Below are 72,089 nucleotides of genomic sequence, written 5' to 3'. Positions count from 1 at the left end.
ACGGAGCTCTCCACTTATTTGTTTATTATGTCCCACTTATTTCCCTATTTTTTTCTTCAAGGCAAGCACCTAGTGCAAGTAATAAGGGTTGATTTTTGTAACTTATAATCAAACTCTTGGTACATAAGAAGTGCATCCCTTTAGATAATAATAAAAAATTTGATGAGCAAATGTTAGAACTTTGTACGAAAACTAATACGTAGTCCTCCACTGATTTCTTTATTATGCCCCACTTATTTCCCTATTTTTTTTATCAAGGCCCACCTAGTGCAAGTAATAAGGGTTGATTTTTCTAATTTATAATCAAACTTGTGGTACATAAGAAGTGCATCCTCTGGATAATAATAAAAAAATTGATGAGCAAATGTTAAAACTTTGTATGAAAACTAATTCATAGCTCTCAACTAATATTCCTCACTTATTTGCCGATTTTTTTTCTTCAAGGCAGTCACCTAGTGCATCTAATAAGGGTTGATTTTTTTAACTTTTATCAAACTTTTGATACATAAGAAGTGCATGCCTTCGGATAATAAAAAAAAATTGATCAGTAAATTGAAATTTTTTTTACGAAAACAAATACGTAGCTCTCTACTTCTTTATTTATTATGCCTCACTTATTTGTCTATTTTTTTCTTCAAGGCAGCCACCTAGTGCAAGTAATAAGGGTTAATTTTTGTAACTTTTATCAAACTTGTGATACATAAGAAGTGCATCCCTTTGGATCATAAAATAAAAATTGATCAATAAATTTTAAAACTTTGTACGCAAACTAATGCGTAGCACTCCACTTATTTTTTTATTATGCCCCATTTATTTGCCTATTTTTTTTCTTCAAGGCAGCCACCTAGTGCAAATAATAAGGGTTATTTTTGTAACTTTTATCAAACTTTTGATACATAAGAAGTGCATGCCTTCGGATAATAAAAAATAAATTGATCAGTAAATTGAAATTTTTTTTACGAAAACAAATACGTAGCTCTCTACTTCTTTGTTTATTATGCCTCACTTATTTGTCTATTTTTTTCTTCAAGGCAGCCACCTAGTGCAAGTAATAAGGGTTAATTTTTGTAACTTTTATCAAACTTGTGATACATAAGAAGTGCATCCCTTTGCATCATAAAATAAAAATTGATCAATAAATTTTAAAACTTTGTACACTTATTTTTTTATTATGCCCCATTTATTTGCCTATTTTTTTCTTCAAGGAAGCCACATAGTGAAAGTAATAAGGGTTGATTTTTGTAACTTATAATCAAACTTGTGATAAAAGAAAAAATTGATCAATAAATTTTAAAACTTTTTACGAAAACTAATACGTAACTCTCCACTTATTTTTTTATTATGCCCCACATATTTCCCTATTTTTTTCTTCAAGGCAGCCACCTATTGCAAGTAATAAGGGTTGATTTTTTTAACTTGTAATCAAACTTGCATAAGAAGTCCATCTCTTTGGATAATAAAAGAAAAATTGATCAATATATTTTAAAACTCTATACCCAAACTAATACATAGCTCTCCACTTATTTTTTTATTATGCCCCACATATTTCCCTATTTTTTTCTTCAAGGCAGCCACCTATTGCAAGTAATAAGGGTTTATTTTTTTAACTTTTATCAAACTTGTGATAGATAAGAAGTGCATCCATTTGGATAATAAAAGAACAAATTGATCAGTAAATTTTAAAATTATTTATGAGAATTAATACGTAGCTCTCGACTTATTTGTTTATTATGCCCCACTTACTTGTCTATTTTTTTCTTCAAGGCAGCCACCTAATGCAAATAATAAAGGTTGATTTTTGTAACTTATAATGAAACTTGTGGTACATAAGAAGTGCATCCCTTTGGATAATAATAAAAAAATTCATGAGCAAATAATAAAATTTTATACGAAAACTAATTCGTAGCCCTCGACTTATTTGTTTATTATGCCCGACTTATTTGCCTATTTTTTTTCTTCAAGGCAGCCACCTAGTGCAAGTAATAATGGTTGATTTTTGTAACTTTTACCAAACATGTGATACATAAGAAGTCCATCCCTCTGGATAATAAAAGAATCAAACTAGTAATAAGTAAGAAGTCCATGCATTTGAATAATAAAAGAAAAAATTGATCAATATATTTTAAAACGTTGTACCCAAACTAATAGATAGCTCTCCACTTATTTGTTTATTATCCACATTTATTTGCCTATTTTTTTCTTCAAGGAAGCCACCTAGTGCAAATAATAAGGGTTGATTTTTGTAACTTTTATCAAACTTGTGATACATCAGAAGTCCATCCTTTGGATAATAAAAGAAAAAATTGATCGATAAATTTTAAAACTTTGTACGCAAACTAATACGTAGCTGTCCACTTATTTGTTTTTTATGCCCCACTTATTTGCCAAATTTTTTTCTTCAAGGCAGCCACCTAGTGCAAGTAATAAGGGTTGATTTGTGAAACTTATAATCAAACTTGTGGTACATAAAAAGTGCATCCCTTTGGATAATAATAAAAAATTGATGAGCAAATGTTAAAACTTTGTACGAAAACTAATTCATAGCTCTCGACTAATTTGTTTATTATGCCACACTTATTTGGCTATTTTTTTCTTCAAGGCAATAACCTAGTGCAAGTAATAAGGGTTGGTTTTTGTAACTTATAATCAAACTTGTGATATATAAGAAGTGCATTGTTTGGATAATAAAAGAAAAAAATGATCAATAAATTTTAAAACTTTGTACAAAAACTAATACGTAGCTCTCAACCTATTTGTTTATTATACTCCACTTATTTGCCTATTTTTTTCTTCAAGGCAGCCGTCTAGTGCAAGTAATAAGGATTGATTTTTGTAACTTTTATCATACTTGTGATACATAAGAAGTCCATCACTTTTGATAATAAAAGAAAAAATTGATCAATAAATTTTAAAACTTTGTAAGCAAACTAATACATAGCTCTCCACTTATTTGTTTATTATGCCCAACTTATTTGCCTATTTTTTTTCTTCAAGGCATCAACCTAGTGAGAGTAATAAGGGTTGATACTTATAATCAAACCTTTGATACATAAGAAGTCCATCCCTTTAGATAATAAAAGAAAAAATTGATTGATTAATAAATTTTAAAACTTTCTACCCAAACTAATACGTACCTCTACACTTATGTTTTTATTATGCCCCATTTATTTGCCTATTTTTTTCTTCAAAGCTTGTGCAAGTAATAAGGGTTGATTTTTGTAACTTATAATGAAACTTGTGATACATAAGAAGTGCATCCCTTTGGATAATAAAAGAAAAAAATTGATTAGTAAATTTTAAAACTTTTTACGAAAACTAATACGTAGCTCTCGACTTATTAGTTTATTATGCCCCAGTTATTTGCCTCTTTTTTTCTTCAAGGCAACCATCTAGTGCAAGTAATAAAGGTTCTTTTTTGTAACTTTTATGAAAGTTGTGATACATAAGTCTATCGTTTTGGATAATAAAAGAAAAAATTGATCAATAAATTTTAAAACTTTGTACGAAAACTAATACTCAGCTCTTTACTTATTTGTTTATTATGCCCCAGTTATTTGCCTATTATTTTCTACTCAACTCTTCAATTATTTGTTTATTATGCTCCAGTTATTTACCTATTATTTTCTTCAAGGCAGCCACCTAGTGCAAGTATTAAGAGTTGATTTTTGTAACTTTTATCAAACTTATGATACATAAGAATTTCATCCCTTTGGGTAATAAAAGAAAAATAAAATTGATAAGTAAAGTTTAAAATTTTTTACGAAAAATAATATGTAGCTTTGCACTTATTTGTTTATTATGTCCGTGTATTTGCCTATTTTTTTCTTCAAGCCAACAACCTAGTGCAAGTAATAAGCGTTGATTTTTCTAACTTATAATCAACTTGTGATACATAAGAATTGCATCCATTTGGATAATAAAAGAAAAAAATTGATCACTAAATTTTAAAACTTTTTACGAAAACTAATATGTAGCTCTCACACTTATTAGTTTATTATGCTCCACTTATTTGCCTATGGTTTCCTTCAAGGCAGCCACCTGGTGCAAGTAATAAGGGTAGATTTTTTTACACTTATTTGTTTATTATGCTCCACTTATTTGACTATTTTTTTCTTCAAGGCAGCCACCTAGTGCAAGTAATAAGGGTTGATTTTTTTAACTTATAATCAACTTGTGATACATAAGAATTGCATCCATTTGTATAATAAAATAAAAAATTGATCAATAAATTTTAAAACTTTGTACAAACTCTAATACCTAGCTCTCCACTTATTTGTTTATTATGCCCAACTTATTTGCCTATTTTTTTCTTCAAGGCCGCCACCTGATGCAAGTAATAAGGGTTGATTTTTGTAACTTATAATCAAACTTGTGATACATAAGAACTGCATCCTTTTGGATAATAAAAGAAAAAATTGATAAATAAATTTTAAAACTTTGTATACCCCAACTAATACGTAGCTCTCAACTTATTTGTTTATTATGGCCAACTTATTTGCCTATTTTTTTCTTCAAGGCAGCCACCTAGTGTAAGTAATAAAGGTTAATTTTTTTAACTTATAATCAAACTTGTGATACATAAGAACTCCATCCCTTTGAATAATAAAAGAAAAAATTGATCAATAAATTTTAAAACTTTGCACCCAAACTGATACGTAGCTCTCCACTTATTTGTCTATTATGCCCAACTTATTTGCCTATTTTTTTCTTCAAGGCAGCCACCTAGTGCAACTAATAAGGGTTGATTTTTTTAACTTATCATCAAAGTTGTGATACATAAGAAGTGCATCCTTTGGATAATAAAAGAAAAAATTGATTAGTAAATTTTAAAACTTTTTACGAAAACTAATACGTAGCTCTTGACCTATTTGTTTATTATGCCCCACTTATTAGCCTATTTTTTTCTTCAAGGTCGCCACCTAATGCAAGTAATAAGGGTTCGTTTTTGTAACTGATAATTAAACTTGTGATACATAAGAAGTGCATCCCTTTGGATAATAAAAGGAAAAATTGATTAGTAAATTTTAAAACTTTGTACGAAAACTAATATGTAGCTCTCGACTTATTAGTTTATTATGCCCCAGTTATTTGTCTATTTTTTTCTTCAAGGCAGCCATATAGTGCAAGTAATAAAGCTTCTTTTTTGTAACTTTTATGAAAGTTGTGATACATAAGTCTACCGTTTTGGATAATAAAAGAAAAAATTGATCAATAAATTTTAAAACTTTGTACGAAAACTAATACTCAGCTCTTCACTTATTTTTCACTTATTTGTTTATTATGTTCCAGTTATTTACCTATTATTTTCTTCAAGGCAGCCACCTAGTGCAACTATTAAGAGTTGATTTTTGTAACTTTTATCAAACTTGTGATACATAAGAAGTTCATCCCTTTGGATAACAAAAGAAAAATAAAATTGATAAGTAAAGTTTAAATTTTTTTACGAAAAATAATACGTAGCTTTGCACTTATTTTTTATTATGTCCGTGTATTTTCCTATGTTTTTCTTCAAGCCAACCACCTAGTGCAAGTAATAAGCGTTGATTTTTCTAACTTATCATCAACTTGTGATACATAAGAATTGCATCCATTTGGATAATAAAAGAAAAAAATTGATCACTAAATTTTAAAACTTTTTACGAAAACTAATACGTAGCTCTCACACTTATTAGTTTATTATGCTCCACTTATTTGCCTATGGTTTCCTTCAAGGCAGCCACCTGGTGCAAGTAATAAGGGTAGATTTTTTTAACTTATAATCAAACTTGTTATACATAAGAAGTCCATCCCTTAGGATAAAAAAAGAAAATATTGATCAGTAAATTTTAAAACTTTATACGAAAACTAATACGTAGCTCTCACACTTATTAGTTTATTATGCTCCACTTATTTGCCTATTTTTTTCTTCAAGACAGCCACATGGTGCAAGTAATAAGGGTATATATTTTTTAACTTATAATCAAACTTGTGATACATAAAAAGTCCATCCCTTTGGATAATAAAAGAAAAAATTGATCAATAAATTTTAAAACTTTGTACAAACTCTAATACCTAGCTCTCCACTTTGTATACCTAAACTAATACGTAGCTCTCCACTTATTTGTTTATTATGCCTAACTTATTTGCCTATTTTTTTCTTCAAGGCCGCCACCTAATGCAAGTAATAAGGGTTTATTTTTTTAACTAATAATCAAACTTGTGATACATAAGAACTCCATCCCTTTCAATAATAAAAGAAAGAATTGATCAATAAATTTTAAAACTTTGCACCCAAACTGATACGTAGCTCTCCACTTATTTTTCTATTATGCCCAACTTATTTGCCTATTTTTTTCTTCAAGGCCGCCACCTGATGCAAGTAATAAGGGTTGATTTTTGTAACTTATAATCAAACTTGTGATACATAAGAACTGCATCCTTTTGGATAATAAAAGAAAAAATTGATCAATAAATTTTAAAACTTTGTATACCCCAACTAATACGTAACTCTCCACTTATTTGTTTATTATGGCCAACTTATTTGCCTATTTTTTTCTTCAAGGCAGCCCACCTAATGCAAGTAATAAAGGTTGATTTTCTTAACTAATAATCAAACTTGTGATACATAAGAACTCCATCACTTTCAATAATAAAAGAAAGAATTGATCAATAAATTTTAAAACTTTGCACCCAAACTGATACGTAGCTCTCCACTTATTTTTCTATTATGCCCAACTTATTTGCCTATTTTTTTCTTCAAGGCAGCCACATAAGGGTTGATTTTTTTAACTTATAATCAAACTTGTGATAAATAAGAAGTGCATCCTTTGAATAATAAAAGAAAAAATTGATTAGTAAATTTTAAAACTTTTTACAAAAACTAATACGTAGCTCTTGACTTATTTGTTTATTATGCCCCACTTATTAGCCTATTTTTTACTTCAAGGCCGCCACCTAATGCAAGTAATAAGGGTTGATTTTTTTAAGTGATAATTAAACTTGTGATACATAAGAAGTGCATCTCTTTGGATAATAAAAGAAACAATTGATCAGTAAATTTTAAAATTTTTTACGAAAACTAATACGTAGCTCTCACCTATTTGTTTATTACGCTCCACTTATTTCCCTATTTTTTTCTTCAAGGTCCGTCGCTAGTGCAAGTAATAAGGATTGATTTTTTGTATCTGATAATCAAACTTGTGATACATAAGAGGTCCATCCCTTTGAATAATAAAAGAAAAAATTGATCAATAAATTTTAAAACTTTGTATACCCAAACAAATACGTAGCTCTCCAATTATTTGTTTATTATGCCCAACTTATTTGCCTATTTTTTTCTTAAACGCAGCCGCCTAGTGCAAGTAATAAGGGTTTATTTTTTTAACTTATAATCAAACTTGTGATACATAAGAAGTCCATCCCTTTGGATAAAAAACGAAAATAATGATCAGTAAATTTTAAAACTTTTTACAACGTAGCTCTCACACTTATTTGTTTATTATGCTCCACTTATTTGCCTTTTTTTTTCTTCAAGGCAGCCACCTAGTGCATGTAATAAGGGTTGATTTTTTTAACTTATAATCAACTTGTGATACATAAGAATTGCATCCATTTGTATAATAAAATCAAAAATTGATCAATAAATTTTAAAACTTTGTACAAACTCTAATACCTAGTTCTCCTCTTATTTGTTTATTATGCCCCACTTATTTGCCTATTTATTTCTTCAAGGCAGGCACGTAGTACAAGTAATAAGGGTTGATTTTTTTAACTTCTAATCAAACCTTTGATACATCTGAAGTCCATCCCTTTGGAGAATAAAAAAAAATTGATCAGTATATTTTAAAATTTTTTACGAAAGCTAATACGTAGCTCTCACATTTATTAGTTTATTATGCTCCACTTATTTGCCAATTTTTTTCTTCAAGGCAGCCACCTGGTGCAAGTAATAAAGGTTGATTTTTTTAACTTATAGATACATAAGATCTCCATCCCTTTGAATAATAAAAGAAAAAATTGATCAATAAATTTGAAAACTTTGCACCCAAACTAATACGTAGCTCTCCACTTATTTGTCTATTTTGCCCAACTTATTTGCCTATTTTTTCTTCAAGGCAGACACATAGTGTAAGTAATAAGGGTTGATTTTTTTAACTTATAATCAAACTTGTGATACATAAGAAGTGCATCCTTTGGATAATAAAAGAAAATATTAATTTGTAAATTATAAATCTTTTTACAAAAACTAATACCTAGCTCTTGACTTACTTGTTTATTATGACCCACTTATTTGCCTATTTTTTTCCTTCAAGGCAGCCACCTAGTGCAAGTAATAAAGGTTGATTTTTTTAACTTATAATCAAACTTGTGATACATAAGAAGTCCATCCCTTTGAATAATAAAAGAAAAAATTGATAAATAAATTTTAAAACTTTGCACCCAAACTAATACGTAGCTCTCCACTTATTTGTCTATTATGCCCAACTTATTTGCCTATTTTTTTCTTCAAGGCAGCCACCAAGTGCAAGTAATAAGGGTTGATTTTTTTAACTTATAATCAAACTTGTGATACATCAGAAGTGCATCCTTTGGATAATAAAAGAAAATATTGATTAGTAAATTATAAAACTTTTTACAAAAACTAATACGTAGCTCTTGACTTACTTGTTTATTATGACCCACTTATTAGCCTATTTTTTTCTTCAAGGCCGCCACCTAATGCAAGTAATAAGGGTTGATTTTTGTAACTTATAATTAAACTTGTGATACATAAGAAGTGCATGCCTTTGGATAATAAAAGAAAGAATTGATCAGTAAATTTTAAAATTTTTTACAAAAACTAATACGTAGCTCTCACACTTATTTGTTTTTTACGCTCCACTTATTTCCCTACTTTTTTCTTCAAAGCAGGTCGCTAGTGCAAGTAATAAGGATTGATTATTTTAACTTATAATCAAACTTGTGATACATAAGAAGTCCATCCCTTTGAATAATAAAAGAAAAAATTGATAAATAAATTTTAAAACTTTGTATACCCAAACTAATACGTAGCTCTCCACTTATTTGTTAATTATGCCCAACTTATTTGCCTATTTTTTTCTTCAAGGCAGCCACCTAGTGCAAGCAATAAGAGTTTATTTTTTTAACTTATAATCAAACTTGTGATACAAAAGAAGTCCATCCTTTTGAATAAAAAACGAAAATAATGATAAGTAAATTTTAAAAATTTTTAAGAAAACTAATACGTAGCTCTCACATTTATTAGTTTATTATGACCCACTTATTTGCCTACTTTTTTCTTCAAGGCAGCCACCTAGTGCAAGTAATAAAGGTTGATTTTTTTACCTTATAATCAAACTTGTGATACAAAAAAACTCCATCCCCTTTGAATAATAAAAGAAAAAATTGATCAATCAATTTTAAAACTTTGCACCCAAACTAATACGTAGCTCTCCACTTATTTGTCTATTATGCCCAACTTATTTGCATATTTTTTTGTTCAAGGCAGCCACCTAGTGGAAGTAATAAAGGTTGATTTTTTTAACTTATAATCAAACTTGTGATACATAAGAAGTGCATCCTTTGGATAATAAAAGAAAATATTGATTAATAAATTTTAAAACTTTTCACGAAAACTAGTACGTACATCTTGACTTATTTGTTTATTATTCCCCACTTATTAGCCGCCTATTTTTTTCTTCAAAGCCGCCACTTAATGCAAGTAATAAGGGTTGATTTTTGTAAATTATAATTAAACTTGTGATACATAAGAAGTGCATGCCTTTGGATAATAAAAGAAACAATTTATCAGTAAATTTTAAAACTTTTTACGACAACTAATACGTAGCTCTCACATTTATTAGTTTATTATGCTCCACTTATTTGCCTATTTTTTTCTTCAAGGCAGTTTATCTAGTGCAAGTAATAAAGGTTGATTTTTTTAACTTATAATCAAACTTGTGATACATAAGATCTCCATCCCTTTGAATAATAAAAGAAAAAATTGATCAATAAATTTTAAAACTTTGCACCCCAACAAATACGTAGCTCTCCACTTATTTGTGTATTATGCCCAACTTATTTGCCTATTTTTTTCTTCAAGGCAATCTAGTGCAAGTAATAAGGGTTGACTTTTTTAACTTATAATCAAACTTGTGATACATAAGAAGTGCATCCTTTGGATAATAAAAGAAAATATTGATTAATAAATTTTAAAACTTTTTACGAAAACTAGTACATAGCTCTTGACTTATTTGTTTATTATTCCCCACTTATTAGTCCCCTATTTTTTTCTTCAAAGTCGCCACCTAATGCAAGTAATAAGGGTTGATTTTTGTAACTTATAATTAAACTTGTGATACATAAGAAGTGCATGCCTTTGGATAATAAAAGAAAGAATTGATCAGTAAATTTTAAAATTTTTTACGAAAACTAATACGTAGCTCTCACACTTATTTGTTTATTACGCTCCACTTATTTCCCTACTTTTTTCTTCAAGGCAGGCCGCTAGTGCAAGTAATAAGGATTGATTTTTTTAACTTATAATCAAACTTGTGATACATAAGAAGTCCATCCCTTTGAATAATAAAAGAAAAAATTGATAAATAAATTTTAAAACTTTGTATACCCAAACTAATACGTAGCTCTCCACTTATTTGTTAATTATGCCCAACTTATTTGCCTATTTTTTTCTTCAAGGCAGTCACCTAGTGCAAGCAATAAGGGTTTATTTTTTTAACTTATAATCAAACTTGTGATACATAAGAAGTGCATCCTTTAGATAATAAAAGAAAATATTGATTAGTAAATTATAAAACTTTTTACGAAAACTTTTTACGAAAACTAATACGTAGCTCTCACACTTATTTGTTTATTACGCTCCACTTATTTCCCTACTTTTTTCTTCAAGGCAGGCCGCTAGTGCAAGTAATAAGGATTGATTTTTTTAACTTATAATCAAACTTGTGATACATAAGAAGTCCATCCCTTTGAATAATAAAAGAAAAAATTGATAAATAAATTTTAAAACTTTATATACCCAAACTAATACATAGCTCTCAACTTATTTGTTAATTATGCCCAACTTATTTGCCTATTTTCTTCTTCAAGGCAGTCACCTAGTGCAAGTAATAAGGGTTTATTTTTTTAACTTATAATCAAACTTGTGATACATAAGAAGTCCATCCTTTTGAATAAAAAACGAAAATATTGATCAGTAAATTTTAAAACTTTTTACGAAAACTAATACGTAGCTCTCACATTTACTACTTTATTATGCTCCACTTATTTGCCTATTTTTTTCTTCAAGGCAGTTATCTAGTGCAAGTAATAAAGGTTGATTTTTTTAACTTATAATCAAACTTGTGATACATAAGATCTCCATCCCTTTGAATAATAAAAGAAAAAATTGATCAATAAATTTTAAAACTTTGCACCCCAACAAATACGTAGCTCTCCACTTATTTGTGTATTATGCCCAACTTATTTGCCTATTTTTTTCTTCAAGGCAATCTAGTGCAAGTAATAAGGGTTGATTTTTTTAACTTATAATCAAACTTGTGATACATAAGAAGTGCATCCTTTGGATAATAAAAGAAAATATTGATTAATAAATTTTAAAACTTTTTTCGGAAACTAGTACGTAGCTCTTGACTTATTTGTTTATTTTTCCCCACTTATTAGTCGCCTATTTTTTTCTTCAAAGTCGCCACCTAATGCAAGTAATAAGGGTTGATTTTTGTAACTTATAATTAAACTTGTGATACATAAGAAGTGCATGCCTTTGGATAATAAAAGAAAGAATTGATCAGTAAATTTTAAAATTTTTTACGAAAACTAATACGTAGCTCTCACACTTATTTGTTTATTACGCTCCACTTATTTCCCTACTTTTTTCTTCAAGGCAGGCCGCTAGTGCAAGTAATAAGGATTGATTTTTTTAACTTATAATCAAACTTGTGATACATAAGAAGTCCATCCCTTTGAATAATAAAAGAAAAAATTGATAAATAAATTTTAAAACTTTGTATACCCAAACTAATACGTAGCTCTCCACTTATTTGTTAATTATGCCCAACTTATTTGTCTATTTTTTTCTTCAAGGCAGCCACCTAGTGCAAGCAATAAGGGTTTATTTTTTTAACTTATAATCAAACTTGTGATACATAAGAAGTGCATCCTTTAGATAATAAAAGAAAATATTGATTAGTAAATTATAAAACTTTTTACGAAAACTTTTTACGAAAACTAATACGTAGCTCTCACACTTATTTGTTTATTATGCTCCACTTATTTCCCTACTTTTTTCTTCAAGGCAGGCTGCTAGTGCAAGTAATAAGGATTGATTTTTTTAACTTATAATCAAACTTGTGATACATAAGAAGTCCATCCCTTTGAATAATAAAAGAAAAAATTGATAAATAAATTTTAAAACTTTGTATACCCAAACTAATACATAGCTCTCAACTTATTTGTTAATTATGCCCAACTTATTTGCCTATTTTCTTCTTCAAGGCAGTCACCTAGTGCAAGTAATAAGGGTTTATTTTTTTAACTTATAATCAAACTTGTGATACATAAGAAGTCCATCCTTTTGAATAAAAAACGAAAATATTGATCAGTAAATTTTAAAACTTTTTACGAAAACTAATACGTAGCTCTCACATTTACTACTTTATTATGCTCCACTTATTTGCCTATTTTTTTCTTCAAGGCAGCTATCTAGTGCAAGTAATAAAGGTTGATTTTTTTTAACTTATAATCAAACTTGTGATACATAAGATCTCCATCCCTTTGAATAATAAAAGAAAAAATTGATCAATAAATTTTAAAACTTTGCACCCCAACAAATACGTAGCTCTCCACTTATTTGTGTATTATGCCCAACTTATTTGCCTATTTTTTTCTTCAAGGCAATCTAGTGCAAGTAATAAGGGTTGATTTTTTTAACTTATAATCAAACTTGTGATACATAAGAAGTGCATCCTTTGGATAATAAAAGAAAATATTGATTAATAAATTTTAAAACTTTTTTCGGAAACTAGTACGTAGCTCTTGACTTATTTGTTTATTATTCCCCACTTATTAGTCGCCTATTTTTTTCTTCAAAGTCGCCACCTAATGCAAGTAATAAGGGTTGATTTTTGTAACTTATAATTAAACTTGTGATACATAAGAAGTGCATGCCTTTGGATAATAAAAGAAAGAATTGATCAGTAAATTTTAAAACTTTTTACGAAAACTAATACGTAGCTCTCACACTTATTTGTTTATTATGCTCCACTTATTTCCCTACTTTTTTCTTCAAGGCAGGCCGCTAGTGCAAGTAATAAGGATTGATTTTTTTAACTTATAATCAAACTTGTGATACATAAGAACTCCATCCCTTTGAATAATAAAAGAAAAAATTGATAAATAAATTTTAAAACTTTGTATACCCAAACTAATACATAGCTCTCAACTTATTTGTTAATTATGCCCAACTTATTTGCCTATTTTCTTCTTCAAGGCAGTCACCTAGTGCAAGTAATAAGGGTTTATTTTTTTAACTTATAATCAAACTTGTGATACATAAGAAGTCCATCCTTTTGAATAAAAAACGAAAATATTGATCAGTAAATTTTAAAACTTTTTACGAAAACTAATACGTAGCTCTCACATTTACTACTTTATTATGCTCCACTTATTTGCCTATTTTTTTCTTCAAGGCAGCTATCTAGTGCAAGTAATAAAGGTTGATTTTTTTAACTTATAATCAAACTTGTGATACATAAGATCTCCATCCCTTTGAATAATAAAAGAAAAAATTGATCAATAAATTTTAAAACTTTGCACCCCAACAATTACGTAGCTCTCCACTTATTTGTGTATTATGCCCAACTTATTTGCCTATTTTTTTCTTCAAGGCAATCTAGTGCAAGTAATAAGGGTTGATTTTTTTAACTTATAATCAAACTTGTGATACATAAGAAGTGCATCCTTTGGATAATAAAAGAAAATATTGATTAATAAATTTTAAAACTTTTTTCGGAAACTAGTACGTAGCTCTTGACTTATTTGTTTATTATTCCTCACTTATTAGTCGCCTATTTTTTTCTTCAAAGTCGCCACCTAATGCAAGTAATAAGGGTTGATTTTTGTAACTTATAATTAAACTTGTGATACATAAGAAGTGCATGCCTTTGGATAATAAAAGAAAGAATTGATCAGTAAATTTTAAAATTTTTTACGAAAACTAATACGTAGCTCTCACACTTATTTGTTTATTACGCTCCACTTATTTCCCTACTTTTTTCTTCAAGGCAGGCCGCTAGTGCAAGTAATAAGGATTGATTTTTTTAACTTATAATCAAACTTGTGATACATAAGAAGTCCATCCCTTTGAATAATAAAAGAAAAAATTGATAAATAAATTTTAAAACTTTGTATACCCAAACTAATACGTAGCTCTCCACTTATTTGTTAATTATGCCCAACTTATTTGTCTATTTTTTTCTTCAAGGCAGCCACCTAGTGCAAGCAATAAGGGTTTATTTTTTTAACTTATAATCAAACTTGTGATACATAAGAAGTGCATCCTTTAGATAATAAAAGAAAATATTGATTAGTAAATTATAAAACTTTTTACGAAAACTTTTTACGAAAACTAATACGTAGCTCTCACACTTATTTGTTTATTACGCTCCACTTATTTCCCTACTTTTTTCTTCAAGGCAGGCCGCTAGTGCAAGTAATAAGGATTGATTTTTTTAACTTATAATCAAACTTGTGATACATAAGAACTCCATCCCTTTGAATAATAAAAAGAAAAAATTGATCAATAAATTTTAAAACTTTGCACCCAAACTAATAGTAGCTCTCCACTTATTTGTCTATTATGCTGAACTTATTTGCCTATTTTTTTTTCAAGGCAGCCACCTAGTGCAAGTAATAAGGGTTGATTTTTTTAACTTATAATCAAACTTCTGATACATAACAAGTGCATCCTTTGGATATTAAAAGAAAATATTGATTAGTGTTATAAAATAAAGGTAATAAGAGAGACAAAGGAGAGGAAGAATAGAGAATGAGAGAGTAGGGAGCAACTTCTGTTTGTATGTGTGTCTTATTACTGATAGGACGAGTCCTTTATAGATACAATATGGTAACCCAAAAAGGATATAAAATCAAATAGTAAATACAAAATATTACATAAAGAGTAATGAATAATATGATTATCAATCATATGAGTAATTGTATAAATCAATGGACGACCATTAATTCATAACACTCCCCCTTGGGTGTCCATTGATAAAAGAATGTGCCTCGTTAAAACCTTACTAGGAAAAACCCTTTGGGATAAAAACCTAGTGAAGGAAAAAGAGTACATCATTCTATATAATATTGTTCTTTGCATCTTCTATTTCTCCCCCTCATGTAAACTTACATCATTAAGATGGCGGAGTCCAATCCTGTGAACCAATTGCTCAAAAGTTCTCCTTGGCAAAGACTTTGTAAATAAATCTGCTAGATTTTCACATTAGCGAATCTTTTAGATCTCTACATCACCATTTCTTTGAAGATCATGAGTGAAAAAGAATTTTGGAAGAATATGTTTTGTTCTATCTCCTTTAATATATCCTTCTTTCAATTGAGCAATGCATACACTATTGTCTTCATATATCGTTGTTGGTTTCATTTTTCCCAAGGATAAACCACAAGTTTGTCGCACATGTTGAATTATAGACCTTAACCAAACGCATTCACGACTTGCCTCATGTAATGCTAAAATTTCTGCATGATTTGACGATGTTGTTGTTATTGTTTGTTTCACAGATCGCCATGAAATCGCTGTGCCACCACATGTGAACAAATATCCTGTTTGTGATCGACCATTATGAGGATCTGATAAATAACCTGCATCTGCATAACCCATTAGATCTAATTTTGAATCATTTGGGTAAAACAAGCCCATATTCATAGTGCCTTTAAGGTAACGGAGTATTTGTTTTACTCCATTCCAATGTCTTCTTGTAGGTGAAGAACTATATATTGCTAACAAATTTACAGCAAATGCTATATCGGGTCGAGTATAATTAGCAAGATACATTAGTGCTTCTATAGCACTAAGATATGGTACTTCAGGACCAAGTAGTTCTTCATCTTTTTCTTGAGGTCTAAAAGGGTCTTCATCAACATCTAATGACCTCACCACCATTGGAGTGCATAGTGAATGTGATTTGTCCATATAGAACTTTTTAAGCACTTTCGTTATATAAGCTTCTTGATGTACAAGAACACCTTTGTTTAAATACTCAATTTGTAATCCCAAACAAAACTTTGTCCTTCCAAGATCCTTCATCTCAAATTCTTTCTTTAAACAATCAATTGCCTTTGTGAGCTCATTAGGAGTTCCAACTATGTTTATGTCATCTACATAAACAGCAATTATGGCAAATTCATTCTCGGATCTTTTCATATAAATACAAGGACAAATAGGGTCATTTTTATACCCTTCTTTTAATAAGTACTCACTTAGACGGTTATACCACATACGTCCTGATTGTTTCAATCCATAAAGGGACTTATTCAATTTTATTGAATAATCCTTTTTAGAATTTGCTTTGTTGGGCACATTAAATCCTTCAGGGAGTTTCATATAAATATCATTTTCCAAAGAGCCATACAAATAGGCTGTAACAACATCCATGAGGTGCAAATTCAAACCTTCTTGTGCAACAAGGCTAATTAAATATCTAAATGTTGTTGCATCCAATACTGGAGAATATGTCTCTTCAAAATCAATACCAGGTCTTTGTGAAAAACCTTGAGCAACTAACCGTGCTTTGTATCTAACAATTTCACCATTCTCATTTCGTTTTTGTACAAAAACCCATCTGTTCCCAATAGGTTTTACACCCTCAGGTGTGCGAACTACAGGTCCAAAAACCTTTCGTTTAGCAAGCGAATCTAATTCTGCTTGGATTGCATCTTTCCATTTTGGCCAATCATTTCTTTGCCGACAATCTTCAATTGTCATTGGTTCTTGATCATCATTGTCACTTATAACATCCTTTGCTACATTATATGCAAAAACCTCGTCAATATTGACTTTATTTCAATTCCATATTTTATGATTCATGACATAATTTATTGAGATCTCATCATTTTCAACAATTTCAGGTACCTGAGGTTCTTCTGGAACCGAATCATTGATTATGTCAAAAGAATCTTTTGGGACTTTTACCCCCTCGATTAGGCCATCTTGCCTTTTTTCCCTTTTTCTCACACGAGGATTTTTATCTTTGGAACCCAAAGGCCTACCACGCTTTAGGCGTGTTTGAGATTCATTTGCTATATTAGATTGTCCAACAGGAATATCAATTCTGATTGGAGTATTAGCAGCGGGTATATGCAACTTAGTTACCCTTTTTGTGTCAGTAAAAGCATCTGGTAATTGGTTGGCCAATTTTTGTAAATGAATTATCCGTTGAACTTCTAGTTCACACTCTTTTGTACAAGGATCAAGATGAGATAATGATAATTCATTCCAACCAATATCCTTTTCCAGTTTCTTTCTTTCTCCCCCTAATGTTGGAAAAATTGATTCATCAGAATGACTATCAGCAAATCGAGCTGTAAATAAGTCACCTGTTGATGGTTCAAGATATTTTATTATCGATGGAGAATCATATCCAACATATATTCCCAAACGTCTTTTAGGACCCATCATAGTCCTTTTTGGTGGGGAAATTGGGACATATACAACACACCCAAAAATTCTTAAATGAGAAATATTTGGTTGTTGACCAAAAACCAACTGTAAAGGAGAGTATTTGTGATAACTTGTTGGTCTGATGCGAATCAATACTGCAGCATGCAGAATTGCATATCCCCAAGTAGTCATTGGAAGATTAGCTTTCATAAGTAAAGGTCGTGCAATCAATTTTAGACGTTTTATCAATGATTCTACAAGTCCATTTTGAGTATGAACATGTGCTACTGGATGTTCAACTTCAATTCCAATTGACATACAATACTCATTAAAAGCATGAGATGTAAATTCACCAGCATTATCAAGACGAATTTTCTTAATTGGATAATCTGGGAAGTGGGCTCTTAACTTGATCAATTGTGCTAATAACTTAGCAAATGCTTGATTTCGAGTTGATAGTAAACAAATATGTGACCATCTAGTGGACGCATCAATTAATACCATGAAATATCTAAATGATCCACATGGTGGGTGTATTGGACCACAAATATCACCTTGTATTCGTTCTAAAAATGAGATTGACTCATTTCTAATTTTTTCTGGTGATGGTCTTATTATCAATTTTCCCTGCGAACATGCAGTACATGAGAAATCATTGGACTGAAGAAGTTTTTGACTTTTAAGTGGATGTCCACATGAGTTTTCAGCTATTTTTCGCATCATGATATATCCAGGATGACCCAACCGATCATGCCAAACAAGAAATTCATTCTTATTTGTAAGCTTCTGGCTTACAATAACATGCGTCTCAATCGCATTAATATATGTGTAGTACAAGCCATAAGAGAAGGCTGATAATTTCTCCAATACACATTTTTTATTTGACTCAATTTGAGTGATATAAAGATATTCAACATCTCCTTCATTATTTGTCTCAATATGATATCCATTTAGACGAATATCCTTGAAACTTAATAAGTTTCTATTGGACTTAGGAGAATAAAATGCATTTTTTTAATATGCAATCTTGTACCTCTTGGCAGAAGTATTGTAGCTCTTCCAGAGCCTTCAATTATATTTGTAGTACCAGAAATAGTACTAACATTGACTTCTCGCATTACCAAAGTAGAGAAAAATTTATTACTCTTGAGAATTGTATGAGTTGTTGCACTATCAGCAAGGCACAGATCCTCATCATTGGTGTTAATGCCAATATTCATTCTTCATATAAACATAAATATCAATATTAGAGATTACTTTGTAAGAGGAGAGAAAAAATAAATAAAATAGAGGATTTTATTCATAAAAACATAAAAACTTGTACATATAAAAGCAACATGAATTAAATATAAAACATTGTCTTAAAATTTAATCATAAAATAAAACTATTTTCTAACACTCCCATCACCAATAAGGTGATCAATGCTTCCATCGGGTTTAGAAAAGAAATCACCAATATCAAGATAAGTAGTATCCATATGACCATAATCAGAATCACCATTTTCATAAGCAAAGTGTGTTTCTACACTCTTCTTTTTAAGTGATTCTTGGTAGAGTTCAACAAGATGCTTTGGTGTATAACAGGCACGGGTCCAATGACCTTTACTACCACAACGGTAACATATATTTTCAGCCTTTTTGCCATTATTTTCACCCCTTTCTTTTTCCTTTTTCGCATTCGTGTTCCACTTCTGTTGATGAAGTTTCTCTTTGAAATTTCCTTTATAACCATGTCCACGACCATGATTAATAGCACGACCACGACCACGACCATGGCTACGACCACGGCCAAAATTACGACCACGATTATTATTATGGTCTTGACCTCGTCCATGATTATATGGATCAGATGTTGCTGCATTCACTTCTGGGAATGGAGCAGAACCAGTTGGTCGGGCCTCATGATTTTTCATCAAGAGCTCATTATTTTGTTCAGCCATAAGAAGGCATGAAATCAATTCAGAATATTTGTGAAAACCTTTTCCATGATACTGTTGTTGCAAAAGCAAATTAGTTGCATGAAAAGTTGAGAATGTTTTTTCCAACATATCATCATCAGTAATTCTTTCTCCACATAGAGTCAATTGAGAAGTAATTCTAAACATTGCAGAATTATATTCACTTACAGTTTTAAAATCTTGCAACCGTAAATGCATCCAATCATAACGAGCTTTTGGCAAAATCACGGTCTTTTGGTGGTCATATCTTTCTTTTAAATTTTTCCATAATACAGAAGGGTCTTTTATAGTAAGGTATTCAATTTTCAACCCTTCATGAAGATGGCGACGAAGGAAAATCATAGCTTTAGCTTTATCTTGTTCAGATGCTTTATTTCCTTCTTTAATAGCATCACCCAGACCCATTGCATCTAGATGAATCTCAGCATCTAAAATCCATGATAAATAATTCTCCCCCAAAATATCAAGGGCCGCAAATTCAAGCTTTGCAAGATTTGACATGTTTTAGAACTAGCACATAAAATATTAATATAATCAAATTTCATGTATGAAATTATTAAAATCAAATAATAATAATAATAATATGACAGAGAAAAATAAATCAAACAATTATCATTAAACAAAAAAACTTTTTACAAAATCAAATCATATAAAATATGGTAAATAGTAACCCAGAAAGGATATAAAATCAAATAGTAAATACAAAATATTACATAAAGAGTAATGAATAATATGATTATCAATCATATGAGTAATTGTATAAATCAATGGACGACCACTAATTCATAACAATTAGTAAATTATAAAACTTTTTACAAAAACTAATACGTAGCTCTTGACTTACTTGTTTATTATGACCCACTTATTAGCCTATTTTTTTCTTCAAGGCCGCCACCTAATGCAAGTAATAAGGATTGATTTTTTTAACTTATAATCAAACTTGTGATACATAAGAAGTCCATCCCTTTGAATAATAAAAGAAAAAATTGATAAATAAATTTTAAAACTTTGCACCCAAACTAATACGTAGCTCTCCACTTATTTGTCTATTATGCCCAACTTATTTGCCTATTTTTTTCTTCAAGGCAGCCACCAAGTGCAAGTAATAAGGGTTGATTTTTTTAACTTATAATCAAACTTGTGATACATCAGAAGTGCATCCTTTGGATAATAAAAGAAAATATTGATTAGTAAATTATAAAACTTTTTACAAAAACTAATACGTAGCTCATGACTTACTTGTTTATTATGACCCAATTATTAGCCTATTTTTTTCTTCAAGGCCGCCACCTAATGCAAGTAATAAGGGTTGATTTTTGTAACTTATAATTAAACTTGTGATACATAAGAAGTGCATCCCTTTGGATAATAAAAGAAAGAATTGATCAGTAAATTTTAAAATTTTTTACGAAAACTAATATGTAGCTCTCACACTTATTTGTTTATTACGCTCCACTTATTTCCCTATTTTTTTCTTCTAGGTCGGCCGCTAGTGCAAGTAATAAGGATTGATTTTTTTAACTTATAATCAAACTTGTGATACATAAGAAGTCCATCCCTTTGAATAATAAAAGAAAAAATTGATCAATCAATTTTAAAACTTTGCACTCAAACTAATACGTAGCTCTCCACTTATTTGTCTATTATGCCCAACTTATTTGTCTATTATTTTCTTCAAGGTAGTCACCTAGTGCAAGTAATAATGGTTGATTTTTTAAAACTTTTTACGAAAACTAATACGTAGCTCTCCTCTTATTTGTTTATTATGCCCCACTTATTTTGTCTATTTATTTTTCACGGCAGCCAGGTAGTGCAAGTAATAAGGGTTGATTTTTTAAAACTTTTTACGAAAACTAATACGTAGCTCTCCTCTTATTTGTTTATTATGCCCCACTTATTTTGTCTATTTTTTTTTCACGGCAGCCAGGTAGTGCAAGTAATAAGGGTTGATTTTTTTAACTTTTAATTAAACCTTTGATACATCTGAAGTCCATCCCTTTGTCTAATAAAATAAAAGTTGATCAATAAATTTTAAAACTTTGTACCCAAAGTAATATGTAGCTCTGCACTTATTTGTTTATTATGCCCCATTTATTTGCCTATTTTTTCTTCAAGGCAGCCACCTGGTGCAAGTAATAAGGGTTGATTTTAGTAACTTATAATCAGACTTGTGATATATAAGAAGTGCATACCTTTGGATAATAAAAGAAAAAATTGATCAGTAAATTTTAAAACTTTTTACGAAAACTAATACGTAGCTCTCACACTTATTTGTTTATTATGCTCCACTTATTTGCCTATTTTTTTCTTCAAGGCAGCCACCTCGTGCAAGTAGTAAGGGTTGATTTTTTTGGACTTATAATCAAACATGTGATACATAAGAAGTCCATCCCTTTGAATAATAAAAGAAAAAATTGATCAATAAATTTTTAAATTTTTTACGAATATTAATACGTACCTCTCCACTTATTTGTTTATTATGCCCCACTTATTTGCCTATTTTTTTCTTCAAGGCAGCCACATAGTGCAAGTAATAAGGGTTGATTTTTTTAACTTATAATCAAACTTGTGATACATAAGACGTCCATCCCTTTGGATAATAAAAGAAAAAATTGATCAATAAATTTTAAAACTTTGTACGCAAACTAATACGTAGCTCTTAACTTATTTGTTTATTATGCCCCACTTATTTGCCTATTTTTTTCTTCAAGGCAGCCACCTAATGCAGGTAATAAAGGTTGATTTTTGTAACTTATAATAATAGTTGTCATACAGAAGAAGTCCATCCCTTTGGATAATAAAAGAAGAAATTGATCAGTAAATTTTAAATTTTTTTACGAAAATTAATATGTAACTCTCCACTTATTTGTTTATTATTCCCTAATTATTTGCCTATTTTTTTCTTCAACGCAGCCGCTTAGTGCAAGTAATAAGGGTTCATTTTTGTAAGTTATAATCAACTTGTTGTGATAGATAAGAAGTGCATCCATTTGGATAATAAATAAAAGGATTGATCAGTAAATTTTAAAACTTTGTACGAAAACTAATACGTAGCTCTCCTCTTATTTGTTTATTATGCCCCACTTATTTGTCTATTTTCTTTTTCAAGGTTGCCAGCTAGTGCAAGTAATAATGATTGATTTTTTTAAGTTATAATCAAACCTTTGATACATGTCAAGTCCATCCCTTTGGATAATAAAAGAAAAATTGACCAATAAATTTTAAAACTTTGTACCCAAACTAATATGTAGCTCTCCCCATATTTGTTTATTATGCCCCATTGATATGCCTATTTTTTTCTTCAAGGCACCCACCTAGTGCAAGTAATAAGGGTTGATTTTTGTAACTTATAATTAAAACTTGTGATACATAAGAAGTGCATCCCTTTGGATAATAAAAGAAAAAATTGATCAGTAAATTTTAAAATTTTTTACAAAAACTAATACGTAGCTCTCACACTTATTTGTTTATTACGCTCCACTTATTTCCCTATTTTTTTCTTCAAGAACGGCACCTTGTGCAAGTAATAAGGGTTGATTTTTTGAACATATAATGAAACTTGTGATACATAAGAAGTCCATCCCTTTGAATAATAAAAGTAAAATTGATCATTAAATTTTAAAACTTTATACCCAAACTAATATGTAGCTCTCCACGTTTATTATGCCCCATTTATTTGCCTATTTTTTTCTTCAAGCAGCCACCTAGTGCAAGTAATAAGGATTGATTTTTGTAACTTATAATCAAACTTGTGATACATAAAAATTGCATCGCTTTGGATAATAAAAGAAAAAATTGATCAGTAAATTTTAAAATTTTTTAAGAAAACTAATACGTTGCTCTCCACTTATTTGTTTATTATACCAAACTTATTTGCCTATTTTTTTCTTCAAGGCAGCCACCTAGTGCAAGTAATAAGGGTTTATTTTTTTAACTTATAGCAAACTTGTGATACATAAGAAATTCATCCCTTTGTATAATAAAATAAAAAATTGATCAATAAATTTTAAAACTTTGTACAAACTCTAATACCTAGCTCTCCACTTATTTGTTTATTATGCCCCACTTATTTACCTATTTTTTTCTTCAAGGCAGCCACCTAGTGCAAGTAATAAGGGTTGATTTTTTTAACTTATAATCAAACATTTGATACATCTGAAGTCCATCCCTTTGGATAATAAAAGAAAAATTGATCAATAAATTTCAAAACTTTGTACCCAAACTAATATGTAGCTCTCCACATATTTGTTTATTATGCCCCATATATTTGCCTATTTTTTTCTTCAAGACAGCCAAGTAGTGCAAGTAAAAAGGGTTGATTTTTGTAACTTATAATCAAACTTGTATTTATACCCAAACTTATACGTAGCTCTCGACTTCTTTGTTCATTATGCTCCACTTACTTGCCTATTTTTTTCTTCAAAACAGCCACTTAGTGCAAGTAATAAGGGTTGATTTTTGTAACTTATATCAAACTTGTGATACATAAGAAGTGCATCGCTTTGGATAATAAAAGAAAAAATTGATCAGTATATTTTAAAATTTTTTGTGAAAAATAATAGGTAGCTCTCGACTTATTTGTTTATTATGCCCCACTTATTTGCCTAGTTTTTTATTAAAGGCAGCCACCTAATGCAAATAATAAGGGTTGATTTTTGTAACTTATAATCAAACTTGTGGTACATAAGAAGTGCATATAATAATAAAAAAATTGATGAGCAAATGTTAAAACTTTGTACGAAAACTAATTCGTACATCTCGACTTATTTATTTATTATGCCCACTTATTTGCCTATTTTTCTATTCAAGGCAGCCAAATGGTGCAAGTAATAAGGGTTGATTTTTGTAACTTTTATCAAACTTGTGATACATAAGAACTTCATCCCTATGGATAATAAAAGAAAAAACTGATAAATAATTTTTAAAATTTTGTACGCAAACTAATATGTAGCTCTCCACTTATTTTTTTATTATACCCAACTTATTTGCCTATTTGTTTCTTCAAGTCAGCCACCTAGTAAAAGTAACAAGGGTTGATTTTTGTAACTTATAATCAAACTTGTGATACATGAGAAGTGCATCCCTTTGGATATTAGAAGAAAATATTGATCACTAAATTTTAAATTTTTTTTACACAAATTAATACGTATGATCCATTTATTTGCCTATTTTTTTCTTCGAGACAGCCACCTAGTGCAAGTAATAAGGGTTGATTTTTTTTACTTATAATGAACTTGTGATACATATAAATTGTATCCATTTGCATAATAAAAGAAAAAATTGATCAATAAATTTTAAAACTTTGTACGAAAACTAATACGTAGCTTTCGACTTATTTGTTTATTATGTCCCACTTATTTGCCTATTTTTTTTCTTCAAGGCAGCCGCCTAGTGCAAGTAATAAGGGTTATTTTTTTAACTTATAATCAAACCTGTGATACATAAGAAGTCCATCCCTTTAGATAATAAAAGAAAAAATTGATTACTAAATTTTAAAACTTTATACCCAAACTGATACGTAGCTCTCCACTTATTTGTTATTATGCTCCATTTATTTGCCTATTTTTTTCTTTAAGGCAGCCTTCTAGTGCAAGTAATAAAGGTTGATTTTTGTAACTTATAATCAAACTTGTGATATATAAGAAGTGCATCCCTTTGGATAATAAAAGAAAAAAATGATTAGTAAATTTTAAAACTTTTTACGAGAACTAATACGTAGCTCTCGACTTATTTGTTTCTTATGCCCCACTTATTTGCCTATTTTTTTTCTTCAAGGCAGTCGCGTAGTGCAAGTAATAAGGGTTGATTTTTTTAACTTATAGTCAAACCTTTGATACATAAGAAGTTCATCCCTTTGGATAATAAAAGAAAAAATTGTATAATAAATTTTAAAATTTTATACCAAAACTAATACGTAGCTCTCCATTTATTTGTTTATTATGCCCCATTTATTTGCCTATTTTTTTCTTCAAGGCAGCCACCTAGTGCAATTAATAAAAGTTTATTTTTGTAACTTATAAGCAAAGTTGTGATACATAAGAAGTGCATCCATTTGGATAATAAAAGAAGACTTGATGAATAAATTTTAAAATTTTGTACGAAAACTAATACGTAGCTCTCCACTTATTTGTTTATTATGCCCCCATTTATTTGACTATTTTTTTCTTCAAGGCAGCCACCTAGTGCAACTAATAAGGGTTGATTTTTTTAACTTATAATCAAACTTGTGATACATACCGAGTCCATCCCTTGGGATAATAAAAAAAATTAATCAATAAATTTTAAAACTTTATACTCAAACTTATACGTAGTTCTCGACTTCTTTTTTTTATTAAGCCCCACTTACTTGCCTATTTTTTTCTTCAAAACAGCCACCTAGTGCAAGTAATAAGGGTTGATTTTTGTAACTTTTATCAAACTTGTGATACATAAGAAGTGCATCGCTTTGGATAATAAAAGAAAAAATTGATCAGTACATTTGAAAAAATTTTACGAAAATTAATAGGTAGCTCTCGAGTTATTTGTTTATTGTGCCGCACTTATTTGCCTATCTTTTTGTTAAGGGCAGCCACCTAGTGCAAGTAATAAGGGTTGATTTTTGTAACTTATAATCAAACTTGTGGTACATAAGAAGTGCATTTGATAGAGGTCGTACCCCACCAAATTAAAACATATTAAATATAGTATATGAAAGTGAACCAAGTCGTCTCCCAACGACCAATATTTTCATTTAAAGCGAAATTTCCAGATTAACACAACAATAAAACACAAGGGGGAGGGTTTGGCAGATTCACACAAGTTTGCTAAATTCTAATCAAAACACCAAAACTGAATTAAACACACAATTCAAAACGTACTGGTCCCTTGATTCCACTGAAAATCCACCAATCACAGGTTACTAAATCAAGTCTCTTATCCAATTTACTCTCATGAAATCCGAATTAATCAACTATGCGAAAATTAACACAGCTTCATTATGCCATTAAGCATAGCACACATCCTACTTTCAATTTCACACACACACACAGATTAAGCAATTGTGGCCAAAACCCGAACTCACTAAGCATGACAAGGATTCTGAAATTGTGCAAAATATGAACCCACGATTAAGCATCACAAATTCCATTTCATTCAAAGCTACGAAATTAAATAGGATGAAGAGAAATTAGGAATTGGAGTGCACTGCAAAACATCACCCTCATGGTTTCAAATCAGTTTCTTCAAGGAACCAATACAAAAAACTTAGCTAGACATGGAAAATGAACAATCAAACACTTCAAAACTGCAATAACAAAATAGAACCAAGAACCCTAACTTATGAAATCTGAAAAAACGCAATTTAAGAGCAAAAATAGAGATTTCAAAGCTTAAATGGAATGCAAAACGGTATTGTCATATATAAATGTGAAAATCCCATGAATGGGTATTGTTCCAAGTCAATAAAACCCACAAAACGAACTGCCCAAGCAAGAAAACGAATTCAAAACGTAAAACCCTCAATGGGTGCTGTCAAATATGCATAAAATCGGTAAATATGAGCCAAAAACATGAAAAACCGCAAGGGGCCGTCCATGGAAGCTTGGAGAACGAAAATGGAGGTTTTTAAGAGAGGTTGAAGATGATGGAGCGGCTGGCCTCCTTTCATGCAGACCTAATTCGTGGTCATATCACCCCTGCCACTCATATTTACAAAACTGCCACTCTGTCACTCAAATTTACAAAAATGCCACTCTGGGCCTCAAATGTTGACCCATTAACTTTGCTGACGTGGAAATGACATGGAAATGATGTGGCAATGATGTGGAAAGTCTCTTCAGCTAAATATTAATGTCCAAGCTCCAAAATTTGCTTCACCCAAATACCTAAAAATAATTAAAAACAAAAATTAGGCCAAATAATGTGAAATTAGTCCAAATTCGGAACAGTGGCCCAATAAAGCCCAACAGATGAAAAACACTCTAATGATGAACAATTAAGCACTAATCAACTGTCTAATGGGTGCACAAAGGCTAGTGGAATAGAAGAAAATAATGACTCATCAGTATCCCTTTGGAAAATAATAAAAAAATTGTTAAGCAAATGTTAAAACTTTGTACGAAAACTAATTCGTACATCTTGACTTATTTGTTTATTATGGCCCATTATTTGCCTATTTTTTTCTTCAAGGCCACCTGGTGCAAGTAATAAGGGTTGATTTTTGTAACTTTTATCAAACTTGTGATACATATGAAGTCCATCCCTTTGGATAATAAAAGAAAAAATTGATTAATAAATTTTAAAACTTTGTACCCAAACTAATATGTAGCTCTACACTTATTTGTTTATTTGCCTATTTTGTTCTTAAAGGCAGCCACCTAGTGCAAGTAACAAGGGTTAATTTTTGTAACTTATAATCAAACTTATGATACATGAGAAATGCATCTCTTTAGATAATAAAAGAAAAAATTGATTAGTAAATTTTAAATTTTTTTACGAAAATTAAAACGTAACTCTCCACTTATTTGTTTATTATGCCCCACCTATTTGCCTATTTTTTTCTTAAAGGCAGCCACCTAGTGCAAGTAATAAGCGTTGATATTTGTAACTTATAATCAAACTTGTGGTACATAAGAACTGCATCCCATTGGATAATAATTAAAAAATTGATGAGCATGTTAAAACTTTTTATGAAAACTAATTCGTAGCTCTTGACTTATTTGTTTATTACGCCCCATTTATTTTCCTATTTTTTCTTCAAGGCATCCATCTAGTGTAAGTAATAAGGGTTGATTTTTGTAACTTATAATCAAACTTGTGATACATATTTGGATAATAATAAAAAATTGATGAGCAATTGTTAAAACTTTTTACGAAAACTAATTTGTAGCTCTCGACTTATTTGTTTATTATGCCTACTTATTTGCCTATTTTTTTTCTTCAAGGCAGCCACCTAGTGCAAGTATTAATGGTTGATTTTTGAAACTTTTATCAAACTTAGGATACATAAGAAGTTCATCCCTTTGGATAATAAAAGGAAAAAATTGAATAATAAATTTTGAAACTTTGTACGCAAACTAATACGTAACTCTCAACTTATTTCTATATTATTCCCCACTTATTTGCCTATTAGTTTCTTCGATCCAGCCACCTAGTACAAATAATAAAGGTTGATTTTTTTAACTTATAATCAAACTTGTGATACATAAGGAGTGCATCCATTGTGATAATAAAAGAAAAAATTGATCAATAAATTTTAAAACCTTGTACGCAAACTAATACGTAGCTCTCCACTTATTTGTTTATTATGCCCAACTTATTTGCCTACTTTTTTCGTCAAGGCAGCCACTTAGTGCAAGTAATAAGGGTTGATTTCTCTAAGTGATACATAAGAATTGCATCCATTTGGATAATAAAAGAAAAAATTGATCAATAAATTTTAAAACTTTGTACCAAAACTAATAAGTAGCTCTCGACTTATTTGTTTATTATGCCCCACTTATTTGTCTATTTTTTCTTCAAGGCAGCCCCTAGTGCAAGTAATAAGGGTTTGATTTTTTTAACTTATAATCAAACCTTTGATACATAAGAAGTCCATCCTTTGGATAATAAAAGAAAAAATTGATTAATAAATTTTAAAACTTTGTACCCAAACTAAAACGTAAATCTACACTTATTTGTTTATTATCCCCATTTATTTGCCTATTTTTTTCTGAAAGGCAGCCACCTAGTGCAAGTAATAAGGGTTGATTTTTGTAACTTATAGTCAAACTTATGGTACATTAGAAGTGCATCCCTTTTCATAATAATAAAAAAAAATTGATGAGCAAATGTTAAAACTTTGTACGAAAACTAATACGTAGCTCTCCGCTTATTTGTTTATTATGCCCCACTTATTTGGCTATTTTTTTTCTTCAAGGCAGTCACCTAGTACAAGTAATAAGTGTTGATCTTTGTAACTTATAATCAAACTTCTAATACATAAGAAGTGAAGAAGTGAAGAAGTGGATCCTTTGGGTAATAAAATAAAAAATTGATCAGTAAATTTTAAATTTTTTAACGAATATTAATACGTAGCTTTCCACTAATTTTTATTATGCCTCACTTATTTGCCTATTTTTTTCTTAAAGGCAGCCACCTAGTACAAGTAATAAGGGTTGATTTTTGAAACTTATAATCAAACTTGTGATACATAAGAAGTGTTTTCCTTTGGATAATAAAAGAAAAAATTGATCAGTAAATTTTTAAATTTTTTACGAATATTAATACGTACCTCTCCACTTATTTGTTTATTATGTCCCACTTATTTGCCTATTTTTTTCTTAAAGGCAGTCACCTAGTGCAAGTAATAAAGGTTGATTTTTGTAACTTATATTCAAACTTGTGGTACATAAGAAGTGCATCCCTTTGGATAATAATAAAAAAATTGATGAGCAAATGTTAAAACTTTGCTCGAAAACTAATTCGTAGCTATCGACTTATTTGTTTATTATGCCCCACTTATTTGCCTATTTTTTTCGTAGCCACCTAAGTGTAAGTAATAAGGATTGATTTTTGTAACTTTTATCAAACTTGTGATACATAAGAAGTCCATCCTTTGGATAATAAAAGAAAAAATTGATTAGTAAATTTTAAACTATTTTACGAAAACAAATACGTGGCTCTCCACTTATTTGTTTATTATGCCCCACTTAATTGCCTATTTTTTCGTCAAGGTAGCCGTCTAGTGCAAGTAATAAGGGTTTGCTTTTTTTAACTTATAATCAAACCTTTGATACATAAAAAGTCCATCCTTTTGGATAATAAAAGAAAAAATTGATCAATATATTTTAAAACTTTGTACCCTAACTAATACTTAGCTCTCCACTTATTTGTTTAATATGCTCCACTTATTTGCCTATTTTTTCCTTCAAGGCAGCCATGTAGTGCAAGTTATAAGAGTTGATTTTTGAAACTTATAATCAAACTTGTGATACATAAGAAGTGCATTCCTTTGGATAATAAAAGAAAAAATTGCTCGGTAAATTTTAAAATTTTTTACGAATATTAATACGTAGCTCTCCACTTATTTGTTTATTGTGTCCCACTTATTTTCCTATTTTTTTCTTAAAGGCAGTCACCTAGTGCAAGTAATAAAGGTTGATTTTTGTAACTTATAATCAAATTTGTGATACATAAGAAGTGCATCACTTTGGGTAATAAAAGAAAAAATTGATCAGCAAATTTTAAAACTTTGTAGGAAAATTAATAAGTAGCTCTCCACTTTTTTGTTTATTATGTCCCATTTATTTGACTATTTTTTTCTTAAAGGCAACCACCTAGTGCAATTGATAAGGGTTGATTTTTGTAACTTATAATCAAACTTATGGTACATTAGAAGTGCATCCTTTGGATAATAATAAAAAAATTGATGAGCAAATGTTAAAATTTTGTACGAAAACTAATACGTAGCTCTCCACTTATTTTTTTATTATGCCCCACTTATTTGGCTATTTTTTTTTCTTCAAGGCAGCCACCTAATACAAGTAATAAGTATTGATTTTTGTAACTTATAATCAAACTTCTAATACATAAGAAGTGAAGAAGTGCATCCCTTTGGGTAATAAAATAAAAAATTGATCAGTAAATTTTAAATTTTTTTCGAATATTAATACGTAGCTTTCCACTAATTTGTTTATTCTGCCTCACTTATTTGCCTATTTTTTTCTTAAAGGCAGCCACCTAGAACAAGTAATAAGGGTTGATTTTTGAAACTTATAATCAAACTTGTGATACATAAGAAGTGCATTCCTTTGGATAAAAAAAGAAAACATTGATCAGTAAATTTTAAAATTTTTTACGAATATTAATACGTAGTTCTCCACTTATTTGTTTATTATGTCCCATATATTTGCCTATTTTTTTCTTTAACGGCAGCCACCTAGTCCAAGTAATAAGGTTGATTTTTGTAACTTATAATCATCAAACTTGTGGTACATAAGAAGTGCATCCCTTTGGATAATAATAAAAAAATTGATGAGCAAATGTTAAAATTTTGTACAAATACTAATTCGTTCCTATCGACTTATTTGTTTATTATGCCCCCACTTATTTGTCTATTTTTTTTTTCTTCAGGCAGCCACCTAGTGTAAGTAATAAGGGTTGATTTTTGTAACTTTTATCAAACTTGTGATACATAAGAAGTCCATCCCTTTGGATAATAAAAGAAAAAATTGATCAATAAATTTTAAAACTTTGTACGCAAACTAATACGTAGCTCTCCACTTATTTGTTTATTATGCGCCACTTATTTGCCTACTTTTTTGGTCAAGGCAGTCACCTAGTGCAAGTAATAAGGGTTGATTTTTCTAAGTGATACATAAGAATTGCATCCATTTGGATAATAAAAGAAAAAATTGATCAATAAATTTTAAAACTTTGTACGGAAATTAATACGTAGCTCTCGACTTATTTGTTTATTATGCCCCACTTATTTGTCTATTTTTTCTTCAAGGCAGCCCCTAGTGCAAGTAACAAGGGTTTGATTTTTTTAACTTATAATCAAACCTTGGATACATAAGAAGTCCATCCCATTGGGTAATAAAAGAAAAAATTGATTAAAAAATTTTAAAACTTTGTACCCAAACTAATACGTAAATCTACACTTATTTGTTTATTATGCCCCATTTATTTGCCTATTTTTTTCTGAAAGGCAGGCACCTAGTGCAAGTAATAAGGGTTGAATTTTGTAACTTATAGTCAAACTTATGGTACATTAGAAGTGAATCCCTTTGCATAATAATAAAAAAATTGATGACCAAATGTTAAAACTTTGTACGAAAACTAATACGTAGCTCTCCACTTATTTTTTAATTATGCCCCACTTATTTGGTTGTTTTTTTTCTTCAAGGCAGCCACCTAGTGCAAGTAATAAGTGTTGATTTTTGTAACTTATAATCAAACTTCAAATACATAAGAAGTGAAGAAGTGCATCCTTTGGGTAATAAAATAAAAAATTGATCAGTAAATTTATTTTTTTTTTACGAATACTAATATGTAGCTTTCCACTAATTTGTTTATTATGTCCCACTTATTTGCCTATTTTTTTCTGAAAAGCAGCCACCTAGTAAAAGATATAAGAGTTGATTTTTGAAACTTATAATCAAACTTGTGATACATAAGAAGTGTTTTCCTTTGGATAATAAAAGAAAAAATTGATCAGTAAATTTTAAAATTTTTTACCAAGATTAATACGTACCTCTCCACTTATTTGTTTATTATGTCCCACTTATTTCCCTATTTTTTCTTAAAGGCACCTAGTGCAAGTAATAAGGGTTGATTTTTGTAACTTATATTCAAACTTGTGGTACATAAGAAGTGCATCCCTTTGGATAATAATAAAAAAATTGATGAGCAAATGTTAAAACTTTGTTCGAAAACTAATTCGTAGCTATCGACTTATTTGTTTATTATGCCCCACTTATTTGTCTATTTTTTTTCTTCAAGGCAGCCACCTAAGTGTAAGTAATAAGGGTTGATTTTTGTAACTTTTATCAAACTTGTGATACATAAGAAGTTCATCCCTTTGGATAATAAAAGAAAAAATTGATCAATAAATTTTAAAACTTTGTACGCAAACAAATACGTAGCTCTTCACTTATTTGTTTATTATGCCCCACTTATTTGCCTATTTTTTTCGTGAAGGCAGCCACCTCGTGCAAGTAATAAGGGTTGATTTTTTTAAGTGATACATAAGAATTGCATCCATTTGGATAATATAAGAAAATATTTATCAATAAATTTTCAAACATTGTACGAAAACTAATACGTAGCTCTCGACTTATTTGTTTATTGTGCCCCACTTATTTGCCTATTTTTTCTTCAAAGCAGTCGTCTAGTGCAAGTAATAAGGGTTTGATTTTTTTAACTTATAATCAAACCTTTGATACATAAGAAATCCATCCCTTTGGATAATAAAAGAAAAAATTGATTAATAAATTTTAAAACTTCGTATCCAAACTTATTCGTAGTTCTACACTTATTTGTTTATTATGCCCCATTTATTTGCCTATTTTTTCTTCAAGGCAGCAACCTTGTGCAAGATATACGGGTTGAATTTTTGTAACTTATGATCAAAGTTCTGATACATAAGAAGTGCATCCCTTTGGATAATAAAAGAAAAAATTTATCAGTAAATTTTAAATTTTTTTACAAAAATTAATACGTAGCTCTCCACTTATTTGTTTATTATGTCCCATATATTTGGCTGTTTTTTTCTTCAAGGCAGCCGCCTAGTGTAAGTAATAAGGATTCATTTTTGTAACTTTGAATCAAAATTCTGATACATAAGAAGTGCATCCATTTGTTTAATAAAATAAAAAATTGATCAGCAAATTTTCAAACTTTTTACGAAAACTAAAACGTAGCTCTCCTCTTATTTGTTTGTTAAGCCTCACTTATTTGCCTATTTTTTTCTTCAAGGCAGCCACCTAGTGCAAGTAATAAGGGTCGATTTTTTTAACTTATAATCAAACTTGTGATACATAAGAAGTGCATCCCTTTGGATAATAAAAGAAAAAATTGAGCAAAAAATTTTAAAAACTTTTTTCGAAAACTAATATGTAGCTCTCCACTTATTTGTTTATTATGCCCCACTTATTTGCCTTTTTTTTTTCAAAGCAGCCACCTAGTGCAAATAATAAGGGTTTATTTAAGTAACTTTTATCAAACTTGTGATACATAAGAAGTGCATCCCTTTGCATAATAAAAGAAAAAATTCATTAGTAAATTTTAAAACTTTTTACGAAAACTAATACGTAGCTCTTCACTTTCTTGTTTCTTATACTCCACTTATTTGCCTATTTTTTTTCTTGAAGTCAGTCGCCTAGTGCAAGTAATAATGATTGATTTTTTAACTTATAATCAAACTTGTTATACATAAGAAGTCCATCCTTGGATAATAAAAGAAAAAATTGATCAATAAATTTTAAAACTTTATACCCAAACTTATACGTAGCTCTCGACTTATTTGGTTATCATGCCCCACTTATTTGCCTTTTTTTTTTCTTGAAGGCAGCCACCTAGTGCAAGTAATAAGAGTTAATTTTTTTAACTTATAATCAAACTTGTGATACATAAGAAGTGCATCCCTCTGGATAATAAAAGAAAAAATTTATAACTAAATTTTAAAACTTTTTACGATAACTAATATGTAGCTCTCCACTTATTTGTTTATTATGCTCCACTTATTTGCCTTGTTTTTCCTCAAGGCAACGACCTAGTGCAAGTAATAAGGGTTGAATTTTGTAACTTATAATCAAACTTGTGATACATAAGAAGTGAATACCTTAGGATAATAAAAGCAAAAATTGATCACTAAATTTTAACTTTTTTTACGAAAATTAATACGTAGCTCTCCACTTATTTGTTTATTATGCCCCATTTATTTGCCTATTTTTTTCTTCAAGGCAGTCACCTAGTGCAAGTAATAATGCTTGATTTTTTAAACTTATAATAAAACTTGTGATACATAAGAAGTGCATCCTTTAGATCCCAAAAGAAAAAATTGATTAGTAAATTCTAAATTTTTTTACGAAAATTAATACGTAGCTCTCCACTTATTTGTTTATTATGTCCCTTTTATTTGTCTATTTTTTTCTTCAAGACAGCCACTTAGTGCAAGTAATAAGGGTTGATTTTTGTAACTTCTAATCAAACTTGTGATACATAAGAAGTGCATCACTTTGGAAAATAAAAGAAAAAATTAATCAGTAAATTTTAAAATTTTTTACAAAAATTAATACGTAGCTCTCCACTTATTTGTTTATTGTGCCTCATTTATTTGTTTATTTTTTTCTTCAAGGCAGTCACCCGGGGCAAGTAATAAGGGTTGATTTTAGTAAGTAATAATCAAACTTGAAATATGTAAGAAGTGCATCCATTTGATTAATGAAAGAAAAAATTGATTAATAAATTTTAAAACTTTGTACGAAAACTAATACGTACCTCTCCATTTATTTTTTTATTGTGCCCCACTTTTTGGCCTATTTTTTTCTTCAAAGCAGCCACCTAGTTCAAGTAATAAGGGTTTATTTTTTTAACTTATAATCAACCTTGTGATACATAAGAAGTTCATCCCTTTGGAGAATAAAAGAAAAAATTGATCAATCAATTTTAAAACTTTTACCCAAACTAATACGTAGCTCTGCACTTACTTGTTTATTATGCTCCATTTATTTGCCAATTTTTTTCTTCAAGGCAGCCACCTAGTGCAAGTAATAAGGGTTGATTTTTTTAACTTATAATCAAACTTGTGATACATAAGAAGTGCATCCTTTATGATGATAAAATAAAAAATTGATCACTAAATTTTAAATTTTGTTAACAATATTAATACGTAGATTTCCACTAATTTGTTTATTATGCCCTACTTATTTGCCTATTTTTTGCTTAAAGCAGTCACCTAGTACAAGTAATAAGGGTTAATTTTTGAAACTTATAATCAAACTTGTGATACATAAGAAGTTCTTTCCTTTGGATAATAAAACAAAAAATTGATAAGTAAATTTTAAAAATTTTTACGAATATTAATACGTAACTCTCCACTTATTTGTTTATTATGTCCCACTTATTTGCCTGTTTTTTTTCTTAAAGGCAGCCAGTGCAAGTAATAAGGGTTGATTTTTGTAACTTATATTCAAACTTGTGGTACATAAGAAATGCATCCCTTTGGATAATAATAAAAAAATTGATGAGCAAATGTTAAAACTTTGTACGAAAACTAATTCGTAGCTATCGACTTATTTGTTTATTATGCCCCACTTATTTGTCTATTTTTTCTTCAAGGCAGCCACCTAAGTGTAAGTAATAAGGATTGATTTTTGTAATTTTTATCAAACTTGTGATACATAAGAAGTTCATCCCTTTGGATAATAAAAGAAAAAATTGATCAATAAATTTTAAAACTTTGTACGCAAACTAATATGTAGCTTTTCACTTATTTTTTTATTATGCCCCACTTATTTGCCTATTTTTTTCGTGAAGACAGCCATCTAGTGCAAGTACTAAGGGTTGATTTTTTTAAGTGATACATAAGAATTGCATCCATTTGGATAATATAAGAAAAAATTGATCAATAAATTTTAAAACTTTGTACGAAAACTAATACGTAGCTCTCTACTTATTTGTTTATTATGGCCCACTTATGTGCCTATTTTTTCTTGAAGGCAGCCGTCTAGTGCAATTAATAAGGGTTGATTTTTTTAACTTATAATCAATACATAAGAAGTCCATCCTTTGGATAATAAAAGAAAAAATTAATCAGTAAATTTTAAAATTTTTTACCAAAATTAATACGTAGCACTCCACTTATTTGTTTATTATGTCCCATTTATTTGTCTATTTTTTTCTTTAAGGCAGTCACCCGGGGCAAGTAATAAGGGTTGATTTTAGTAACTTATAATCAAACTTGAAATACATAAGAACTGCATCCATTTGGATAATAAAAGAAAAAATTGATCAATAAATTTTAAAACTTTGTACGAAAACTAATACGTACCTCTCCACTTATTTGTTTATTGTGCCCCACTTTTTGGCCTATTTTTTTTTTCAAGGCAGCCACCTAGTGCAAGTAATAAGGGCTGATTTTTTTAACTTATAATCAAACTTGTGATACATAAGAAGTTCATCCCTTTGGATAATAAAAGAAAATTTTGATCAATAAATTTTAAAACTTTATACCCAAACTTATACGTAGCTCTCAACTTTTTTTATTATGCCCCACATATTATTTTTTTTCTTCAAGGCAGCCACTTAGTGCAAGGAATAAGGGTTGACTTTTGTAACTTTTATCAAACTTGTGATATATAAGGAGTGCATCCCTTTGGATAATAAAAAAAAATTATCTGTAAATTTTAAAATTTTTTACGAAAATTAATAGGTAGCTCTCCACTTATTTTTTTATTAAGCCCCATTTATTTTCCTATTTTGTTCTTCAAGACAATCACCTAGTGCAAGTAATAAGGGTTGATTTTTGTAACTTATAATCAAAGAAATGCATCCCTTTGGATAATAAAAGAAAAAATTTATCAGTAAATTCCACTTATTTGTTTATTATGCATTACTTATTTGCCTATATTTTTCTTCAAGGCAGCCACCTAATGCAAGTAATAAGAGTTTATTTAAGTAACTTTTATCAAACTTGATACATAAGAAGTGCATCCCTTTGCATAATAAAAGAAAAAATTGGTTAGTAAATTTTAAAACTTTTTACGAAAACTAATACGTAATTCTCCATTTTTTTGTTTCTTATGCTCCACTTATTTGCCTATTTTTTTCTTCAAGGCAGCCCCTAGTACAAGTAATAAGAGTTAATTTTTGAAACTTATAATCAAACCTGTGATACATAAGAAGTGCTTTCCTTTGGATAATAAAAGAAAAAAATTGATCAGTAATATACGAATATTAATACGTACCTCTCCACTTATTTCTTTATTATGTCTCATTTATTTGTTTGTTTTTCTTCACGGCAGCCACCTAGGGTAAGTAATAAGAGTTGATCTTAGTAACTTATAATCAAACTTGTCATACATAAGAAGTGCATCCATTTGGATAATAAAAGAAAAAATTGATCAATAAATTTTAAAACTTTGTCGAAAACTAATACGTACCTCTCCACTTATTTGTTTATTATGCCCCACTTACTTGTCTATTCTTTTCTTCAAGGCAGCCACCTAGTGCTAGTAATAAGTGTTAATTTTTGTAGTTTATAATCAAACTAATGGTACATGGTACATAAGAAGTCAATCCCTTTGCATAATAATAAAAAAATTTATGAGCAAATGTTAAAATTTTGTAGGAAAGCTAATTCGTAGCTCTCGACTTATTTGTTTATTATGCCCCATCTATTTGCCTATTTTTTTCTTCAAGGTAGTCTCCTAGTGCAAGTAATAAGGGTTAATTTTTGTATCTTATAATCAAACTTGTGGTACATAAAAAGTACATCCTTCGTGATAATAAAAAAAATTGATCAGTAAACTTATAATCAAACTTGTGATACATAAGAAGTGCATCCCTTTGGATAATAAAAGAAAAAATTTATCCGTAAATTTTAAAACTTTTTACCAAAATTAATACATAGCTCTCCACTTATTTGTTTATTATGCCCCATTTATTTTTCTATTTTTTTTCTTCAAGACAACCACCTAGTGCAAGTAATAAGGGTTGATTTCTGTAACTTATAATCAAACTTGTGATACATAAGATATGCATCCCTTTGGATAATAAAAGAAAAAATTTATAGTAAATGTTAAAACTTTATACAAAAACTAATACGTAACTATCCACTTATTTGTTTGTTTATTATGTCATATTTATTTGTCTATCTTATTTGTCTATTTTTTTTTCTCTTCAAGTCAATATTACAATCATAATAAATACTAACAAAATAGTTTTTTGGAAACTTATAAAGATGTTAAAAAAAAAATTTAGCTGCAGCAATTTAGCATTTTAATACTTTAAAATTTTCAAATAGATAATGGAGAGTTAAAAATCCGCTCACCGCGCCACCTCAGTATCAATCAATTTGAATTGTATTATGGTCCCCTTTTATCTATCATATATGATCATGTAGATCAATTGTTCCATCAAGCACTTCACTAAAGTTGAAGACATAATTAGATCATGTTTTTTATTTATTTATTTTTGGCACACAGTTTTTTTCTTTTTTTCTTTTTTGACAATCGCACACAATTAGAAAGAGGAACACCTAAACATTAAGAGCACCTTCATTGGCAATCAATAAAAAATGGAGAACCTCTAACATAGAACTGGCTCCCAATACAAGGATAACCTATAACCTAATATAATATAAGAAACATTAGTTCAGAGACCACCCCTTTTCCCAACCAAAAAAAAACAATGTTAAAGCCCAGGAATAGATTCAAGATTGTACTTTTCGGAAGATTCAGTATCCCTCTTCTCTTGTAATGTTGGTGGCGTCATGCCATCAATAGCTTGCAGGTATGCGTAGGAAGCAGTTCTATTAAATGGTGGGCTTGGATTGCTGATTCTGCTCGCAAGGAAGCGACGGATCAGGCCCCTCAGAAATGGAGCCATGGTTTCTGGCTCGTGTTCCAAGTAATACATTATTCCTCCCATACACAGAGAAAACAAGAAAACCTGTACAAGTTGAAAGCATGAAATGAAACAATTTCTGTAGTTGTCGCAATTCCTAAACCATGAAGAACCTTAAACCCTTAAGAAAAATGAAAACAAGAATGATGAACATGATTAACTATGAAATGAAGAAGACAATAAATGAGCGGCAATGGTGGGAGGCATTGTTTTCAAACTGATCACATTCACTAACTGCATGGATATATTGAAGGTCAAAAAACATCTATCAGTAAAAACTAATTTTTTTCTCAAACAACGTACGGCTGTTACAAGAATACAAGAAAGTATTTTCGAAAAATGCTAGAAAAACAGACCAGAAAAGAGTTAACTCATTGCAATTTGAGAAATTAACAGAAAACTGGACAAGGAGATGTGATTGGTGAGTCATGTCATGTACTTCAAGAAACCTTCTTTCTCCTTGCTTGCAATCCATGGCACTTCCTTTTCTTGTTACTTCTCATAAACGTCTTCCAGTAATTGTAAAAGACTTGATTCAAAATCTGTTGATCCTCAAATCAAGACTTGCCAAGAAAAGTTTGGAAGAGTAAATTAGAAACTGTGGTCAGAGGTTCATTTGTTGAGGTTGCTCGAGTTGACCCAATTTTGTCTCCTCGAGAAGCAAAGATCAAGTAGATGAAGAAAATCATACCACTTAAGATTTTCAGCTTGTTTTCTAAGGCCATTAAGAAGGAACAAGGTACATGAAGGATATTTCATATGTCCCACAAATAGTCTTATCTCTGTAGACAACTATTTGAACTATTAACTTTCTCTCGTTACTTTGTATCTCAATACCCTAGCACAAGGAAGACAATTTTAATTGCTAAGGAGCATACTAGAATCTATAGGTTAGTGTCCAAAACAAAGGAGGTCATAAGTCATCATGCAACATCAGAATCATGGGTACTTTCCAAATATGGCTTCATCATAGAAGACTTGGGCATCCCTCATTCAACCTTATCAAATCTGTGTTCACTCCTTTGTTTACCAAAAAGTCTCTTGAGTATTTTAATTGTTATATAGCAATTGTCAAAGCATCACCGTGCATCTTATTTTATTAGTAATATAAAGAGTAATTTCTCATTTGATTTTAACTACTCTAATGTTTGAGGACCTATTTTAGAATCTATTTCTGGAATAAAACGGTATGATACTTTTATTCATGATTATACATGCCTCACATATGAAAAGTAAATGTGTTATTTCAAATCTCTGTTAATTTTCTTCATCTTGTCTAAATTCAATTTGGAAAAAAAAAAGAACTAGATTTGATAATAGCGCTGAATATGTGAATCATGAATTCTCCAAATTTTTGTCTCATAAAAGTATTATTCATGAACTAACACGTGTTAACATTCCACAACAATATGGGGTTGCAAAAAGGAAGAATTGTCATCTTCTAGAAGTAGTTAGAGCCTTCTTTTTCTACATGTACGTTCCCAAAAGCTATGAGGGAGAAGTTGGGTTAATGGTCACATACCTCATCAATAGGTTACACATTTGTGTCTTTAATGACATTATTCCTATTGAGTTTATATTCTCTTTTGTTCCCTCTTCTCGTTTCGTGTCAAGTCTATCTTGGATATTTAGATGGGCTGTTTTTGTCACTCTTATAATTCTAGTCACAGTAAATTAGATCCTAGAACACTTAAATATGTCTTTATTGGTTATCCCTCTTAACAAAAAGGGGTACAACTGTTCTATGGATATCACCTTTCACAAAACATTTTTTTTTTGCCAGCCCTCCCGTTTCAACGGGAGAAAACACTTGAAGTGAATTAGCTCTTATTCATGTAATTACTATATCTTTGCAGGATGTCCAATATCTAAGTGATGCACAATACAGTTGGCATAGAACCGGCCTACAATGAGGAAGAAGACTAATTCTTTAACAAAAAATATTAAAGGCAACAATTCACTTTGGCTTCAGTGCAAGAAAAGTTGTCTAACTCCGAGGTAAGAATCCTGAAGATAATAGTGAGGAGGAGACACGTGTTATTGAGATTTTACCCATTGCACTGAGAAAGAAAAAAATATAGTGTGCTAAATATTGCATTTCTCAATATGTTTGCAGTGATAATCTCTCAAATAAACATCAAAGATTTAATGTTGTCATTGATACCTCAAAAATTCCTACCTCAAGTCAAGAAACCATGAAAAGTGAAAACTGGACTGGACTCAACCCATGAAAGAAGATGAATGCATTACTAACCAAGCGACAAAAAGGTCGTAAAGTGCAAATGGATATTTACAGTGAAATTGGACAATAGACAAATATAAAGTCAAATTGGCTGCGAAGATTACACCAATTTGATGTGAATAATGACTTTCTTCAAGGAACTCTAGAAGAAGTATATATGGGAGATTCCTCCATGGTGATTTGAAACTCATAAGTGGAATGAATAAGGTATGTCTCTTAAATAGGTGTGGTGTGGTGATAGGCAGGGCGAGTACATTTATGTCCCCGAAGTAAAAATTTATACCCATCTTAAATGTGTATGCCATAGATGATAATCTTCTTAAATGTGGTTGGTATATGGTATGAAATTTGATATGGAGATTATACTATAATAGGCATGCCATGGATGATAATCTTCTTAAATGTGATTGGTATATGGTCATTGTGGGAAACACATTGAAAATGTTGCACACTAGTCCATTCGTTCTTAAGTTCTAGTTAATTCATGTGTGCATGATCATATTAATCATAAAAGGCTTGATTGGGTGTTGCTATGTACTGATGCTTCGTATTAATCATCAAGCTGCCATCTTTTTTTGTCACTGATGGCATTAGGTGTAGCCAAAAATCTACTTGTTTTGAATGATGTATGACTCATTATTCCAAAAATCTACATGTCTTCTCTATCTTAATATTTGGTAATTTGTGCTCTTATTATGGAAAATCTATGCTGAAAGATTTCAGCATTCTAAAAGCATTTGGCATCTCTATTAAAGTGGATCTAGTTCCTTCTGTCATACCAGTACTTTTGGCTATCTCCACCCTGTTTTTGGATGAAGTACAATATTGGTGGAGCTGCTCATGGTGCTCTTGGTCTTGCAGCCTGTGGGGACCTATTTCATGGTAGAGCTGCTGTCATTGTTGGTTGTTTCACTAACTATCTTGGTCTACAATTAGTTAATTATGCAAACTTCCTGGTGCTATCCGAGGTATTGGAATTGCAATTGAGAAAGGATGGTATAGTCTATGAATTGAAAGAGACTCTACGTTGGTAGTTCAAGCTTTCTGCCACTATCACATTGTTCTCTGGCATCTTCATAATCGGTGGCAGAATATGTTGTGTAGCTTGGGAGTATGAGATTTCATGCATCTCATATAAATAGAGAGAAACCATTGTGCAAACGAACTCTCTGCTCTGGGGATTAGACACAGACGTACATGTCATGGGATCTTATTCCAGATTTTACTGTTTGATTTCTTTCTATAGGATTAGATGAAGTCTACCAAGTCAGAGGTTTGTTTCTTGAGTGAGGTTTGTACAGTCCCTTCATTTTCTTTTATATTTTTTGTTATTTTTTATGATATTTAGGTATGCAGCAAATAATTAATATAGCTTGGTATGTCAACCTAGTCGGAATTGAAATTTATATGGTGATGGTTTTGCATTCCTTCTTTACTTAAAAAGAAATAAATAAATAAGTCAAGAGGGCATACCTCAGCATTCCTGATATTTGGAAGGAGGTGCCTGTTCACCAAGATATACCATAGAGAATCTCCTGCTCTGGGAAGAACATATAAAGCTAGCTCACCACGCTTAGCTTTTTTCTCCAGTAGCACAGATAGGGCAGATATTCCACCTGCTATCCAATATACCAGCTTGTGATCTCTTGAAAAAACTTTTCTATGTAAACATATGACTGCCTGCATAACCAGAAAGACACACAGAACATTAAAATTACATTTACCAATAAAAAATATTATAGTAACAATGAGAGCAACAACAAAATACACCTGAAAGATTCCAACGAAAGCAGACAAAAATGTCGTCGAGCGAACACCTCCGTTGATGGCAAGCCAGAAAGTACGGAAAGGAGCATCAGTGAACTGAAAAACAAACTTTCACATCAGTAAAAGAAAAATATAAAAAATTACAGAAATGTCAGCAGTAAAAGTTAAGAGTAGTAACGCTGATTGATGTAGACAGAAGTTGGTTATCTTATTCAAAGCACAAAAACAACTCTGTTAAAATTAGCAAGATTTCAGTAAAACATTTGTTTCAATCTTAAAATTAAAAAATAACACTGAAAATACAAAAAAATCAAAATGGTTAGATTGAAGAAAAGGGTGAAGAATGAAACCACAAATACAAGTAATCATCATAAGTGTTCAATTACCTATACCCTAATGAACTATTTCAAACTGCGGGAACTGAGACACCTCGACAAGTGCACTATATTAGGATAAAGATAAGGAGCCTATGCTTAAGAAATCCTCAATAGGAAACTGGAAATCAGTACTGAACTTTGAAAAATTCTTCATTTAACTATTCTCATGTACTAAATTGCATGAAAAGGAAAAAATAACAATTTCAAACTTGAATGTCCACTACGTGTTACTTTAAATTAAAACAAGAATGGCAGTAAGTAGCTAAGTTGTAGCATAAAGTTAAGAGTAAATAGTGTTATGCACTGACCAATCACAAAATGTCATATAGGTTATATGGTCAAGTTCGTTGACTCTTACAATAACAATAGCTTAAAAGTCATACATAACTGTGTGCTTTACACTGACAATGCATAAAAATTTAAAATTTAAAGTTTTGTAAGCCAGCAAAATAAAAAAGGGAACCTAACCACCGGCAATTTACTAGCTGTGTTTTCCTTTCAGTGCCTTAGAAAGGACACTTGCCACAAACACTTCCAAATTATGCATAACAGTTCTCTTTACAAAGAAAAAAAAAAAGAAAAAAAAAAACCTATTTTCTTGATAAATTATGCAAGTATATGATTTGCCGATATACTAACAGAAATAATTTAGTAAGAAAATACCTTCTGTAGGTGCAGAACAACAAAAGGCACAAAGGTCAAAGAGAAGTAAAGCGGGAATGTTTTCTTAAACGTTGTTGAAGTTGCCTTTACTTGATGGGCTAAACAAGAATTTGTTTCAGGATGAATGATGGAACATGGAATAATGGAGGGAAATCCTTCCAACTTTACATAGTCAGACCTTCCTACATGAGATAAGTAGGTATGTAGTGAAGTAACATCAACTGGATGACCTCTACAACTATCCCTCACAGCCTTGTACACAGGCTCTGCAACTGGCCCAGTATTCTGAATAAAGTCTTGATAGGATTTTGGCAAGCTCTCTGGACGCATAACAAAGGCATACATAACCTGAAATATTTTTTTAATTGTAAAATTAATAAAAGTAATTTCATGAAACATGACAAAAGATGAGATGCTATAGACAACAATTTTAAGGTTTACATTACATGAAAGCAATAATGACAAATATTTTACAGATAATTGAGGAACTCATCAAGCATCTCCCAAGAAACAATCAAGTATAAGATATTAACTACTCGTTATACAAGGTAATTTACTTAACATTTTGAGCATAAGAGGAATCAGCTACATGGGCTATATTAAGACAAATACAGAATAAACATTCCCACAAGGCGTCTCCCAGCTAATTATAAGAAAGTGCTAAATGATAGAAACGTGTTATTGTGAAATGACTTGTGAGAAAAGTAAAAAGTGTTGTATTTTGTCCAACAACTATTCATTTTTTTCTCTCCCCAGGATTGGCTATGTATGAAGCTTTGTAACAATAAAAGCTTTTTCATCAAATAACATTCTTGCTCATATCTATAAAAATGCTTCACGCTAGTTTTATTGTAATTTTACCAATATCAATTATCAGACACACATAAAGATTACAAAGTGATAGTTAACAGTAAACCCTAGCCCAAAAATTCAGAGTGAGGATTAAATACCTGTGCACAAGCAATAGCAAACAGCAATGAATCTCCATGCCTCCAATGACTCCCCCAAAGGTGAAACTTGTTCTTAGACTTTGCAGAGTTATAAGCACACTAGTATATAAGAATATGCATTAGCCTGGCATATGCAAATCGTTTACAAAAGGCTAAAAATGCATTAAATACATCCACGTAAGTCAGATTGCTCAGAAATCATTTCGGGGATACACTTTAGAATACCTGGGCCAGCCTAGCCAACAGGTACAAAGCCAGTGTACGTCTCCTATTTGAATCATTCAACGCCAAAATTGAGAAACCAGCTACTGAACCTGCTAAAATGCTGCACCATCATCGCCCTAAACAAAGTCATAAATAAGCAACAGGTGCAAACACAAACAGCATAAAACAATATCCAAGTATTTTAAATATAGATGAACAAAAATTTTAAAAATAAAATAAATCATTCAAGTAGAAAAGCCAGAAAAATAAATCAAGGAAGTGGTTCGACTTGCAACTTACGCATTAAGTGGTGTCTCTTTCTTTCTCAATTTACGCAACAAACATCTAAGAGCATGATAAGATCCAGTGAAACCACCAAAAAGTAAACCAATTCGGCATGCTTCTTCCCTTACTATTAGATCTTTCTCTGAAACAAGTTGCTGGAAACAACAAAAAACAACATCCATAACCTCACATATTCTTCACTAGTACAAACACCGAAATACTAACATCTACAACAATACTGTCAATACTTCCACGCAATATACATATTACCTAACAACAACTTAAAGCTACACAGTTCCACTCAAGAATATTAGCTACAAAAGAATTGAACCGAACTGAATAACATATGCTGGATCAATTTCAATAAAATATATTAAAATAAAGTATATGAAATCGCAATTGCTTTAAATTCCACTTTAAGCTACTCCAAAACGCTGATTCTGTTACTTTCTGCTCATTCCGATCAAAACACGACTAAAGTTTAAGAGAAAATGTTTCAGATAAACAAACAAACCTCAAATCTGACACGAGGAGGAGATTTTATTCGAGTAAAAAATCAATGTTGTTATAGAAGGCAAATTCGGAACCCTAATTTGATTTGAACTAACCTTGAGATCGAGGAGAGAGGAGTAGGACTGCCTCCGAACGAGCTTGAAGGCGCGGAGAAGTATACCAATGCCGACTCTGACGCCATAGGAGAGAAGGAAGGTCTGACAGAGGTTGCCAATGGCGTGAGCGACGCATGATTCGTCGGGGCCATGATCGCAGGGAGGCGATTCCACGCGGAGGTGGTGCTGAGCATGAGCGGCGGCCCGGCGCTGCCGCCGCTGGAGCTCCTCGATGGCGTCACGGAGGCGCTCCTCCGCTTCGCGTAGTCGGCGCTCGGCGTCGGAATTATCGGACGGCGGAGGCGATGATGGTGCCATGGGATTGGAATAGAGTTACAGCCCCACCATTCTTTGGTTTGAAAACCGATCACTCATTCATTCCTTTATTAATTGCTCTGTTCTCAGTTTACTTTCTAATTCCAAGTTAAACATACTTTTTAATAATAATAATAATAATAATAATAAGTTTATTATAGGTTAAATTGTCTGAATTATTTGGAAAAAAAATAATTAATTATTAATATTAAATTATTGTAATTAGATTACTGATTTTCTACGGATTTTATAATTGAATCTTTTAATGACAATTAAAATTGTTAGAAATATTGAATTTGGGATTCTAGAAAAAACATAATTACAAATTAATGTAAAAACTAATTAAAATTTTCAATTAAGGAACCTATTAAAGACTTTAACAGTAACTATTTAATAACGAAATTAAAATAGAAGCTCTCCAAAATCAAGAGGAGACGTTAAACTCGTGTATTTCCGTTTTTCAACACTTTCTTCGTGAGAGTCTGACGTGGAACATTTTGTCTTGGTGCATGATCGTTGTATGTGTGAGAAAAAACAAAAAGAAAAGTTCATGATATGGGTATGTAAAACAGACAAGTGAGATATTACTAAATCATTTCAAAGTATTATTTTTAATAGTTTCCAATGGACGCTATTTAATTATTTTCTAAAATTTATATGGATATTTTTATGTATAAATAATGTATTTCTATTATATTATAAGTGTCTATTAATTGTCGTTTTCTCAGTTTATTACTTTAAAAAAATCATATTTTTCATATTTTTTTAAGTGCATTATAGTGTGTGATTTCTTAAAAACGTGGCAACCATGTTATTATTGTTGCATAATTAAAAACAATCATATCAGAGAGTAGTTCTTGTTTGAAACTATATGTGTTTGAATGATGTAACATACTAACATGGGTGATGGAAGCAGTTCTGATTTTCTCATTGGTAATATCAATATGAGTAAGTTATTGACAAAGCAGTTTATTCTTCAAAAAAAAAAAATAGATAGGTAAAAAGAAATTTTTTCAATTATGAAAGTAACGGGAGTGTATTTAGTGTAAAAGAACACATTTGTGTAATTCGCGTTTAGAAGTTTGGTTGTACATTTGTAAAGATTGAGTTTTTAGAAATAAAAGTTTTAGCTAACATTTTTTAGTTCAGGTGAAGCTTGAAATTGAAATGTTTATGAATAGTGAAGGTGGGATGAAGGTGTATCGGTGATGATTTCTTCTACAAAATATGATCATCTTAGGTATGTTTAGTTAGATTACACATAGGAATATAGAGCACTTGTTTTGAATATTATTTTGTACGTTCTTATTTCAAATTTTGGTAGAGTGGAATTGATGTTTGGTATATAGACAATGGTATTTTGATATCAGAATACTCTTTTACATCTATTTGACAGTATTTTTTATTATTATTAATTTTTTAGAAATACAAAAGTTAATTTTGTTAAAATTATTTTATTTTTATAAAAGTTGTTAGATAACATTTTTCAGAATTTAATAGAGTGAAATGGACATAGACAATATAAAACAAAAGGCATGAAGTAGTGAATATGATAAAGATAGTCATCAAAGATAATCAACCAACAATAAACATGTTTGTGTTGAACTTGATTAATGTATCTATGAAAAGAATGTAATGATTACTTACCTAATGCATTTTAGAGTAGGAGTTATTTCAGGCTTGTTAAATTCCAATAAAAGAAATAAAGAACATAGATCGAATAAAAGTCCAATCAAGAAGGTAAAATAGACATATTTTGTTGTCACAGATATTGTCTGCAAAAGACATTAAGAATAAGATATTTAATAGTGATTATTTAGATGAAGTTGTTCTTGATAAGACATCTAAAAATAAGGATAATGAGGTATAATTTGGGATTAGAGTTTTATTCTATCAAATAATTAAAAGATTATATATTGAGGTAAAATTTTTGGACCTTAAAAAGGTTAGACTTTGAGATTCATTAATTTGGAGATTAGATCGTTGGGACAAAGAAGGAATTTGAAATTAGTCAATAATGTCATAATTTTATAATTACCATAAATAGAAATTCTTGCAAAAAATAACTTTTAGGTTTACTTGGCCTTATAGGTAAATATTGTAATATAGGATCGTCTTAGATTTTGAGTGAATTTAGGTTTTGAATAAAAGTGAATATGAACCCTATAACGAATGGAAGAAGAATGAAAGACGTTGATTTGGGAGTTTGCGAAACGGGAGGAAAACACACTAATTAAAAAAGATTCCAAGATAAGTGAGGAAGATCCAGCATTTTGGATATGAGATTCAAATATAAGGACTAGTGGTTTCAAGCCTCGAGACTTATAGAAAACTCAATTTTTCATATAACTCAAATATAAAGTGTTTCACAAGGACTTATATATTGTGGACCAAAACACCAAAAAGTTCAACATGACTAACGGTCTGATAAGACTCAAACATAAACATTACAAAACTTACAAAAAGGAATTAATATTTTATGATCCAAATCTAATCTGAGATGTCTTTGAATTTTATCAACTCTTCCCGAACTCTAACTTTCTATGGTGGTCCTAACCAAGACTCCATCATATTGATTACTCTCTAATTTAAAAAATTGAATTTTATGAATTATGTTGACAAATGTTATCCAAAAGATGTAGTTATAGACATAGAGTAACAACAATGAACGGATAAAATATTTAGTTAATCACATATTTTAATGAGATTTAGCTATCAAAAAATAGAAGTGAACTTGGAGGCCTAAAGAAAATCAAGAGAAGAGTGTAGTTAAAGATTATAATAAGACAAAATGTAGAAGAGACATTGAAAAATATAGGTGCAAAAATATGAAAATGAGGGACATAATAATACGACATGTAAACACATACTACCACTAAAATGAGAATTTTGTTACACAAATATAATATTTTCAATTGATATCATAGTAAATAAATAATGCATATATTATCTTTTAGGACGTCGATTTAATCTTTAAATATTTGAGGTATTACCAATTTAGTTTTAAGAAAATAATAATAATTTACTTTCTAAGTAGGTGAAGTAAATAAATTAAACCATAATATAATAATTTAATAATAAAATATTGTTTTATTTATGGTTAACTTGATTTTTAAAATATATTTGAATGTAAAAATAGTTTTATAAAATTTAATATTAAGATACTATTGTAGAACTTCAATATTAGAATACATAGTTTATTCTCTTATGAACTAAGAGGATTTAAATGTATTTTCTATAAAATTAACTTGTAAAGTAAATATTTCTTCTTCTTCCATGGACTAAAGGATTTAAATGCATTTGTTATAGAATTAATTTTTCAATGTCTTTTATGAACGAGACGATTAACTTATTTAGTGATATATAGTTCTTATTATTCTAATGGTTGACCACATGTATCATAGTCTAATGATGTTTCACTTCTAACTACACATCAATCTTTTGTATGGTTATGTGCATAGAGGAGAGAAATGTGTTAAAAAAACGTACTAAATCATTTTGTTTTCAACGAAATGGTGAAAGCGCGATTTATAAAAATAAAGAGCAACTTTCTATACAAAATTCAAGAAATTTGTGATGAAAAGTAAACAAATGAATTATTTTATTAATATGTAAATTACATAATAATCAAGATAAAACAAATAATTAATTATATCATAAATGTTTTATTAATAATATGTATTTATGTGATATATTACCTTGTTAGGAAGATATAATCATTTACCTAAAAAACATATAATTCATTTTGGGAATTTAAAAATATAATTTATTATATAGTAAGCATTTATAGAACTTTCGTGTTTTATCTATTAAGATAATAAATAAATTTATTTCATTTTCTACTTGGTTTTATCTTCTTTTTTATAATTTAAGCAATCTTAATTTCACTTTTTTCTTTTATTTTACTTTCTCACTTTTAATAATTTCATCTGAATAAATAAGGTTGGTTTTGCATTTCCTTTTATATTTATATCCAAGTGATTAATGAATGATTGATAGGTTTTATGTCACAATGTTTGAAAAAATAAAATAATATCAACTAGTCCTCCAATCATGTATCCTTATCCCAAGTCTCTTAAGTCATTGAATAATTTATTACCTTGTTTGAGTATTTATATTATTACTTCTGGAATCGTGCAAAAGTAACTATTATGTAAACATAAAACTCATTTTTCCATTGACTAATTCTTCCTAAATCTTTTCGACTCAATTTCAAACCAATTTATATTACCAGAACTTAAAATAACTCAAAATAAATTATAATACCCGCTTCTTATCTCACTTTTTAATTTAGGGTTAAATATTTTTGATTCTTTAATTTTTAATAAAAATTAGAATTGGTCTTTTTTTAAAATTTTAAATCTAATTTAGTCTCTTATCTCTAAAATTACATGAATTTAGTCTTTTAAATAAAATTTTTATAAGTTTATTTGACGTTTCAAATGTATTTCTCAACTAATATTGAAGCGAATATGTATCAAATGGTATAAACAAAAATATTATAATGAAATGGTCCAAAATTTTCAAAAGAAATTAATTTCAATTTTAACCTTTAATTTAATATGGTATGTTGCCTACAATCCGTGTATGGTTTGAACATTTTCAAACGGTTATCTAACGAATGATATGAAGGGATGTTGATAGTTCTTTCTTTGTTATTTCGTCATCCTCTCAAAGGATATATCTATTTTATTATACATGTAAATAGCATTGTTATAATATATTAGAGGTAGTGATAGCGAGGGTAATGTATAACTAAAACAATGTCTTGTTCAAAAGTTTCAAACAAAAGATCTTATAAACTTGAGGTATTTTTCTTAGTATTAAAGTGACACAGTCTAATAATGGTTTGTTATATTGAAAGAAACAATGCTCTTGACAAGAAAAAGAAAAAAATAAATGTTAAGCTTCTCGACTCGACACACCAATGGATTCAAGTGTCAAACTTATACATGACTAAGGAGAACCTTTCTCTCTGATCCTGAGAGATACCAAAGGTTAGTGGATAAATTAAATTATCTCATTGTGACTTACTTTTGCAGTGAATATAATAAGACAATTTTTAAACTCTCATTATCAATGTCATTAGGATGGAGTCGAATAGATCCTAAAATTTATTAAAATGGTTGCTAGAAAATGCCTCATTTATGAAGATCATAAGAATATTCAAATTATTAGTTATATTTATTGTAACTAAGTAAGGTCACCAAATAATAAACATTCCAAATCAAGATATTGTATTTTTGTTAGAGTTAATTTAAAATGTTGAAAAAATAACAAATAAAATGTTATGGTAAGATCAAATGAAAAAACACAATACTCAACAATAGCATAGTGTTGGTTCATATGTGACTAGGAAACTCCTCAAAGAGTTTAAATTTTAAAAAAAAAAATTACAAAAAAACAAATATACCTTGTATATGACAACCAAACAGCATTACATATTACTTCTAATCATATCTATTATAATTTCATAAAAGAGAAAGTAAAGTATGATGACTTTATCATTAGATTTGTCATCTTTTACATAAATACACACATTTAGATACGGAAGTTCCATTTCAATGTTTTTCTCTTACATTAGTTTAACGAACATTATATTTATGAATAGATCTATCATCGTCTCGCTAGCATAAATTTTTTAGCTCGTGTTAAGCTGCTTCTCATGAACAGTGCCTATATTTAGGATCAGCTCACAGTTATATAGAAAGGGTAGGCTAGTTGTTCGCCGCTTTCTCCTCAGCTTCAACTCTCCTTTTAATTCCCAGTGGATGTGTTGGTGTTCCGAAGTTTGGTCGTGAAAAATGGAAAATACTCTGTTGGCTACCGAACCCACTGAATAAACCTAAATATAAATCCATGTACAAAAATATGGCCAAGAATGAAGAGGCCAAAAAAATAAGTTATTCATTTACATGTACACGGGGCAAAGGTCATGGTTTAGATCTATCATCTCCGATGCTTTACAAACATTCCATTTTTCCGTCGTTTCAAAGACTGGCCATTTTTTTTAAACTGAAAACACTTCCGGAATGTTTTCTTCTTAGTCTTCCCTAATTCTAGTTTTTTCTGATACCTACGATCTCTATATATTTCGCGCCTATTCAACCACTTGGAATAATTTTTCCCAGTCCTGCACTCAAGGAAATCTGCAAGTTCATCATAATCGGATAACTTTTTGGGGTTTCCTAATATGCAATTAAGAAACATTTCCCCATCGCAGGTTTTCTCTGTTCCATTCTCGTCGTTACAGGAGGTGAAGGAATCCGTACTGAAAAATACAGGATGGTTCAGAAAAAGCACAAAAAAGGACAACTTAATCACGCAAAACATGTCCACTTCATCACAAAATTTGAGGAAATATAAGATATTTGCCACTTTATTTCAGTGGAGCTTATGAATCCATTGCATAATCATCATTGTTTGGGGGTCTGAGAAAAAGTTCATGGGAAGATAAGAAGGGAAGGTTGCCATGTTCTTGAGCAAAGAATGAAGGATAACACAAAGCAAAGAATGAAGGATAACACAAAGCAAAGAATGTTTGTTACAATATTTGGGTGGGAAAAAAATGCATGAATAAAATAACACAATAATAGTTCATGCAATCTAAATATCAGAAGTGGAACCAATATTAAATTAAACTACATGGAATCCCTCGAACTCTGTACCATTAATGCACTAAACTAAATGAAGTCCCTCAAGATCTAAATATTCCCCAAAATTCCAAGATAAAAGAATATGTAGTATAATCTAGTCAAATAAAGGGTAATACTTCAAGCTTTCAAAGAGTCCATAACTAGGACAGAAGACAACTGCTCCTTAACAATAACAGAAAAATTAGTGGGCCTCTAACTATGACGCTACAGAGTGTTTTTTTCTTGGGCATTACAATGAATTGAAGTTATGATGGCTACTCAAGCACCCATTAAGCAAGCCTCAAATTACATGCTTGAATAGAGAAATTGAGAATCTGTAAAGACAACACCATGTAAAGCCTAGAAAGACATAGATACGATACGTACCTCAAAGTACATGATTGAATTCTACGAAACTCTGCTACAACTTTATAGACAGATTGCTTATCTCTTGCACCCTGCAAAATTTACCAACAATTTAGAGTGAAATATAAACTAAATTCAAGTTCATGAGAACCAAAGACACACAATTCACCTTTCCACTCTTATCACATGAAATTTCGGACAAGCAAGGTGGTAATGACAAACCCTTCAATGATCCCAAAGCATGTAAATCCCCCTCTTCAAAAACAAACAGATACATCAATGCCATAAGTACGGATATACACCCCTTTGCCAGCAATTCAAGTCCATTGTTAAAACTTAAAGATAGCAAGCCTATGAAGTGCACGAGCAATGCCTCAGAGACTTTGCGATTTGATTTCTGAATTTTCATCTCATCATACAAGAAACTTTGAATTGGTAAACAGATCTTAAACTGTTGAAAATGGTCAATGATGCTGATCAAGAAATCATACTTCTCACGCACAGTGGCACTTTTCATGGTTTTCAAACAATCTGAATCACCACTATTACGTAGATACTTAATTGCTTGAAGCAATGAAACACTCATCAGCTTCATTATGGATCCAAGAAGAGATATATCTTGCGCACTAATGTTTTCCTTTATATTGTATACTGCATCTCCAGCGGCCTCTTGAGAGAAGGCTTGATGGATTAGGCAACTTAAGATTGAGGTAATCCCTTCCCTTAATGAATCATCAAATAGGTACTGTCTCTCCTTCATAAATGCAATATACTCGGCCAAAAGATCCCTTTTTGTTTTCGAAAACAATTTGCATTGATAAGAATCGCATGAATCATCTGATTTTGATAAGACTTTATTTAATCTGCTTCTGGTGCCATGCTGAATATAAGATTCAAATTTTAGCTGACCTTTGTCAAGAAGGTGTGAGTCGGAGCATTTCAATTCAACACGAAAGCCATCTATTTGCAAACTAGACACGTGTGTAGAGTACAAGATAACAGATTTTTGCAGTGCTATTAGGTTGAAATTGGCTAAAAGCTCTGAAGATAAGCCAGAACAAATGGCTTCAGAAACCATTGAAACTATGTGTGCCTGGAACATCTTTGGTGCAGCGAGCACAACAGGGTCATGCAACAACACAATGGAGGGCGCAATGCTAAGTTCAGAACATCTGAAATCCTTATCACAACGTAAAAATAATCTAACTGTGAAATCCTCAACTGCTTTCTCATCAGAAACTGACAGGATGAAATGAGAAGATAACACCTCCAGGACAATGGCAATATCACCTTGGTTGAAATGACAAACGAAAAGCTTTTCATGGATAGAAGATACTGAATCAGCCATCATAAGATACCTTCTCAATGGCTGGTGTCTTAAAAGTTCATCTGCAAATACCTGAGATAACATGTTCAAGTTTAGATTAATAGAACTCCAGTAAGAATCCTATACAAATTTCTATGTGGCAGATGTTTAAAATGCACAAAACTAGAGGGACAAGCTTTGGCACAGCGGTAGACTGTTGCCTGGTGACCTGAAATTTACAAGTTCAAATCCTGGAACAATCTCCCTGACCACAATAGGTGTAACAATCATTAATAATTAATAATTTAATATCACTATCACATAGACTTTTGGTCCCATACAAACTGGAACTAAAAACTTAAATTAGCTGATGAAACAAAAGCTACTTTTTTCCATTTACTGGTTTCCTCCACTTTATTTTATTTCCAGAAACCAGATGGTTTTACCATAAAACTAAAAGCAGAACCCATTGCCCGCCCATTGCCACATTATAGCTGTCCATCGAGGTTACACGTGGGCAGCAGATTGAAAATTTGGGGACAAAAATAAATGGTGTATGTGGAATCCAAAGTGGAAAACACATACATACAAGAAATGAGGAGGATAGAAACAATTGCATTATATAGAGAAAATGAAACAGTTTTCTTGGGCTCCAAACTGACTTGGTCATGTCAGAGGCAATATAATAATGGTTATTTGTCAAACTCGAACCAACTAGAAGTTATTCAGATTAAAAAGGAAAACTTTACTTCAAGCAGCTTAAGAAAAAAATGTTTAGCACAGTCTAACACCATTGTTAGATCCACACAAAAAATATTTACTTTACGCAGCTTCTGAAAAAAATGTTTATCACACGACCCAACAGCATTGTCTTCATAAAATAAAAATGAATCTACCATCTACTCTAAGTTAGACAGCTTTCTCAGCAAAAATATCCAAAAGCTTAAGTAAAACGATAAATTCTAATTACGAAATAAGTACAACCCATTCTACCTTCTTATTTTGTACTACAGTAAGCACTTAAGAAGAAGTATTTTCAAACAGGTTCTAAATATACAAGAAAATGATAACAGAATTATAGATTTAAAAACTAAACAGACAAAAACCTTTTAAAACAAAAGCTACATCCAATTAGGAACCAAATCCAAAATCATATAAGATAACATTAACCCGTTAATTGGAGCATACAGCTGCAGAACACACGTATATTACAATATGAACTATATCAACACGAAACCCACCTCAAGCAGCGCGCGCAGAAACGGACGACAAGAATCATCGAGGTCCAAGTCCTCGTCGGTGAGGAAGTTGCGAAAGCGCACGCCGCGATGTTCGGAGACATGGAAAGAGAGGAAGGAATTGAGAATGCGAAGAAGAGAGCGGCCCTTGAGAAGGAAGAACTTCTGGTCGGAGTGCGGGAGCGTCAGGAGAAGAAGACAGCAGCGCAGAATGAGAGAAAGTTCTTCAACAATTGGCCACAGCCCCGAATGCGGAGGCGGAAGGGACCGAGAGAGAAGGTCATGGCGGTGGCACAAAGGAAGAGCGGAGAAGAATCGGCGGAAGATGGAGTGGAGTTGGTCGAAGAGGGTTTCGCAGACACCGCAATGGTCTTTGCCTTCGAAAATTGGATCTGGAACGGTGGCGTTGGAGAGTGTTTGGTACAGTTTAACGTATTTTGCGTCGTCCATTAGGGTTCCATAGCATCGGATCTGTCTGTGACTGAAGGCGGGAAAGAGAAGATGCAACACAAGCTTTCAAATTTCACAGTAATTTTTTCTTCTTCTTTTTTATGGACTGAATATTCTTTAGTACATGGACATTCAAATTCATATTACAATCCAAACTGCTTTATTTCTAATTTTTCTATAACCTTTTTAAAATTCATTTTATCATTAGTTTGATATTTATTATAAATATTTACTCTTAGGTCGAAAAAATAATTAAATTCACCTATTTTTTTTAACTCCAGAACTAATTCACTAACTAAAATTGAGTTTTATAAAAGTAAAATAATAATTAAATTTTGATAAATTTCTTTTATAACTTGATGTATTTTAATTGATTTAAAAGTATAAAAAATAAAAAAATGAAAAATTAGATACCACTTAACATAATATATCAAACTGTAAGAGAAAATTATTAAAATTGAGTTGTTAAAAATACATTTTCCTTTATAAAAATACAAAAGAAAATAGGAAATTCACAATTTGAGTAAAGTTGAAGAGGGGACTAAACAATCCGTAGTTCTAGAAGATTTTAAATTTCACCAAGGTGACCCATCTTTGATTTTATGTTATGTAATTTTTTTTATAATTATTAATTTAGTTTTTTAATTTGTTTGGTTCGTTCAATTTGATTTCCTTATTATTGGTTGATTCAATTTAATCTTCTAATTATTTAAAAAGTTTCAATTTTGTCATCTTAGTTAGGTTTGTCTTAACACCGTACAATTCACGTGTCAAGTCCGTGAAATTTTTTTATTTTTTTTAATTTATAAACGGTCATGTGTCATGTTACTGTCGTGTCATATGGTAATTTACAATTGTGACACATGAGAGTGATAATAATTGTTTTCAATTTAATTCCCTATTTAAATTTTTGGTTAAATTTAGTATCTTTATTCTTTAAAACGATCTAATTTTATCCTCTCAAATTTGAAACCAAATCAGTGAATAAATTTAATTATAACTTATATATACATGTCACACTACTTTTTTTTAATATATACATCAAATCACTCTACTTAAATACTCAAATTATTTTATATTTTACCATCTTTGTAATCTTTTACACTTGAATTTTTTACACGGATCAAGTATTAAATAATTTGAATATTTAGGTAAAGTGATTTGATGCATGTATTCAAAAAGATTAGTGTAACATGTGTATATATATATATATATATATAAAAGTTTATTTACTAATTTAATCTCAAATTGGAGAGAACAAAATTTGATGATTTTAAAAAATAAGGTATTACAATGAACCAAAAATTTACTAGAGGATTAAATTGAAAATAACTATTATCACTTTCACGTGTCATGACTGTAAATTGACACGTGACACGATGGAAACCTGACACGTAATATTTATAAATTTTTAGAAAAAACATTAAAAATAAGAAAAAATTAAAAATTTCATGGTTTGACACAACACGTGTCTTATACGAACACGGTGTCAACTCCAACCTAACGGAAATAACCAAATTGAATTTTTTTTAAATAATTGAAGGACTAAATTAAACCAACCAATAATAAGGAGACCAAATTGAATTAAACCGGAAAATCAGGGAACTAAATAAGTAATTATACCTTTTTTTTTTTAAGCTCTTAATTTGTGTTGTGTTATCTTCTTATCATTTCCCTTAATCTGCTAGTTTTTACCACTAATTATAATTTTTTTAACCATAAAATTAAAATATTATCAATTAATGATATTAAGATAATAAAACATGTTTAAGATTTAAATAATTATATTGTTTTTATATCCTTAATTCAATTATTTATTTTTTTAATAAATAAATATAATTGTTTACTATTTTTTAAAATATAGTATGAACAAATAATATTACGTTAAGTTCGTTTATAAATAAATATATATATGTTATTACTGAATAATTACGAATAACAAAAATACTTTTAGTTTGCGTCAGGAAAAGGAAAAAAATACTGGTTATTTTTTTATAAAATATTTTTTAAAATGGTAATTAGTTATTTAAAAATGTAATTTGCATAACAGTCAATTTGGTCTAATTCATAGGATTTGACTCTGGCCCAAGTGGATTGAAATCAAAAAACCCACATTGCCAAAAGGTTTCAAATTAAAAAAATCCATAGGACCAAAAGGTCCACAAAAATCTTATGGGTCAACTTCGGTCCATAAACTTGTTTTTAAATATAAAAAATATATTATTTTTTTTTAAATTAAATTATTAAACTTTTGATTTAGGTCAACTTGACTCGATAATCGATAATTGACCTGAAAAATATATTATTATTTTAAATATACCATTAAATTTTTTAAATATTATTTTTAAGAATTAGTTAAAGGATTTTAGTGGATCAAACTCACATTGGTTTTGGTTCTAACCTACTTAAGAGGGGGTTTTGGAGGCTAGGTTTTTTTTTGGCTCCCTCATTTAGGACTACATAAATAAAAGGAGACTTGGCAAAGAGTGAGTTAAAGTTGATCCATGGGTCATTGGTCAAATTGATGCCTATAGTATAGTTAATAATTTTATTATTTTTTCTAAATCATTGTTTATGATGTATTAAAAAAAGGAATTGTATTACAAAGATTTTAAATTATAATTATAATATTAAAGTAATATTTTAATAGAATTGAAAGCAAAATTATTGTTGAATCATTAAATAGGAAAGTCAAATTTTCTGAATATTGAAGATATTTAAGCTTTGATTTTATAATTCAAAACTACAAGAGTTAAATTTTGTAATATATATTATATAGTATAATGAAATTTACGAATGAAAATTATATCTAGAATGGTTTAAATTATGATATAAAATTATTTTAAAAATATGTAATTTATAAAATAAAAAATATTGAAATTGAACTTGGAGATGAGTATAAAAGACTATATGAAAAAGTTCTAAAAGGTAGAAGTTGGGGAAAAAATCTTTAAATTATTATTTTTTTGATATTTTTCTTTTTTAAGATGTGAAAATATGTGTTCAAAAGTAAATGTGCCGGTTAATTTACTATATTTTAGGTATATTTTGAGTTGAAAGTCAAACTTTAAAAAATTGAGGCCGAAGATGGTTAAGTGGATCTTAAAATTATTGAGTAATTAATTGTGAATATCTACAAAAGATTTTGAATGTAAAAGTTTAGCTAATTGTGTAGAAAGTCAATGATGAGCAAACTTATGAAATTTTTAATAGATAATGATATTTTGACTATTTTATTACCCACTCTTAATTCATCATTCGAATCATCTCTATATTATCACATCACATTCTAAAAAGTGGGTAAAAAAAGTGAGTCAAAATATTATATTATCCATTTTTAATGTTAATTTTAGTATTGTTTATAACTAAATCAAATTTATACATGATTTAATGACCAAATAGCTAATATATAAGATATGACAACATAAAAAAAATTGTGTTATGAATTTTTATTGAAAGAAAAACCAATTCTTACATATTTCACTACTCGATTACTCGTTTAGTGAATATTCTTTTTTGAGAGTCAGCATAAAATCTCACATATTTCTCATTCATCAAAACCAACGACCAACATCAATCATTACATTTATATTTTATCAACTCATTTAAATCTTAGCCCAAATGGCTCAAACGATAATTAATCATTATATCAAATAAGTAAAAAAATATAAACAATTCACATTCATCAAATAAAATGCTAGGCATTAACCAACATAGCTCAACCAAATATAAGTTCCAAGCAGCTCAAACAACACAATGAATCTAGATTTTACTTCCGGATAACTAGTGTATTCAACATACTCGTGAAACTCTTCATTTGTCATTAATACCTTTAGGGTTATCTCATACATATCCCTAGAGAAAAAAATTCATCTTCATCCCCATAGTCAAACTCAACAAGTATCAAGTTTTAATTTCATCTGATCCCCATAGGGTAACATGTATTTACTTGTACTCACATCCATACTCGCTATCTTATTGTTTCAATATCAATTAATTAATTTTTTATAAAAATAATAAAAAATCACGGTAAATATAACATTATTATTAAATATTCAATATTGAAAGGAGTGTTATTTCTTCAATATCAAATATTTATAAATAAATTATATTGTAATTATAAACATTTTAAATTAGAATACCAAGTAAAATTTCATAAGAACCATAACATTTATTAAATTTACAAACATTGATGAAATCTAGTAGATAAAATTTTAAAATATTTGAAAAAAATACAAAAGGAAAATAAATATTCAAAAATTATTTTAAATGTTTATTTACTTTATTTTTTATTAGATTCTAATGAAATATCTTTTTTTATATACTAATAAAAGTTATATTACATCACTTGATCAAAATCATACAAACAACAAATATTAAACTAATAATAATAATATTTTAACATAGATATTTCACCCTTTGAACTTCAATATATGTTGGATGGTGATAAAAAATATGCATGACGATTAAATTAAATTATTATATTATAGTAAATCAAATTTATTTATAAAATTATAATGATAAAATTACACATATGATAATGAGTTAGAAAATAAAAATAATTATATAAAAAATATCAAAATAGTATTTTGTATTATAAAAACAAACAACAAATAAAAATATTAACAAAATTATCAAATATGTGTCTTATAAACAATTTGAGAAACCATTGTATGAAATCGCACAAAGAAAAACAAATGTATAATTAAGGGTGTGATAAGATGAAAAATACCTTAGGAATTTAAGAAAAAATTTCAAATATCAACTTAATCGATGATTGATATATAACGAAAATGATTTTAACAAAATACAAGAGTTCTTCAAATAAAATAAAAAATAATAATAATAGAATAAAGAAGATAATTTTTTTTACATTACCTAATAAATGAATGGTTTATATTATGGAACACTTAAATTTATAGCCTTAAACATTCTCAGGTGAAAATAAAATATAAAATAAATAAAAATATTTAAAAAAAGTAAAAGTATTCAAATGTGAGACACAAAAAATATTTAATTGACATACATCATTTTAACATAATTACAATGCAAGAAAAGTTGTGATAAGACGGGAAATATATTGGAGATAAGAATAAATTTCATGATAAACCAAATAATAATATAAATAAATAAATGGATATAAGATTACTTCATAGAAAATGAGTATTTTAATAATTTAAATGAGGACATGTATTATGGTGGATATGGAAACGGAGACGGGGACGGGGACGAGGCGGATATGTACATCCCCATCCCCAATTGTAAAAGTCGGATATTCCCATACTAATACACATACACATACTCATACTCAGTCAATACGAGGATTTCTCATTGAAACGGGGACGAATTTTGACAATACACACGAGGGCGGGTTATTTGTCATCTTTAGAAATATAAATGTTAAAATTCTATTATTATTAGTTTAATCTTAGTTTTTTTTTTGTGATTTTAGTAAAATGATGTATTATAACTTTAGTTAGTGTATAAAAAAATGGATTTCACTAGAATTTAAAAATTTTAAATAAACATACATTTAAAATATTTTTTAATTTGAATATTTGTTTTTTATATTTTTTAACAAATATTTTTAAATTTTATCAACTCGATTTTATTAACGTTTGCAAATTTAATGAATGTTTTAGTTTTCATTCAATTTTATTTGGTATTATAATTTAAAATGTATACAATTATAATTTACTTCCAAATATTTAAAATTGAAGAATCAACCATTTTAATAATGAATAGTTGATAATATTATGTTTCTTTTATTATAATTTTGTATTATTTTATAAAAATTAATTAATTGATATTGAAACGATAAGAAAATGGGTACAGGTACTAGTACGAGTATATACTTGTTACCCTGTGGAGATGAGAATGAGACACAAATTTGATACCCGTTAGGTTTTGGTGCAAGGATGGTGATAAAATTGTTCTATATGGATGATAATGGGATAGGAAACTTGTCCCTGTCCTGTTGCTACACATGTGGTTGCTCAACGCGTTTGCTTTGTGGTGTGTGATGTTGGTGTTGTGTTGTGGGTAAACAAACAAAAACTAAGGTTTTTAATTACTCACGGGTTTACGGACTAACCCATTATGCCCCGTCTTGCAACCCGATGGGTTAGATGAGTTGGACCACGCTAGGATGGTGGGTTCAAAAATCTAACTCAGCCTATTTAAATATAGTCAGGTTGGCGGACTAGTCTATCAGACTCAACTCACTTTATCAATTATCAGTGACGAATCTTCATCAAATGTTTTAGAAGTGTCAAAATCATATATAAATGTATAATTTTTTTCTTTAAAAATAGTTTAAATAATATATAAATTTATATAAATATAAAAAAATTATGGACTGGAGCTCCCTATGTCTATATTAAAGTTCGTCCTTGCCATCTATAAATGACAGGTTAAAAATTCCAAATTGATCCATCCTATTTAAATAGAATGACAGACTAATATGCAGACCGCAACCTATTTTGTTACCCCTAATTGTGCATTCTATGTAGTTGTAAGAGTAATCACGCACTATATTATATTTATACTATATTGAAGTGGGAGTTCATTGTTTGGCCTCAATGTTATACAATGGAACAATACAATAACCAAGCATACTTTAAAAAGTGTAAGCACATCCATTCTTCCTACAAATAATAGAATCATTCAACTTTTTTTCTTTATAAAAAGACTTTTACATATTTATTTTCCCCATGAAATATATAGAATTCAACTAGCTTTCAATTCAATATCCATCTCTCACCATCAAATGAAATGTAAATGACTATTATCCCTCTTTGAAATAAGGGCACTTCCAATGATGGTACTTGATTTTTTTTTTTTCTTCTTCTCCACTTAGAGAGAGTCTTGAACTCTGTGTCTATATATCATATATACCCTACAAAATATAACAATGATGCAAATGCTTCTTACTTTCCACCCTTACAAGGAATGAAGATTTGAAAGTAAGCCAAACAAGTACCCTTTCTGGATCCAAATGTCATAAAAAGGTTCGGTTTGATCCGTGACAATAAAAACGTTGAAGCAAGAAATTAAATTTAAATGTTTCCATCATAAGTCGTTCAGATAATATCATCATGTATGTTGTATGTGAGATATTATCCATTTTGATTTTTATCATGATTTAATCCTTAAAAATATTTCAAAGAAAATATTTAAACTGTTATTAACATTTACTCCTTAATTATACAACAAGACTACTAAAAATATAAAATCAAAACTATTCTTTCTTTTTTCTTCTCATCAATACCCAAATAAAAATACACCCAGAGGATATCTAGGGCAAGGCATGTCTTGAAAAGCTTTTACAGTATCATAATTCTCTCCTTTTGTCCACTTTTCATGTTACACTTGAAAACTAATTTTCAAAACCAAAAGATTCGCCAGTGTTTTTTTCTTGTTATACAGATATTGGCAAAGAAAATTACACATTACCCAATGTCTCAATGCTGTTAGTGTTTCTATTTTTCACTCTTATTTTGACGTTAAAGAGGGTATTATTGGCAATTTATTTTAACAGAAACGTGTGATCATTATTAAATTATGAACAGGGTCCTCCATTTAGGTCCCCAGTGTGTGAGTCCCCATAGAGTCAAAGCAGAAATGATATAAGAGTTTGTTTGTTTGTGAAGTGTTTTCCCGTGGGTGAACAAATAATGAATACACATTTGAATTTACACTTAGGGAATAATAATATTTGCAAAAGGAGCAAGAGATTTCATTGGGAACTGCAGATTCCTCAGTCACCACTAGTACTACACAGATCCATCATCCATAATAACAGCAACAACCACCCACTATTCCAATCACAACACTGCTCAAGTGTGAACCACATTTTCTTAAGGATATGCACCAATAATCGCTTCACTCTTTTTGTGTCTGTTTAACACTGTTAATTAAAAAGTGACAACTTTTTATATTGCAAACAATGCATCTAACTTTTTTTTATTTTATTTGACTATTGGTATGTTTAAGTCCAGATTTTCAACTTGATTTTTTATGGTTTTTCTGCTATACTTTTAGTCCAGACTTTTAACTAAAATTTTTTATCGTTTTTCTGCTGAATTTTGAAAGGTTAAATCATTTCTTTCATTCCATTTTTATAAGAAAATCTTAAATCTATCTCTTTGTTTTTAAGCGTCTGAATTTAATCTTTATTTTTGAAAATTTCATACAATCATGTTATTTTTGTTTATATTGTACAAACAACATTCAAAATTTATCATGTATTATTTCGTGATTTTTTTATTTAATTTTTTTAATTAAAAAAATTGTCTTAGAATTAAATTGACGGTGTGACATACGACAATATAACAACTACAATATGACGTAACAATATTGCATGTCATTGAGAAACGGAAAAAATTTAAGTGTATAATTTCTTTTTAAAATATGAATCAAATTGAAATATATGTAAAAAAACCGATATGAGATTTTCTTAAAAAAATATAAATGAATATAATGGTTTAACCATTTTAAAAAAAACACTTATATTGATATATTAAAAAAATAATATATTTTAAATTATTAAAACCGGTGTTCATGAACATATTTTGAAGATAAAATATAAGAGCACTGAGGAAAACTTGGGTAGAATCTAAATTTACAGTGTTTCAACCTCAAGTTTAATCATTCCATTTAAAATCTTATCTGCTTTAGAAATTCGAATCACGAAAAATAAATTAAAAATTTATTTTAATTGTTTGCAGTCTCAACTTCTACATAATAAGGCAAAATTGGGTATATCAGTATAATTCGGAATAAAGATTTAGAGAGAACCAGAAATGGTCTGTTAAATTGAATGTCATAACTACTTTCTTGGCGTTCCTGATTCTTTCTGTTCGGTGACTGAGCGGAGAACTTTTGTGTTTGTTTTGGTTTGATTTTGTTCAACCTTTCATTCGATAACGTACTTGAAAAATTATAGCATTCAGTAGATAAGAAAAGTTTGATTCCGCCGTGACCAAAACATCATGAAAACTTTTGTTGGCACTCATTGACATGTCTTCGGTAAAACAATGAATAATGATAATCTAAATCTGCTTATATTAGAAAAAAATTGTTAGAAATTTTTATATCATACATGAACTTGCATATGTGAACCCAAAAAAGTTTTTAAATACTTTCATATTATAAGGTAATTAAATTACATTTTTTTATTCAAAAATGTATATGAATAAAATGCTATTTTTTAACATTTTTAAATTCTTCACATATAAAGGTGATAAATTTTATGTTTTTATTCTATTTGATAAAATTTACTTATTATTTTGGTTATACTTTGAATGTTAGGAGAAAAGCAACAAAACAAGACAATAGAAAAAGGAAAGGTCACATGATCCAATGTCTATTATAGGAGTATATGACTTTGGCATATTTAAAAGTTTTACAATATTTTTCTCATAGCAGTATAGAATACAATATTCTTTAATATTATATAATGTGAAACTAAAACTAAACTAGAGCATACTAACGTCGAAGATATAAGTTTTATTTAAATTTATATTATTAGAAGTAAAGATGATTTATTTATATTTAATCGCACTGCAAAAAATTCATATTATGTTTCCCTCAAATAGATATAGTATAAAATTGGTATAATATACTCTTAAATTAACTGATAAGTATAAAAGGATATAAAAGGAAATGTTCACATATGTATGCACAATATATCTTATTTTACAGATAACTTATATAACTTATATTCAGTTAAATATAGCTTTTAATTATTTTTTAAACACGTACGGTTTTTATTTAATTGTCAATTGTTAACTAAAAAATAGAAATAGATTTAAGTACACAATTTAGTAAAATAGATTATATGCAGGTAATGTAAGGTAACTGTTAGTAAAAACGAAACAAACATTGTTTGGATGTGAATTAGAATGCTAACAAAAACTAACTTATTAACACTAATATTAATGAATAAAAAATAATTATATTTATTAAATTATAAAATATAAAGTTAATAGACACTATAAATTATTAATGTTATCATTCTTCTTAAGTAAAGAATAAGGAATGATAGACCATAAATGCAAACTCTAAAACTAATAATACTAGTTTTTCGGTAAAATCGAATTGAACTTGATTTTTGAATATAATTGATGCTCTATTCAAATTATTTTTTGACAAACTTTTGACACTCTTAACATGACAGCTCCCCACTGGATAGAAGAAAAGTTTTGTGTGACTTGAAAAAAAGAAAAGAAAGATTTGGTGTGACTTAAAAAGAAAACTTCAAAATTTGTCAAAAATATTATGATCTCTTGATGAACTTGCGAAAGTCGCTCTAGTCAAAGTCACCACGACCAAATCTTCAAATCTACAGAAAGAATTGCTAACACTTTCCAAAAAATAGTAAAATGAATTATAAGAGACTGTAAGGACTTGAAGAGCTACACTGTAATTCCATAAGAGAGGATGGTATTATGCTTGGATACTGAATCTGGTCATGCATCATTTTCCAGTGTGTAAATGTCTCCCACAATGTCAGGTTATTAAATGTTATAAAGTGATTCATGGTTATATGATAAGAGAGAAGACAAAACATTCCATGTTAGCTTTGCCCCACCACTTTAGGGCGATTAAAAGACCACAAGATTTAAGCAATATTGGTAAGGGCCACAGAAAGTAAACAGCTAGTGTCATCTAAAAACAAATGAAAGATTCAGTGTCCTGATCCAAATAAGAGCAATATATTATAAAGCAGAAGACGGATGACAAAGGAAGTGACAGAAATTTAGGTGGGGGAATCGGGTCTTTATTTCTAAAAGTTTGTTGAAGTTCCATCAGTACAAGTATAGACAAAGATAAAGATAAGTAAAATACAAGAACAAGAGAAAACCTAAGTAAATTCCTGTACCTCATACTGACCTAATTTGACTTATCCCTAATCCTACGCGCTACGGTCCCTTCCCTTTCCTTGCCCCCTTAAAATGATCTGTTAGACAAAGGACTTTGATTTGTATTGTTGTGTAATCATCACCTCTGTAAAGTTACAGATCATTAGTCTACACAGTTTAAGAGTCCTACTTTCTTTACATGTAAATAGAAGGTGATGGAAAAGGGAAATATCGCCACCACCGCTTCAACAAATTCTACCCCTGCTGCTACTTCAAACATGTCTTGATGGAACACTACACCCTCCTTCTAGGGTTTCAACTTTTCCCATTCAAAACGCCCTGGGAGTGGCTTCTCATTCACAGGATCAAAGTTGTACCTGCAAAATGAACTCACGTTATATATTGTAATGAAAACAATGAACCAAGAAAAACAACAAAACCGCTAAAGCATACTTCTCAATGAACTTCCTTTGCTGGGCCTCTTCAACTTCAGCAAAGAATTCATCCATTTCGCGTGAAGTTGGGATTTGCCTTCTATTTGCATGCTCGGTTCTTCGATTAGCATCAGTTGAGCAAGTAGGCCTTGTAGTTGAACCGGGAGTCCTGACAGTATCAGGGTCCCTTATCAAACTGCAAGGTGTGGATTCCCGAGTGCTTCTACACCAAATAATAAACATAAAATTAAACATTGCAAATTCCAATAAATAGCAATTTCAACCAAACTACTGCATAAGAATCACTAAAAAAATAAAAGCGTTTTAATGGCAAAGAATAAGGTAATACCATAACAATATTTCAGGTAAGACTAAGTCAGCCTTCTAACGGAAAAAGAATATTGCTCATAAATTGAAGGCTGACCAGTACAACATTTAAAGCCAAAGAACTCAGTTACAATTTACAAATTCATTGTACATATAACGATTCAGTTATGAGAATATTCAACATAAATAAAATATGCAGGGAGTTCGCAGAGAGTTTGGAGGAAAATGGACATTGCGTAATGACTATCCCCCTTCTCTCCATAGTTTGTGCATGTCCCCTCATTCTCAGTTGATAAAAAGGAAAACTGAATGAGAATGGAGTATTTTTTTTTTTCTCCATCTACACAGTTGTTATTAATATAATAATAAGAATAATAGTATACAAAATTGATGTCTCATGACAAGAGAAATTAGTGAAATATTTCAATAGATAGTTGATGAAACGAGTAAAAACACCACATTGAAAAAAAAAAAGGGGTAAACTTTCTGACATATTATTATCAAATACCAACATTTCCTGTCAATAAAAACAAGCGGGTATATAAAAAACGAAGTATTATGGTGGAATAAATTTTGTAGACTATTTTCTAATTAACATCTTCAAATATGAAGCGTTTTCAGTGGATACCAACCGAACATGTACACTGAAAATGGTTAGGAAGAGAAAACAAGACATATTTCTCCCTTGAAACCCTGAATTGAGGGGAATATCATACAAGATAATAAAGAAAACACTTCAACAAAAAAAAAAATATAGCCAAAAAAATTCACAGAAATTACACGCATAACTGAAAAAAACTGTGAAAAAATCCTCATACCACAAAAAAAGGAACACAACACAACCGTTATACGAGAAGACAAAATTCCAGCATTCAATCATCTTTAGGGCACATATTCCGGAAAGAAATATTACATTGCGGCGGACAAGGCCATGAAGCTTAATAAATTGCTAAAAAAACCTTTGCCTTTCAAAACACCGTCAACTCAACCGAACAATCCACCTCAAAACCAGAGGGAAAGCAAAAATTGCCCCCTCACACTCCTTCCAACCAAGACAAATCCCAAAAATGAACAATACCCCAAAATATAGGGCATTCACACGCTCTTCGAAATTTCCCCCCCCAAACAAATCGCGAAATGGTAACAAAAATTAAGAAAAAAAACCGTAGACATCTTTAATAGTCCAGAAATTGAAACAAATTCAAGTTAAATTTGAAAAATGGAACGAATACTCACCTCTCTCTACCTTCAAAATCCAAAACATTTTCCCCAAACGATGCTTCCTGAACCTCAGCATTCTCATGCAAAGTACTATCCTCCTTGTGGCTGCGCGCTGTGAGCGTAGCGTCCTGCTCCGAAGCGAGTCCAAGCCTGGCAGGTTCAGGGATGGGAGATTTAGGGTTCGGTTGTTTGTTCCGCCTGGGAGAGTGCAGCAAAATTGGAGGCTTCTGGAGGCGACGACTCCGGAGCTGGAGGTAGGAATCGGAGGAGGGAGCTAGCTCGGGCTGAGGGTGTGATTTCTGAAGCGCTAGGGTTTTGGCGCGGGTTCGAACTCCCATGTAGGAGGTGGTGGCGTTGGTGGTGGTGGATTCCACAAGCGCCAGCTCTCCCTTTGGCTTCGCCTTCTTCATGTACTTCCCCATCTGATACTCAACCGCCGCCAAATCGCACCGCGGAGCGACGGCGACAGCAGCGGAAAACAACGGCGGAAGCTGAAGGAGAGGGAGAGAGTGGTTTGGTTTGTTTTCCGGTTGTTTTTGTTTTGTTTGGAGTGAGAGAGAAAGGAAATAATGGTGAAAGCCGTGGGAAAAGGAATAAGGGAATATTTTTGGTATTTATATTATTATTTTATTATGTATTTGTATTTATTATACTTTACTTAATGCTTAATTAACGTTCTGTAGAGTATAGAGTACGCTGTGCAAGATGGGGATAGATGATTCCTTTTTTATTTTTATTTTCCGACAAACGTTCATGTCCCATAATAATTAATGTAAAAAATGTAAATGGAAATTTTGAAATTTCTTTATTTTGTTTGAATTTTCCAAATTAAAAAAAAAAAAGTTTTTAGGTGGGTGGGTCAAGGGTAGGCATTATTGGAATTTCGCTTGCACAACAAGTTGGACTCACCTTATTCTTTTCTTCTTCTTTTTCTTTTTCAATTATTTGAGATAATAATTTTCGCCGAAAAGAGAACTAAGTATATTCAATACTGACTAAAAAGGTGTCTAAATTTGTTTGTTTATATATTTACAAAAAAAAATCTTAAAGTAAGTTAAACAAAATTAAAATATCTTATAAAAGTTATAAGAATTCTTCATGTATTCAAATAAACTTGATAAAAGCTCCCTCTTAGCGCTCTCCAGAATTTATTTGTTTTTAGTTCTTTTTTGTTATAACAAAAAAAATGTTCAGATTTCACAGTCAACTAATTTTTATTCTGCCTAGGTAGCGTTAGCTCCACTGAGGATAGAATTGTAACTTCATTCACGAACTATAGATGGAACTTCTGGTGTTAAGAAAGATAAGTATTTAATTATTAGTGCTAATGAAATTTAGTATAATTATGTTCTGATTTTAGTGCGCCATAATGATAAAATTGATGATAGTAATTGTTATTATTATAGTCATCATTACTTTAATGAAAAATTAATACAGCCATGTTAAGTCAAATTGGTGTCAAACATTTAAAATTGATGGATTAATCAAAAATCAGTATAATAAAAGATAATAAATCATAATTTTATTTTTTAAAATTATTATTTATCATAATATTTTGATAATTTTATCTTGTATGCGTTTTAGAATACAGAAGAAAATAAATAAAAAATATAAATTATTTAAAATATGTCATATTAGAATGTTGAAGAAATTTGTCCAAAATTTAATCGTTAAAAAATTATTATTTTTTCGTTGTAAAGTATTAATATTTTTATTTTGTATATAAATATTTTATTTAAATTTTTAATTACATGTTTTTAAATATTAATTTATATATTTTAATTAAAAAAATTTCATTAATATCGTTCAACTTCAATTCACTTCCGATTAAAACCGGAACCTTCAGATGACAACATGTCCAATTCTAAAAATATTGTCTTAAACACGCAAAAATAACATCAATTGCAGTAATTATTTTAGTAATATTTCGGTTTTTTTTTGTTTTCTTTTACATTTTTTTATCGTTATCCTTGTTAGAAATCAAATAAAAATTGCAATAACTGATCACTTTTTTAAGGGTGCAATAGACATCAAACTTTTAAATAAATTTCCCTTTTATATATTAATTTTCTTAAATTTAAGATAACAATAATTTTTAAAATGTTATGGCTAAAGGAAA

At 29.8% G+C, this 72,089-nt stretch overlaps 3 protein-coding genes across 4 annotated transcripts; all 3 read right to left on the bottom strand.

Moving 5' to 3' along the window:
* Positions 1-39,350: 39,350 nt before the first annotated feature.
* LOC114192276 (Mitochondrial import inner membrane translocase subunit Tim17/Tim22/Tim23 family protein) lies at positions 39,351-47,194 on the bottom strand. 2 transcript variants are annotated; one of them, XM_028081947.2, is made up of 8 exons: positions 46,814-47,192; positions 46,221-46,360; positions 45,942-46,041; positions 45,717-45,815; positions 44,767-45,114; positions 43,730-43,822; positions 43,433-43,639; positions 39,351-39,762 (listed from the first exon to the last, which is right to left on the bottom strand). In XM_028081947.2, the coding sequence occupies exons 1-8, from the start codon at positions 47,129-47,131 to the stop codon at positions 39,505-39,507; spliced, it is 1,563 nt and encodes a 520-aa protein (XP_027937748.2). In that variant the 5' UTR covers positions 47,132-47,192; the 3' UTR covers positions 39,351-39,504. The 2 variants fall into 2 exon arrangements, with proteins under 2 accessions (XP_027937748.2, XP_027937749.1); XM_028081948.2 differs by lacking the exon at positions 39,351-39,762 and adding an exon at positions 39,773-41,724 and having other exon boundaries at positions 46,814-47,194.
* Positions 47,195-52,664: 5,470 nt separating this feature from the next.
* Positions 52,665-57,221, bottom strand: LOC114190703 (2-isopropylmalate synthase). The gene is made up of 4 exons (XM_028079683.2): positions 56,677-57,221; positions 54,299-55,528; positions 54,151-54,221; positions 52,665-53,399 (listed from the first exon to the last, which is right to left on the bottom strand). The coding sequence occupies exons 1-4, from the start codon at positions 57,121-57,123 to the stop codon at positions 53,078-53,080; spliced, it is 2,070 nt and encodes a 689-aa protein (XP_027935484.2). The 5' UTR covers positions 57,124-57,221; the 3' UTR covers positions 52,665-53,077.
* A 10,868-nt stretch (positions 57,222-68,089) lies between these two features.
* Positions 68,090-70,562, bottom strand: LOC114189554 (cyclin-dependent kinase inhibitor 4-like). Its single transcript, XM_028078149.2, has 3 exons — positions 69,986-70,562; positions 68,442-68,645; positions 68,090-68,365 (listed from the first exon to the last, which is right to left on the bottom strand). The coding sequence occupies exons 1-3, from the start codon at positions 70,390-70,392 to the stop codon at positions 68,296-68,298; spliced, it is 681 nt and encodes a 226-aa protein (XP_027933950.2). The 5' UTR covers positions 70,393-70,562; the 3' UTR covers positions 68,090-68,295.
* Positions 70,563-72,089: the final 1,527 nt, after the last annotated feature.

Source organism: Vigna unguiculata, chromosome 7, assembly GCF_037176805.1.
Source record: "Vigna unguiculata cultivar grain cowpea cultivar isolate G323 ecotype 2 chromosome 7, ASM3717680v1, whole genome shotgun sequence".
Lineage (NCBI taxonomy): Eukaryota > Viridiplantae > Streptophyta > Magnoliopsida > Fabales > Fabaceae > Vigna > Vigna unguiculata.
Note: the sequence above shows the minus strand (reverse complement) of the source record. Positions and strands in the feature narration are given on the sequence as shown.

Excerpts from the sequence above, each read along its gene's own strand:
- LOC114192276 (XM_028081947.2), bottom strand. The coding sequence starts at position 47,131 with ATGGCACCATCATCGCCTCCGCCGTCCGATAATTCCGACGCCGAGCGC. Across the intron at positions 45,816-45,941 it reads TGTTGGCTAGGCTGGCCCAG|TGTGCTTATAACTCTGCAAA; the intron begins GTATTCTAAAGT and ends CTTATATACTAG. Across the intron at positions 43,640-43,729 it reads CTTTCGTTGGAATCTTTCAG|GCAGTCATATGTTTACATAG; the intron begins GTGTATTTTGTT and ends CTGGTTATGCAG.
- LOC114190703 (XM_028079683.2), bottom strand. The coding sequence starts at position 57,123 with ATGGACGACGCAAAATACGTTAAACTGTACCAAACACTCTCCAACGCC. Across the intron at positions 55,529-56,676 it reads TTCTGCGCGCGCTGCTTGAG|GTATTTGCAGATGAACTTTT; the intron begins GTGGGTTTCGTG and ends ATGTTATCTCAG. Across the intron at positions 53,400-54,150 it reads ATTCAATCATGTACTTTGAG|TACGGATTCCTTCACCTCCT; the intron begins GTACGTATCGTA and ends TGTATTTTTCAG.
- LOC114189554 (XM_028078149.2), bottom strand. The coding sequence starts at position 70,392 with ATGGGGAAGTACATGAAGAAGGCGAAGCCAAAGGGAGAGCTGGCGCTT. Across the intron at positions 68,646-69,985 it reads GATTTTGAAGGTAGAGAGAG|AAGCACTCGGGAATCCACAC; the intron begins GTGAGTATTCGT and ends TATTTGGTGTAG. Across the intron at positions 68,366-68,441 it reads CAAAGGAAGTTCATTGAGAA|GTACAACTTTGATCCTGTGA; the intron begins GTATGCTTTAGC and ends TTCATTTTGCAG.